General features: G+C 46.8%; 1 protein-coding gene and 5 long non-coding RNA genes across 27 annotated transcripts in view; 4 read left to right on the forward strand and 2 right to left on the reverse strand.

Moving 5' to 3' along the window:
• Positions 1 to 7,307: 7,307 nt before the first annotated feature.
• On the reverse strand, positions 7,308 to 10,105 carry LOC127930213 (uncharacterized). 16 transcript variants are annotated; one of them, XR_008137209.1, is made up of 5 exons: positions 9,850 to 9,965; positions 9,419 to 9,487; positions 8,745 to 9,328; positions 8,187 to 8,446; positions 7,308 to 8,071 (listed from the first exon to the last, which is right to left on the reverse strand). It is a non-coding gene; the product is annotated as an uncharacterized LOC127930213 (long non-coding RNA). The 16 variants fall into 16 exon arrangements; XR_008137216.1 differs by lacking the exon at positions 9,850 to 9,965 and having other exon boundaries at positions 8,745 to 8,910; positions 9,121 to 9,328; positions 9,419 to 9,657; XR_008137211.1 differs by lacking the exon at positions 9,850 to 9,965 and having other exon boundaries at positions 8,745 to 8,933; positions 9,098 to 9,328; positions 9,419 to 9,657.
• Positions 10,106 to 27,329: 17,224 nt separating this feature from the next.
• LOC127930214 (uncharacterized) lies at positions 27,330 to 32,727 on the forward strand. Its single transcript, XR_008137217.1, has 4 exons — positions 27,330 to 29,665; positions 29,828 to 29,923; positions 30,044 to 31,603; positions 31,646 to 32,727. It is a non-coding gene; the product is annotated as an uncharacterized LOC127930214 (long non-coding RNA).
• A 3,847-nt stretch (positions 32,728 to 36,574) lies between these two features.
• On the forward strand, positions 36,575 to 37,228 carry LOC127930215 (uncharacterized). 2 transcript variants are annotated; one of them, XR_008137219.1, is made up of 3 exons: positions 36,575 to 36,810; positions 36,922 to 37,011; positions 37,114 to 37,228. It is a non-coding gene; the product is annotated as an uncharacterized LOC127930215 (long non-coding RNA). The 2 variants fall into 2 exon arrangements; XR_008137218.1 differs by having other exon boundaries at positions 37,063 to 37,200.
• A 2,316-nt stretch (positions 37,229 to 39,544) lies between these two features.
• Positions 39,545 to 40,366, forward strand: LOC127930217 (uncharacterized). Its single transcript, XR_008137221.1, has 3 exons — positions 39,545 to 39,807; positions 39,907 to 40,004; positions 40,051 to 40,366. It is a non-coding gene; the product is annotated as an uncharacterized LOC127930217 (long non-coding RNA).
• A 10,879-nt stretch (positions 40,367 to 51,245) lies between these two features.
• Positions 51,246 to 52,824, forward strand: LOC127930216 (uncharacterized). The gene is made up of 3 exons (XR_008137220.1): positions 51,246 to 51,327; positions 51,454 to 52,069; positions 52,112 to 52,824. It is a non-coding gene; the product is annotated as an uncharacterized LOC127930216 (long non-coding RNA).
• Positions 52,825 to 57,486: 4,662 nt separating this feature from the next.
• Positions 57,487 to 72,089, reverse strand: part of LOC127930218 (protein tweety homolog 2-like) — a 30,765-nt gene continuing 16,162 nt past the window's right edge. For all 6 annotated transcript variants that reach the window (XM_052519784.1, XM_052519781.1, XM_052519783.1 and 3 more), the window contains exons 4-11: positions 70,677 to 70,746; positions 69,922 to 69,977; positions 68,953 to 69,045; positions 67,800 to 67,892; positions 67,424 to 67,566; positions 65,035 to 65,220; positions 64,240 to 64,318; positions 57,487 to 59,759 (exon numbers count right to left, since the gene is read on the reverse strand). In XM_052519784.1, the coding sequence (XP_052375744.1) occupies positions 59,676 to 59,759; positions 64,240 to 64,318; positions 65,035 to 65,220; positions 67,424 to 67,566; positions 67,800 to 67,892; positions 68,953 to 69,045; positions 69,922 to 69,977; positions 70,677 to 70,746 (804 nt within the window). In that variant the 3' untranslated portion in view covers positions 57,487 to 59,675. The remainder of the gene's footprint in view (positions 59,760 to 64,239; positions 64,319 to 65,034; positions 65,221 to 67,423; positions 67,567 to 67,799; positions 67,893 to 68,952; positions 69,046 to 69,921; positions 69,978 to 70,676; positions 70,747 to 72,089) is intronic.

Genomic DNA, 72,089 nt, shown 5'->3' on the forward strand with positions numbered 1-72,089 from the left:
CCAGGCCAGCCTAAACGTGAGCTGCTGCTAGGTTGGCTGGGTAGGTGGGTGTGACCAGAGAGACCACAGCTAGCTAGCAACAGCCACAGACCAGGCCAGCCTAAAGGTGAGCTGCTGCTAGGTTGGCTGGGTAGGTGGGTGTGACCACAGCTAGCTAGCAACAGCCACAGACCAGGCCAGCCTAAAGGTGAGCTGCTGCTAGGTTGGCTGGGTAGGTGGGTGTGACCAGAGAGACCACAGCTAGCTAGCAACAGCCACAGTAGGTGGGTGTGACCAGAGAGACCACAGCTAGCAACAGCCACAGACCAGGCCAGCCTAAAGGTGAGCTGCTGCTAGGTTGGCTGGGTAGGTGGGTGTGACCACAGCTAGCTAGCAACAGCCACAGACCAGGCCAGCCTAAAGGTGAGCTGCTGCTAGGTTGGCTGGGTAGGTGTGACCAGAGAGACCACAGCTAGCTAGCAACAGCCACAGACCAGGCCAGCCTAAAGGTGAGCTGCTGCTAGGTTGGCTGGGTAGGTGGGTGTGACCACAGCTAGCTAGCAACAGCCACAGACCAGGCCAGCCTAAAGGTGAGCTGCTGCTAGGTTGGCTGGGTAGGTGGGTGTGACCAGAGAGACCACAGCTAGCTAGCAACAGCCACAGACCAGGCCAGCCTAAAGGTGAGCTGCTGCTAGGTTGGCTGGGTAGGTGGGTGTGACCAGAGAGACCACAGCTAGCTAGCAACAGCCACAGACCAGGCCAGCCTAAAGGTGAGCTGCTGCTAGGTTGGCTGGGTAGGTGGGTGTGACCACAGCTAGCCACAGATGTGTCATGTCAGGAACAGGTGAACAAACCATTCCCACTGACCCACGATGACAGAGAGAGAGAGAGAGGCCTCACAACACTTCCCGATCCTCTGTTTCTCTCCTTCCCCCACTCTCCCTCTCTGGCTAATTACAGACCAGATCTCTCACCAGTAATAAGGGACCATTTCCACATCTCTTTCCCCTCTCTCTGTCCCCCTCTGGCCAGGTCTTACACCCCCTCATTGCAGTAGAGACTAGCCCAGCCATGCCCCTCTTCCATTCTCCCTCTTCTCTTTAGCAGGAACCTCTGGCTGCTCTATCAAACGTGTGTATCATACAACCCTCCCAACACACTAGACCGTTGTCTCAGCTCTGACAGTCATATCTCCCTTTACACTGGTCTCTCTGCCTCTATCACCACACACAACTCAGATTTACACTGACTAATATTCCTTCAATGCTTCATTGTGGATTGGCTGATTCGTCACCCTGGCGAGGCCCTTTGACAAAGCAGTGCAGCCTTGAGTTTCTGCCTATGCAGAGAAAGATGCGACAGAGAGGCAGCTATTCTAGCATTTCTTTAGAGAAAAAAGGGAAAGAGAGAGGGAGATGGAGTGAAAGAGATGGAGACAGAGAGAGAGGATAAGAGAGAAAGAGTGGAAGAGAAAATGTCTAAGCCATCCGCCCCCGAAGGAGAGAAGGTGGGTGTGTGGATCATCTAGTCCTCACAGCTTCTCTCACAAAGGAACACACAGTTACACAGGCACTCTGACACACACACACACACACGTTATGATATCTCTGACAGATGCAATATTCCAGGCCTACGGCGGTGTAATGGGGCTGAAATGCTGCTTCATTTCAGAAACACATTCTGGGGACGAGTACAAGTCATTTCAGACTCTATTAGATGTTCTGCAGAGCGAGGATGACATGGGTGATGAATTACTATAGGTTGACAGTACAGGAGGAGATGGGTGATGAACTGCTATAGGTTGACAGTACAGGAGGAGATGGCTGATGAACTACTATAGGTTGACAGTAGAGGACAACATGGGTGATTAATTACTATAGGTTGACAGTAGAGGACAACATGGGTGATGAATTGCTATAGGTTGATAGTACAGGAGGAGATGGTGATGAATTGCTATAGGTTAACTGTAATACGATGATGGATGGCATCTTTATATAGTTGTCAGTGGTGACTGCAGGGTCATTTTAAAACCCACTGGACCACAGAGACATCTAGTTGTCAACCCACTGGACCACAGAGACATCTAGTTGTCAACCCACTGGACCACAGAGACATCTAGTTGTCAACCCACTGGACCACAGAGACATCTAGTTGTCAACCCACTGGACCACAGAGACATCTAGTTGTCAACCCACTGGACCACAGAGACATCTAGTTGTCAACCCACTGGACCACAGAGACATCTAGTTGTCAACCCACTGGACCACAGAGACATCTAGTTGTCAACCCACTGGACCACAGAGACATCTAGTTGTCAACCCACTGGACCACAGAGACATCTAGTTGTCAACCCACTGGACCACAGAGACATCTAGTTGTCAACCCACTGGACCACAGAGACATCTAGTTGTCAACCCACTGGACCACAGAGACATCTAGTTGTCAACCCACTGGACCACAGAGACATCTAGTTGTCAACCCACTGGACCACAGAGACATCTAGTTGTCAACCCACTGGACCACAGAGACATCTAGTTGTCAACCCACTGGACCACAGAGACATCTAGTTGTCAACCCACTGGACCACAGAGACATCTAGTTGTCAACCCACTGGACCACAGAGACATCTAGTTGTCAACCCACTGGACCACAGAGACATCTAGTTGTCAACCCACTGGACCACAGAGACATCTAGTTGTCAACCCACTGGACCACAGAGACATATAGTTGTCAGGGTCGTTTTAAAACCCACTGGACCAGCCGGGGAAATGGCTGCATCTCAAATCACACTATTCCTTAGTGCACTACTTTTAACCAGGGCCCAGGTAGTATATTCCCTATGTAGTGCACTACTTTTGACCAGGGCCCAGGTAGTATATTCCCTATGTAGTGCACTACTTTTGACCAGGGCCCAGGTAGTATATTCCCTATGTCGTGCACTACTTTTGACCAGGGCCCAGGTAGTATATTCCCTATGTCGTGCACTACTTTTAACCAGGGCCCAGGTAGTATATTCCCTATGTAGTGCACTACTTTTGACCAGGGCCCAGGTAGTATATTCCCTATGTCGTGCACTACTTTTGACCAGGGCCCAGGTAGTATATTCCCTATGTAGTGCACTACTTTTGACCAGGGCCCAGGTAGTATATTCCCTATGTAGTGCACTACTTTTGACCAGGGCCCAGGTAGTATATTCTCTATGTAGTGCACTACTTTTGACCAGTTTATATGCTCTTTGTCAATAAAGGCTTTTAGAGAGAGATGAAACTGCTTTTCATTAGTCTCTTCAGGGTCTTTACACTCCACACACACGCATGTAAGCACACACACAAACACATACAAAGCACGAGGATGCTGACAGAAACACACTCTCTCTAAACATCCATAGACACGGTATCTTCTCTCTTCTCAGCTGAATGACAGAAACACATAACATCATGTTGTTGCTAAGAAACCACCTGTTCTCCTCTCCCACATGAGAGCTCTGTGGAACCGAGCGCAGAGGGAGGGAAGTCCTCTTATCACTGGCTCTAAACTAATCATTTCTCTCTCTGTGTGCCTGTCTGCAGTCATCAGCAATTGCTGAGGGAAATGTCACAAATGTTTCCATGAGAGAAAAAGAAAATGTATCGCTAAAGAGAGAGATCTAATGTCGGAGATCAAAATGAGACAACAGATAATGAGATTTAGTATAAGACCACTGACAGACATCTCTATCCTGGTATGTCAAATTAGTAATTGATGAAAAACAGAGAAGATATAATAGACAGATATTATATAGAGATGTCAGTAAGGGAAACTGAAGCACAGATAATGGGATTGGGCTGATGGACAGCAGTACCACAGTAGTACCAGACAGACTGTTAGGCACATAGACAGATGGCCAATTCCATGTAAAAGGACCCATAAGGACCCATTAAAGGGAGTCTATATTTGAGAAATGAAGGCATATATTTATTTTCCAACTATTTTTCCATTCAACAACAAAACAATGTATAAGCAAAGGCTTTGATTTCTTGCCAAACAGATGGAAAAGGAGTTTTAGGAAAATATCAACCAGAAAAAGTCTTAAGGTATAAAAAACAAGAATACATCAAAACACAATGTTGAAGTAAAAATTCATGCCGACTAATATCAACACATATTTAGTTTAGGATCATTTTTTACTACTTCTGCAAGTTTAAGAAACCTTGCCTTGCGCCTTGGAATTCCATTACCAAAACAAACATCTTTCAGATATTTTCTACTTCTCTCCGTCATGAGGGACGATGATGAAAGTTCACAGCAGTAACAAGTTAGATATTACATTTTTACTGATATCAATTTTGTTTTTGAATTAAGTAATTCAATCTCAAAATTCTGTTACCTAGTAAAATAATTTAAGAAAAATCTAAATGGAATTTCTGCTAGTTGACAACACAATGATCCTCCCGAGACTAGCCAACGACACAATGATCCTCCCTGAACTAGTCTCCGACCCAATGATCCTCCCTGGACTAGTCTCCGACCCAATGATCCTCCCTAGACTAGTCTCCGACACAATGATCCTCCCTAGACTAGTCTCCGACACAATGATCCTCCCTAGACTACGACACAATGATCCTCCCTAGACTACGACACAATGATCCTCCCTAGACTACGACACAATGATCCTCCCTAGACTACGACACAATGATCCTCCCTAGACTACGACACAATGATCCTCCCTAGACTACGACACAATGATCCTCCCTAGACTACGACACAATGATCCTCCCTAGACTACGACACAATGATCCTCCCTAGACTACGACACAATGATCCTCCCTAGACTACGACACAATGATCCTCCCTAGACTACGACACAATGATCCTCCCTAGACTACGACACAATGATCCTCCCTAGACTACGACACAATGATCCTCCCTAGACTACGACACAATGATCCTCCCTAGACTACGACACAATGATCCTCCCTAGACTACGACACAATGATCCTCCCTAGACTACGACACAATGATCCTCCCTAGACTACGACACAATGATCCTCCCTAGACTACGACACAATGATCCTCCCTAGACTACGACACAATGATCCTCCCTAGACTACGACACAATGATCCTCCCTGGACTAGCCTCCGACCCAATGATCCTCCCTAGACTAGCCTACGACACAATGATCCTCCCTAGACTACGACACAATGATCCTCCCTAGACTACGACACAATGATCCTCCCTAGACTACGACACAATGATCCTCCCTAGACTACGACACAATGATCCTCCCTAGACTACGACACAATGATCCTCCCTAGACTACGACACAATGATCCTCCCTAGTCTCCGACCCAATGATCCTCCCTAGACTAGCCTACGACACAATGATCCTCCCTAGACTACGACACAATGATCCTCCCTAGACTAGTCTACGACACAATGATCCTCCCTAGACTAGTCTACGACACAATGATCCTCCCTAGACTAGTCTACGACACAATGATCCTCCCTAGACTAGTCTACGACACAATTATCCTCCCTAGACTAGTCTACGACACAATGATCCTCCCTAGACTAGTCTACGACACAATGATCCTCCCTAGACTACGACACAATGATCCTCCCTAGACTAGTCTACGACCCAATGATCCTCCCTAGACTAGTCTCCGACCCAATGATCCTCCCTAGACTAGTCTCCGACCCAATGATCCTCCCTGGTCTAGTCTCCGACCCAATGATCCTCCCTAGACTAGCCTACGACACAATGATCCTCCCTAGACTAGTCTACGACCCAATGATCGTCCCTAGACTAGTCTATGACACAATGATCCTCCCTAGACTAGTCTACGACAATGATCCTTCCCTAGACTAGTCTACGACCCAATGATCCTCCCTAGACTAGTCTATGACACAATGATCCTCCCTAGACTACGACACAATGATCCTCCCTAGACACGTCTACGACCCAATGATCCTCCCTGAACTAGTCTCCGACCCAATGATCCTCCCTGGACTAGTCTCCTGGACTAGTCTCCGACCCAATGATCCTCCCTAGACTAGCCTACGACACAATGATCCTCCCTGAACTAGTCTCCGACCCAATGATCCTCCCTGGACTAGTCTCCGACACAATGATCCTCCCTAGACTAGTCTCCGACCCAATGATCCTCCCTGGACTAGTCTCCGACCCAATGATCCTCCCTGGACTAGTCTCCGACCCAATGATCCTCCCTAGACTAGCCTACGACACAATGATCCTCCCTGAACTAGTCTCCGACCCAATGATCCTCCCTGGACTAGTCTCCGACCCAATGATCCTCCCTGGACTAGTCTCCGACCCAATGATCCTCCCTGAACTAGTCTCCGACCCAATGATCCTCCCTGGACTAGTCTCCGACCCAATGATCCTCCCTGAACTAGTCTCCGACACAATGATCCTCCCTAGACTAGTCTCCGACACAATGATCCTCCCTAGACTAGTCTACGACACAATGATCCTCCCTAGACTAGTCTACGACACAATGATCCTCCCTAGACACGTCTACGACCCAATGATCCTCCCTGAACTAGTCTCCGACCCAATGATCCTCCCTAGACTAGTCTACGACACAATTATCCTCCCTAGACTAGTCTACGACACAATGATCCTCCCTAGACTAGTCTACGACACAATGATCCTCCCTAGACTAGTCTACGACACAATGATCCTCCCTAGACTAGTCTACGACACAATGATCCTCCCTAGACTACGACACAATGACCTCCCTAGACTAGTCTCCGACCCAATGATCCTCCCTGGTCTAGTCTCCGACCCAATGATCCTCCCTAGACTAGCCTACGACACAATGATCCTCCCTAGACTAGTCTACGACCCAATGATCGTCCCTAGACTAGTCTATGACACAATGATCCTCCCTAGACTAGTCTACGACCCAATGATCGTCCCTAGACTAGTCTATGACACAATGATCCTCCCTAGACTACGACACAATGATCCTCCCTAGACACGTCTACGACCCAATGATCCTCCCTGAACTAGTCTCCGACCCAATGATCCTCCCTGGACTAGTCTCCGACCCAATGATCCTCCCTAGACTAGTCTCCGACCCAATGATCCTCCCTAGACTAGTCTCCGACCCAATGATCCTCCCTAGACTAGTCTACGACACAATGATCCTCCCTAGACTAGTCTACGACACAATGATCCTCCCTAGACTAGTCTACGACACAATGATCCTCCCCGGACTAGTCTATGACACAATGATCCTCCCTGGACTAGCCTACGACACAATGATCCTCCCTGAACTAGTCTCCGACCCAATGATCCTCCCTGGACTAGTCTCCGACCCAATGATCCTCCCTAGACTAGTCTCCGACCCAATGATCCTCCCTGAACTAGTCTCCGACCCAATGATCCTCCCTGGACTAGTCTCCGACCCAATGATCCTCCCTAGACTAGCCTACGACACAATGATCCTCCCTGAACTAGTCTCCGACCCAATGATCCTCCCTGGACTAGTCTCCGACACAATGATCCTCCCTAGACTAGTCTCCGACCCAATGATCCTCCCTGGACTAGTCTCCGACCCAATAATCCTCCCTGGACTAGTCTCCGACACAATGATCCTCCCTAGACTAGCCTACGACACAATGCTCCTCCCTAGACTAGCCTACGACACAATGATCCTCCCTAGCCTACAACACAGTTATCCTACCTAGCCTACAACACAGTTATCCTACCTAGCCTACAACACAGTTATCCTACCTAGCCTACAACACAGTTATCCTACCTAGCCTACAACACAGTTATCCTACCTAGCCTACAACACAGTTATCCTACCTAGCCTACAACACAGTTATCCTACCTAGCCTACAACACAGTTATCCTACCTAGCCTACAACACAGTTATCCTACCTAGCCTACAACACAGTTATCCTACCTAGCCTACAACACAGTTATCCTACCTAGCCTACAACACAGTTATCCTACCTAGCCTACAACACAGTTATCCTACCTAGCCTACAACACAGTTATCCTACCTAGCCTACAACACAGTTATCCTACCTAGCCTACAACACAGTTATCCTACCTAGCCTACAACACAGTTATCCTACCTAGCCTACAACAGTTATCCTACCTAGCCTACAACAGTTATCCTACCTAGCCTACAACAGTTATCCTACCTAGCCTACAACAGTTATCCTACCTAGCCTACAACAGTTATCCTACCTAGCCTACAACACAGTTATCCTACCTAGCCTACAACACAGTTATCCTACCTAGCCTACAACACAGTTATCCTACCTAGCCTACAACAGTTATCCTACCTAGCCTACAACACTTATCCTAGACTATTCTATGGGTAATGTAATGAATGGTTGCCTTGTTGTTTTCCAGTGAGAACAACACAGTTATCCTACCTAGCCTACAACAGTTATCCTACCTAGCCTACAACAGTTATCCTACCTAGCCTACAACAGTTATCCTACCTAGCCTACAACACTTATCCTAGACTATTCTATGGGTAATGTAATGAATGGTTGCCTTGTTGTTTTCCAGTGAGAACAACACAGTTATCCTACCTAGCCTACAACAGTTATCCTACCTAGCCAGTTACTAAGCCTACAGTTATCCTAGCCTACAAACAGTTATCCTCCCTAGCCTACAACACAGTTATCCTACCTAGCCTACAACACAGTTATCCTACCTAGCCTACAACACAGTTATCCTACCTAGGTAAGTTATCCTACCTTACAACACAGCCAGCCTACAACACAGTTATCCTACCTAGCCTACAACACAGTTATCCTACCTAGCCTACAACACAGTTATCCTACCTAGCCTACAACAGTTATCCTACCTAGCCTACAACACTTATCCTAGACTATTCTATGGGTAATGTAATGAATGGTTGCCTTGTTGTTTTCCAGTGAGAACAACACAGTTATCCTACCTAGCCTACAACAGTTATCCTACCTAGCCTACAACAGTTATCCTACCTAGCCTACAACACAGTTATCCTACCTAGCCTACAACAGTTATCCTACCTAGCCTACAACACTTATCCTAGACTATTCTATGGGTAATGTAATGAATGGTTGCCTTGTTGTTTTCCAGTGAGAACAACACAGTTATCCTACCTAGCCTACAACAGTTATCCTACCTAGCCTACAACAGTTATCCTACCTAGCCTACAACAGTTATCCTACCTAGCCTACAACAGTTATCCTACCTAGCCTACAACAGTTATCCTACCTAGCCTACAACACTTATCCTAGACTATTCTATGGGTAATGTAATGAATGGTTGCCTTGTTGTTTTCCAGTGAGAACAACACAGTTATCCTACCTAGCCTACAACAGTTATCCTACCTAGCCTACAACAGTTATCCTAAGCCTAGACAGGGATGTAATGAATGGTTGCCTTGTTGTTTTCCAGTGAGAACAACACAGTTATCCTACCTAGCCTACAACAGTTATCCTACCTAGCCTACAACAGTTATCCTACCTAGCCTACAACAGTTATCCTACCTAGCCTACAACAGTTATCCTACCTAGCCTACAACACTTATCCTAGACTATTCTATGGGTAATGTAATGAATGGTTGCCTTGTTGTTTTCCAGTGAGAACAACACAGTTATCCTACCTAGCCTACAACAGTTATCCTACCTAGCCTACAACAGTTATCCTACCTAGCCTACAACAGTTATGTAGGAGAGGGGATGTACATGAAGTTGCCTTGTTGTTTTCCAGTGAGAACAACACAGTTATCCTACCTAGCCTACAACAGTTATCCTACCTAGCCTACAACAGTTATCCTAGACTAGCCTATGGGTAATGTAATGAATGATTGCCTTGTTGTTTTCCAGTGAGAACAACACAGTTATCCTACCTAGCCTACAACAGTTATCCTAGACTATTCTATGGGTAATGTAATGAATGATTGCCTTGTTGTTTTCCAGTGAGAACAACACAGTTATCCTACCTAGCCTACAACAGTTATCCTACCTAGCCTACAACAGTTATCCTACCTAGCCTACAACAGTTATCCTACCAAGCCAACAACAGTTATCCTAGACTATTCTATGGGTAATGTAATGAATGGTTGCCTTGTTTTCCAGTGAGAACAACACAGGTATCCTACCTAGCCTACAACAGTTACCCTACCTAGCCTACAACAGTTATCCTAGACTATTCTATGGGTAATGTAATGAATGGTTGCCTTGTTTTCCAGTGAGAACAACACAGTTATCCTAGACTATTCTATGGGTAATGTAATGAATGGTTGCCTTGTTGTTTTCCAGTGAGAACAACACAGTTATCCTAGACTATTCTATGGGTAATGTAATGAATGGTTGCCTTGTTGTTTTCCAGTGAGAACAACATTCTAGTCTCCTCCAGGCTGCAATGAACACGTCTCTTGATGAACGCCATGTCATTTGTATGTTTCATTTGATTTGCATCAGTTGTGGTTTGACTCTGGACGTTTGATAAAGTGTAGAAAGGACCAGTAGCAGGCCAGTCTGGCTGTATTGTTACTTCTGTCTGTTGCAGATCATCATTCTCCCAAGTCGTCCTATAATAATGGGGCCACGTATGATCCCAGCAGGCCCAGTTATTCAGGACAGCTTAGCATGTGCTCTGCCCCCCCCCCAAACACACACACACTTCCATTCTTCCCTTGGTCAACTCATATTTAACCAGTCACTATACCCTACCATTAAGTTAGTCGGGTATAATTGTGTCTGAGTTTTCCTTGGCACTGGCAGTGTGGTAGTGTTGACAGTTTGGGAGGGGTGCTGGGAAGGGAATGGAAGGAGGGAACACCTGAGGGCAGGTAACAATGGGACACACCCTTCTTTCCTCTCTCCTGGCCAGGCTGGCAGGGTGCGGTCGGTTGGTTAGGAACACAACCACAACCTCAACACTGCTGTTACACAGTCCCTGTAAACCACACAGGGACATATATAGAGATGTTTACGTGGCTCAGATGGAAACTGTCCTAGTTTACACATTCTGGAGCCAGAGCATGGTAGACAGGGGGTTTCAACCTCTCCTCCCACCTCTCCTAGACTCCTCCCCTTCTATTCTCCTCCCATCTCTCCTAGACTCCTCCCCTTCTATTCTCCTCCCACCTCTCCTAGACTCCTCCCCTTCTATTCTCCTCCCATCTCTCCTAGACTCCTCCCCTTCTATTCTCCTCCCATCTCTCCTAGACTCCTCCCCTTCTATTCTCCTCCCACCTCTCCTAGACTCCTCCCCTTCTATTCTCCTCCCACCTCTCCTAGACTCCTCCCCTTCTATTCTCCTCCCACCTCTCCTAGACTCCTCCCCTTCTATTCTCCTCCCACCTCTCCTAGACTCCTCCCCTTCTATTCTCCTCCCACCTCTCCTAGACTCCTCCCCTTCTATTCTCCTCCCATCTCTCCTAGACTCCTCCCCTTCTATTCTCCTCCCACCTCTCCTAGACTCCTCCCCTTCTATTCTCCTCCCACCTCTCCTAGACTCCTCCCCTTCTATTCTCCTCCCACCTCTCCTAGACTCCTCCCCTTCTATTCTCTTACCCACCTCTCCTAGACTCCTCCCCTTCTATTCTCTTAACGCACCTCTCCTAGACTCCTCCCCTTCTATTCTCCTCCCACCTCTCCTAGACTCCTCCCCTTCTATTCTCCTCCCACCTCTCCTAGACTCCTCCCCTTCTATTCTCCTCCCACCTCTCCTAGACTACTCCCCTTCTATTCTCCTCCCACCTCTCCTAGACTCCTCCCCTTCTATTCTCTTACCGCACCTCTCCTGGACTCCCCCTGACTCCTCCCCTTCCTAGATTCTCCTCCCATCTCTCCTAGACTCCTCCCATCTCTCCTAGACTCCTCCCCTTCTATTCTCCTCCCACCTCTCCTAGACTCCTCCCCTTCTATTCTCCTCCCACCTCTCCTAGACTCCTCCCCTTCTATTCTCCTCCCACCTCTCCTAGACTCCTCCCCTTCTATTCTCTTCCCACCTCTCCTAGACTCCTCCCCTTCTATTCTCTTCCCACCTCTCCGAGACTACTCCCCTTCTATTCTCTTCCCACCTCTCCTAGACTACTCCCCTTCTATTCTCTTCCCACCTCTCCTAGACTACTCCCCTTCTATTCTCTTCCCACCTCTCCGAGACTACTCCCCTTCTATTCTCTTCCCACCTCTCCTAGACTACTCCCCTTCTATTCTCTTCCCACCTCTCATAGACTCCTCCCATCTCTCCTAGACTCCTCCCATTCTATTCTCCTCCCACCTCTCCAAGACTACTCCCCTTCTATTCTCCTCCCACCTCTCCTAGACTACACCCCTTCTATTCTCCTCCAATCTCTCCTAGACTCCTCCCATCTCTCCTAGACTCCTCCCATTCTATTCTCCTCCCACCTCTCCTAGACTCCTCCCCTTCTATTCTCTTACCGCACCTCTCCTAGACTCCTCCCCTTCTATTCTCCTCCCATCTCTCATAGACTCCTCCCCTTCTATTCTCTTCCCACCTCTCATAGACTCCTCTCCTATTCTCTTCCCACCTCTCCGAGACTACTCCCCTTCTATTCTCTTCCCACCTCTCATAGACTCCTCCCCTTCTATTCTCTTCCCACCTCTCCTAGACTACTCCCCTTCTATTCTCTTACCACACCTCTCCTAGACTCCTCCCCTTCTATTCTCTTACCGCACCTCTCCAAGACTCCTCCCCTTCTATTATCTTACCACACCTCTCCTAGACTCCTCCCACCTCTCTAGATTCTCTTATTCTCTTCACACCTCTCCTAGACTACTCCCCTTCTATTCTCTTCCCACCTCTCATAGACTCCTCCCCTTCTATTCTCTTCCCACCTCTCCTAGACTACTCCCCTTCTATTCTCTTATCCCGCAGTCCTCTCCTAGACTACTTCCCCTCCCAACTCTATTCTCTTACCACACCTCTCCTAGACTACTCCCCTTCTATTCTCTTCCCACCTCTCCTAGACTCCTCCCCTTCTATTCTCTTACCACACCTCTCCTAGACTACTCCCCTTCTCACCTCTCCCAACACCTCCTCCCTTATTCTCCTTCCCTCACCATCTACCCCCTCTCCCTCTTATTTGGCAGCCAAGATCAGTCCAGATTTGACATCCCCCGAACGGTTAAAATGAAGATTAGTGGGATGTTAATCAGCCAGTCTGTGGTTATGCCAGTCGGGCCTATGAGGTCAGCCCTCTGTCCACCCCTCCCCCTCCAGACACAAGCCACAAAGCTTGCTACAGATCTAGGATCATGCCCCCACCCCGTCCATGTGTTGTTCTTCATTGTCTTCTAAAAGGCTAAACTGATCCTAAATCAGCAGTCCTACTCAGACACTGATACATATAGCCTGTGAACTCTGAATTGGGCCTGAGGGTTTGAGGCCAGCCCCTCTTTTCCCCTCCCATCCCCCTGCCACAGTGTTGTGTCATGTTGACTTTCCCCATTGTTGGCCCTCCTTGGTCCTAACAACCAAGTTGCCTAGTAATATCACACACCCACACATCCCCGCCCCCAGCCACACCCCACGAGATTACAAGCTGGCCTGGTGGAGATCAAACGTATGTGCGCACACACACACACACACACACACACACACACACACACACACACACACACACACACACACACACACACACACACACAGTCCAGGCACACATGCTACACACACACTCACCAAACCTAGGCTACATGCACACACACACTCACCAAACCTAGGCTACATGCACACACACTCACCAAACCTAGGCTACATGCACACACACACTCACCAAACCTAGGCTACATGCACACACACACTCACCAAACCTAGGCTACATGCACACACAACACTCACCAAACCTAGGCTACATGCACACACACACACACCAAACCTAGGCTACATGCACACACACACACTCGCCAAACCTAGGCTACATGCACACACACACACACTCGCCAAACCTAGGCTATACACACACACACACACACTCACCAAACCTAGGCTACATGCACACACACACACACTCGCCAAACCTAGGCCAAACCTAGGCTACATGCACACACACACACACACACACACACACACCAAACCTAGGCTATATGCACACACACTCACCAAACCTAGGCTATATGCACACACACACACACTCACCAAACCTAGGCTACACACACACAAACCACACACACACACACACACACCAAACCTAGGCTATATGCACACACACTCACCAAACCTAGGCTATATGCACACACACTCACCAAACCTAGGCTATATGCACACACTCACCAAACCTAGGCTATATGCACACACACACCAAACCTAGGCTACATGCACACACACACACTCGCCAAACCTAGGCTACATGCACACACACACACTCGCCAAACCTAGGCTACATGCACACACACTCACCAAACCTAGGCTACATGCACACACACTCACCAAACCTAGGCTATATGCACACACACTCACCAAACCTAGGCTATATGCACACACACTCACCAAACCTAGGCTATATGCACACACACTCACCAAACCTAGGCTATATGCACACACACTCACCAAACCTAGGCTATATGCACACACACTCACCAAACCTAGGCTATATGCACACACACTCACCAAACCTAGGCTATATGCACACACACTCACCAAACCTAGGCTATATGCACACACACTCACCAAACCTAGGCTATATGCACACACACTCACCAAACCTAGGCTATATGCACACACACTCACCAAACCTAGGCTACATGCACACACACTCACCAAACCTAGGCTACATGCACACACACTCACCAAACCTAGGCTATGAGTGTCAGTCTGGAGACGCCCTGATCTCAGAAAGCCTTACTAAGCCTGTGAGTGTCAGGATGACCGGGTTCTGGAGCTCCATGTTAAGAGCTGTTCAAGCCCTCTCTCTCTCCGTCTCTCTCTGTGTGTGTAGCTGTCTGTCTCCCACTAAGGCAAACAAAGTAGAGGGAGGGTGAGTCACCATACTGAGTCACTGTAGGGTTCAGAGGCCTGTCTCTCCTTCAGGTAGTAGAGGGATGGTCACTGATGGGAGTGGGGGCCACAAACTCTGAACTCATCATGAGGGGCCACAGTGGCTCGCGGGTCTGAGTACTCACATCTATACCCACACATGCAGTCAGAGCCAGGGGACCGGAGCGAAACGGTCCCCCCGCGAACATAACATTTTAGCCCCCCCTTGACAGAAGAGACTGATGTTTTAAGTTCATTTAAATTCAACATTTTCTCTACACCCCCATGGCAAAATGTGTAGAATAGCATTATAAAACTAAACATCTTCTCTCCGCCCCCAGGTCAAAATGTGTAGAATAGCATTATAAAACTAAACATCTTCTCTCTGCCCCCAGGGCAAAATGTGTAGAATAGCATTATAAAACATCTTCTCTCTACCCCCAGGGCAAAATGTGTAGAATAGCATTATAAAACATCTTCTCTCTGCCCCCAGGGCAAAATGTGTAGAATAGCATTATAAAACTAAAACATCTTCTCTCTGCCCCCAGGGCAAAATGTGTAGAATAGCATTATAAAACTAAAACATCTTCTCTCCGCCCCCAGGTCAAAATGTGTAGAATAGCATTATAAAACATCTTTTCTCTGCCCCCAGGTCAAAATGTGTAGAATAGCATTATAAAACATCTTCTCTCCGCCCACATGGCAAAATACTAATTTTCCACCATAATTTGCAAATAAATTCATTAAAAATCCTACAATGTGATTTTCTGGATTTTTTCCCCTCATTTTGTCTGTCATAGTTGAAGTTTACCTATGATGAAAATTACAGGCCTCTCTCATCTTTTTAAGTGGGAGAACTTGCACAACTGATGGCTGACTAAATACTTTCTGCCCCACTGTATTATGTTTTGGGAGATGAATCCACTATAAAAGGGGGTCCGTGGGGGTCCGTGGGCCACATCCCTGAGGAAGAGCATGAGATTTCAACACCCCCACAGCTGTGCTTTACAAACCCTGCCCTGTACTCATGTCGGGACTCAAACCAAGGAGTGCCCCTTTACTGAACAAACAGTGCCACAATGAGATTCAACCCACCCACACACACACACACACACACACACACTGCTGTGCTTACAAACCCTGCCCTGTACTCTGACACACAGTGGTGTCATGTGAGTCACAACAGCGTGTTGGCATCTCGTCCACCCGGTGCAGCCGTCGGCTGCTTAGGCACGCGTGCACAAGACCGCACTAATGCATTCTGTAGTGAAATGACCCAGCAGGATTCAAATGTCTCCTAAACCATATTACAATCAATCCCCAGTCCTGCTAACAACCAATGAGGCTTGGGGAAACCACAGACTAGTAGGAGACAGGAAACAGTATGGAAAGTGGAGTTCAAACCCAGTCAAGTCAGGTGACACGGCCACGGCCAGTCATCAAGTCAGGTGACACCGCCACGGCCAGTCATCAAGTCAGGTGACACCGCCACGGCCAGGGGGCCTGTCTCCATGCCTTCACCTATACTACACTCATAGAAAAGCGGTTGTCGACCCCCATGTGTGTGTAAGGTCTACTCTGACACGGTCAGTTCTGAGAAGGGTGTAATTACGGCCTGCAATTCAGGGCGTTCCTGCTTGTGCAGGAACCCCTCTGATCTTCTATTGGTCCATGTTTAAAACGAGGACAGACGGAATGCGGGGGCACTCCAGTACAGTAGGTGGCGTTAATACACAATAATGTTGGATGACAGCCACGATAAACCCCACAGAAGAAGGGGCGGGGTGGACACCGGTAGCTCGCTAGTGTTGTGCGGTATCCAGATGTTCATATCGTCCTTCACTCATCCCGGGATTTAGGGTATTACCGGCTTAGGTGTAACACGACCCCTAAGTGTAACTCGCTAGTTATCTAAGTTGGTTACTGAATGAAGCAGGTGACGGGGCATCATGTTGTGTTGGCTTTCTGCCGTGTCTGAGAAGTCAAAGCCCTGTGGAGGAGTTCTGTACAGCTGTCACTGCTAGCTTTTGATTTCCTTATGTTTTTTTCTCCTCTCCATTCTTGGCCCGTCTCCTCCTCCATCTTCTTCAGCAGAACAGACAGGCCCGTTGCCCTAGCGAATCTACAGACACAGCGTGTACACATGCTGCTCCAGAACAGACAGGCCCGTTGCCCTAGCGACTCGACAGACACAGCGTGTACACATGCTGCTCCAGAGCAGACAGGCCCGTTGCCCTAGCGACTCGACAGACACAGCGTGTACACATGCTGCTCCAGAGCAGACAGGCCAGTTGCCCTAGCGACTCGACAGACACAGCGTGTACACATGCTGCTCCAGAGCAGACAGGCCAGTTGCCCTAGCGACTCGACAGACACAGCGTGTACACATGCTGCTCCAGAGCAGACAGGCCAGTTGCCCTAGCGACTCGACAGACACAGCGTGTACACATGCTGCTCCAGAGCAGACAGGCCAGTTGCCCTAGCGACTCGACAGACACAGCGTGTACACATGCTGCTCCAGAGCAGACAGGCCAGTTGCCCTAGCGACTCGACAGACACAGCGTGTACACATGCTGCTCCAGAGCAGACAGGCCAGTTGCCCTAGCGACTTGACAGACACAGCGTGTACACATGCTGCTCCAGAGCAGACAGGCCAGTTGCCCTAGCGACTCGACAGACACAGCGTGTACACATGCTGCTCCAGAGCAGACAGGCCAGTGTAGGAGCTACCCTATTTGTAAACTCGGGCCACAGACACAGCGTGTACACATGCTGCTCCAGAGCAGACAGGCCAGTTGCCCTAGTTATTTGTACAGACACAGTGTAGGTACACATGTTATTTGTAAATGCTCCAGAGCAGACAGGCCAGTTGCCCTAGCGACCGACAGACACAGCGTGTACACATGCTGCTCCAGAGCAGACAGGCCATTTGTAAATGCCCTAGCGGCTCGACAGAGCACAGCGTGTTACAAATGCTGCTCCAGAGGCAGACAGGCTAGTGTAGGAGCTACCGAATGTTATTTGTAAATGTAGGTAGAGGCTAGTGTAGGAGCACAATGTTATTTGTAAATGTAGGTAGGGGCTAGTGTAGGAGCTACCGAATGTTATTTGTAAATGTAGGTAGAGGCTAGTGTAGGAGCTACCGAATGTTATTTGTAAATGTAGGTAGGGGCTAGTGTAGGAGCTACCGAATGTTATTTGTAAATGTAGGTAGGGGCTAGTGTAGGAGCTACCGAATGTTATTTGTAAATGTAGGTAGGGGCTAGTGTAGGAGCTACCGAATGTTATTTGTAAATGTAGGTAGAGGCTAGTGTAGGAGCTACCGAATGTTATTTGTAAATGTAGGTAGAGGCTAGTGTAGGAGCTACCGAATGTTATTTGTAAATGTAGGTAGAGGCTAGTGTAGGAGCTACCGAATGTTATTTGTAGATGTAGATAGGGGCTAGTGTAGGAGCTAGTGTAGGAGCTACCGAATGTTATTTGTAGATGTAGATAGGGGCTAGTGTAGGGGCTAGTGTAGGAGCTACCGAATGTTATTTGTAGATGTAGATAGGGGCTAGTGTAGGAGCTAGTGTAGGAGCTACCGAATGTTATTTGTAGATGTAGGTAGGGGCTAGTGTAGGAGCTACCGAATGTTATTTGTAAATGTAGGTAGGGGCTAGTGTAGGAGCTACCGAATGTTATTTGTAAATGTAGGTAGGGGCTAGTGTAGGAGCTACCGAAATGTTATTTGTAGATGTAGGTAGGGGCTAGTGTAGGAGCTACCGAAATGTTATTTGTAGATGTAGGTAGGGGCTAGTGTAGGAGCTACCGAAATGTTATTTGTAGATGTAGGTAGGGGCTAGTGTAGGAGCTACCGAAATGTTATTTGTAGATGTAGGTAGGGGCTAGTGTAGGAGCTACCGAAATGTTATTTGTAGATGTAGGTAGGGGCTAGTGTAGGAGCTACCGAAATGTTATTTGTAAATGTAGGTAGGGGCTAGTGTAGGAGCTACCGAAATGTTATTTGTAAATGTAGGTAGGGGCTAGTGTAGGAGCTACCGAATGTTATCTGTAAATGTAGGTAGGGGCTAGTGTAATAAAAACTAACACAATATGAATAACAAGGCTATATACAGGGGGCACCGGTACAGAGTCAGCGTGCAGGGGTACAGGCTAGGGGTTAGCAGCTGTTGAGGATCCTTTTGGTCCTAGACTTGGCGGTCCGGTACGGCTTGCCGTGTGGTAGCAGAGAAAACAGTCTATAACTTGAGTGACTGGAGACTGACAATTTTATGGGCTTTCCTCTGACACGCCTATTATATAGGTCCTGGATGGCAGGAAGCTTGGCTCCAGTGATGTACTGGGCCGTTCACACTACCCTCTGTAGCGCCTTACGGTCAGATGCCCGCCAGTTGCCATACCAGGCGGTGATGCAACCGGTCAGGATGCTCTCGATGGTGCAGCTGAAGAACCTTTTGAGGATCTGAGGACCCATGCCAAATCTTTTCAGTCTCCTGAGGGGGAAAAGGTTTCGTCATGCCCTCTTCACAACTGTCTTGGTATGTTTAGACCATGATAGTTTGTTGGTGATGTGGACACCAAGGAACTTGAAACTCTTGACCTCTTGACCTAGGCCGTCTCATCATTGTCGGTGATTAGGCCTACCCACTTGTGTCGTCAGCAAACTTAATGGTGTTGGAGTCGTGTTTTGCCACGCAGTCATGAGTGAACAGGGAATACAGGAGGGGACTAAGTACACACCCCTGAGGGGCCCCAGTGTTAAGGATCAGCATGGCAGATGTGTTGTTGCCTACCCTCACCACCTGATGGCAGCCTGTCAGGAAGTCCTGGATCCAGTTGCTGAGGGAGGTGTTTCGTCCCAGGATCCTCAGCTTATTAATGAGCTTTGAGGGCACTATGGTGTTGAACGCTGAACTGTAGTCAATGAATAGCATTCTCACATAGGTGTTGCTTTTGTCCAGGTGAGAAAGGGCAGTATGGAGTGCGATTGAGATTGCGTCATCTGTGGATCTGTTGGGGCGGTATGCGAATTGGAGTGGGTCTAGGGTGTCCGGGAGGATGCTGTTGATGTGAGACATGACCAGCCTTTCAAAGCACTTCATGGCTACCGATGTGAGTGCCACGGGGCGGTAATCATTTAGGCAGGTTATCTTTGCTTCCTTGGGCACAGGGACTATGGTGGTCTGCTTGAAACATGTAGGTATTACAGACTCGGTCAGGGAGAGGTTGAAAATGTCAGTGAAGACACTCGATAGTTGGTCCACGCATTCTTTGAGTACACGTCCTGGTAATCCGTCTGGCCCCGCGGTTTTGTGAATGTTGACCTGTTTAAAGGTTTTGTTCACATCGGCTGCCGAGAGCGTTATCACACAGTCATTCAAAACAGCTGGTGCTCTCGTGCATGATTCAGTGTTGCTTGCCTCGAAGCGAGCATAAAAGGCATTTAGCTCGTCTGGTAGGCTCACGTCACTGGGTAGTCCACGATGCATTTAGCTCGTCTGGTAGGTTCACTGGGCAGCTCGCGTCTGGGTTTCCCTTTGTAGTCCGTAATAGTTTTCAGGCCCTGCCACATCCGAAGAGCATCAGTCGGTGTAGTAGGATTCAATCTTAATCCTGTTTTGATGCTTTGCTTGTTTGACGGTTCGTCTGAGGGCATAGCAGGATTTCTTATAAGCGTCCGGATTAGTCTCCCGCTCCTTGAAAGCAGCAGCTCTCGCCTTTAGCTTGATGCGGATGTTTCCTGTAATCCAGGGTTTGTGGTTGGGATATGTATGTACAGTCACTGTGGGGACAACGTCATCAATGCTCTTATTGATGAAGCCAATGACTGAGGTGGTTTTACTCCTCAATGCCATTGGATGAATCCTGGAACATATTCCAGTCTGTGTTAGCGAAACAGTCCTGTAGTGTAGCATCCGCGTCATCTGATCACTTCCGTATTGAGCGAGTCACTGGTACTTCCTACTACACAGGGTCAGTACTACTACTACTACTACACAGGGCCAGTACTACTACACAGGGCCAGTACTACTACTACTACTACTACTACTACACAGGGCCAGTACTACTACTACTACTACACAGGGCCAGTACTACTACTACACAAGGCCAGTACTACTACTACTACACAGGGCCAGTACTACTACTACTACTACTACTACTACAACACAGGGCCAGTACTACTACACAGGGCCAGGAGGCATCATTATCAACACTGGAGGACTAATGATTCATCAAAGTGCATATAGAGACTCAAACAGTATCAGGTGTGTATCCATCCAGAGAACAAACACTTCCCCGCCTCCCTCCCTCCTTCAGGGTCTCTAAAAGAAGCGTCTCCCTCCCAGCCTCTCGTCATCTGGCCTCCTTTCTGACGTCTGACAGATTCCCAAAAGAAGAGCAAGAGAGACCTCAGCTCCCCTCAGCCCTATTCTGGGATCCGACATGTCCTTCTTTCAGAGTAGAACTGTGCCTGGTGAAGGCTGAGAGAAGAGGGGGTGTATGGAAGTCGGTGCACTGCAGTTAACAGGGCAAATGGGTGGTTAGTTGGATGTTGGGGCTTGGGGGTGGTGTTCAGTAGGGAGAAAACGGTTTGAAGGATTTTGAAACATAGATGGTAGAAACTGAACAATAACCAAAAAGAACAAAGATTTGGTTTCTTTTGCCAAACCTTTTCATACGGTGAGCCCTACTAACATCGACATGGTCTCTCCACCTTGAAAAGCTGAGAGGAGAACATGGAGGCTGTGTGTGTAGAATCATGGTGATGTGATTCCCTGTGGAACAGGAAGTTGCTAGTATCCTCATAACCAGAGAGTTCTGTTAGCATTCCACAACAACTATGCACCAGGTGTTTCCCATAGCGTTTCATTAAAAAGGTTCAAGCCCTGTTGCCAAGCGCAAGGAAGTCAACTTGAGCCCTATGGCCAGCCAACATGTGGTAGTTGAGCCCCTTGGCATACTTTAAAATGGTTACAACTGAACTGAGTGTTTTAGTCCAGGTATTTCTGTAGGCTTATATGTGCAGACCCCCCACTACAACAAAATACCTTGTTTCAGGTCCAAACCCCAAGACCCTTCCATATTCTGTAAGCCAGTTCGTTTCCTATAGGCCTTGGGCTCTGGGCTATGCAGTGTAAAAGGAAGGTTCTGTCCCATCTGAACTCTCAGCCGTCAGATGTCAACTAGTTGAGGGTTTCCTAAAGGTGGTTCTGTCCCCATCTGAACTCTCAGCCATCAGGTGTCAACTAGTTGAGGGTTTCCTAAAGGTGGTCCTGTCCCCATCTGAACTCTCAGCCGTCAACTAGTTGAGGGTTTCCTAAAGGTGGTCCTGTCCCCATCTGAAATCTCAGCCGTCAACTAGTTGAGGGTTTCCTAAAGGTGGTCCTGTCCCCATCTGAACTCTCAGCCATCAGGTGTCAACTAGTTGAGGGTTTCCTAAAGGTGGTCCTGTCCCCATCTGAACTCTCAGCCATCAGGTGTCAACTAGTTGAGGGTTTCCTAAAGGTGGTCCTGTCCCCATCTGAACTCTCAGCCATCAGGTGTCAACTAGTTGAGGGTTTCCTAAAGGTGGTCCTGTCCCCATCTGAACTCTCAGCCGTCAACTAGTTGAGGGTTTCCTAAAGGTGGTCCTGTCCCCATCTGAACTCTCAGCCATCAGGTGTCAACTAGTTGAGGGTTTCCTAAAGGTGGTCCTGTCCCCATCTGAACTCTCAGCCATCAGGTGTCAACTAGTTGAGGGTTTCCTAAAGGTGGTCCTGTCCCCATCTGAACTCTCAGCCATCAGGTGTCAACTAGTTGAGGGTTTCCTAAAGGTGGTCCTGTCCCCATCTGAACTCTCAGCCGTCAACTAGTTGAGGGTTTCCTAAAGGTGGTCCTGTCCCCATCTGAACTCTCAGCCGTCAACTAGTTGAGGGTTTCCTAAAGGTGGTCCTGTCCCCATCTGAACTCTCAGCCATCAGGTGTCAACTAGTTGAGGGTTTCCTAAAGGTGGTCCTGTCCCCATCTGAACTCTCAGCCATCAACTAGTTGAGGGTTTCCTAAAGGAAGGTCCTGTCCCCATCTGAACTCTCAGCCATCAACTAGTTGAGGGTTTCCTAAAGGTGGTCCTGTCCCCATCTGAACTCTCAGCCATCAGGTGTCAACTAGTTGAGGGTTTCCTAAAGGTGGTCCTCCCCATCTGAACTCTCAGCCATCAGGTGTCAACTAGTTGAGGGTTTCCTAAAGGTGGTCCTGTCCCCATCTGAACTCTCAGCCGTCAACTAGTTGAGGGTTTCCTAAAGGTGGTCCTGTCCCCATCTGAACTCTCAGCCGTCAGGTGTCAACTAGTTGAGGGTTTCCTAAAGGTGGTCCTGTCCCCATCTGAACTCTCAGCCATCAGGTGTCAACTAGTTGAGGGTTTCCTAAAGGTGGTCCTGTCCCCATCTGAACTCTCAGCCATCAGGTGTCAACTAGTTGAGGGTTTCCTAAAGGTGGTTCTGTCCCATCTGAACTCTCAGCCATCAGGTGTCAACTAGTTGAGGGTTTCCTAAAGGAAGGTTCTGTCCCCATCTGAACTCTCAGCCATCAGCCGTCAACTAGTTGAGGGTTTCCTAAAGGTGGTCCTGTCCCCATCTGAACTCTCAGCCATCAGCCGTCAACTAGTTGAGGGTTTCCTAAAGGTGGTCCTGTCCCCATCTGAACTCTCAGCCATCAGGTGTCAACTCGTTGAGGGTTTCCTAAAGGTGGTCCTGTCCCCATCTGAACTCTCAGCCATCAGGTGTCAACTCGTTGAGGGTTTCCTAAAGGTGGTCCTGTCCCCATCTGAACTCTCAGCCGTCAACTAGTTGAGGGTTTCCTAAAGGTGGTCCTGTCCCCATCTGAACTCTCAGCCATCAGGTGTCAACTAGTTGAGGGTTTCCTAAAGGTGGTCCTGTCCCCATCTGAACTCTCAGCCATCAGGTGTCAACTAGTTGAGGGTTTCCTAAAGGTGGTCCTGTCCCCATCTGAACTCTCAGCCATCAGGTGTCAACTAGTTGAGGGTTTCCTAAAGGTGGTCCTGTCCCCATCTGAACTCTCAGCCATCAGGTGTCAACTAGTTGAGGGTTTCCTAAAGGTGGTCCTGTCCCCATCTGAACTCTCAGCCATCAGGTGTCAACTAGTTGAGGGTTTCCTAAAGGTGGTCCTGTCCCCATCTGAACTCTCAGCCATCAGGTGTCAACTAGTTGAGGGTTTCCTAAAGGATGGTTCTGTCCCCATCTGAACTCTCAGCCATCAGCCGTCAACTAGTTGAGGGTTTCCTAAAGGTGGTCCTGTCCCCATCTGAACTCTCAGCCATCAGCCGTCAACTAGTTGAGGGTTTCCTAAAGGTGGTCCTGTCCCCATCTGAAATCTCAGCCATCAGGTGTCAACTCGTTGAGGGTTTCCTAAAGGTGGTCCTGTCCCCATCTGAACTCTCAGCCGTCAACTAGTTGAGGGTTTCCTAAAGGTGGTCCTGTCCCCATCTGAACTCTCAGCCATCAGGTGTCAACTCGTTGAGGGTTTCCTAAAGGTGGTCCTGTCCCCATCTGAACTCTCAGCCATCAGGTGTCAACTAGTTGAGGGTTTCCTAAAGGTGGTCCTGTCCCCATCTGAACTCTCAGCCGTCAACTAGTTGAGGGTTTCCTAAAGGATGGTCCTGTCCCCATCTGAACTCTCAGCCATCAGGTGTCAACTAGTTGAGGGTTTCCTAAAGGTGGTCCTGTCCCCATCTGAACTCTCAGCCATCAGGTGTCAACTCGTTGAGGGTTTCCTAAAGGTGGTCCTGTCCCCATCTGAACTCTCAGCCGTCAGGTGTCAACTAGTTGAGGGTTTCCTAAAGGTGGTCCTGTCCCCATCTGAACTCTCAGCCATCAGGTGTCAACTAGTTGAGGGTTTCCTAAAGGTGGTCCTGTCCCCATCTGAACTCTCAGCCATCAACTAGTTGAGGGTTTCCTAAAGGTGGTCCTGTCCCCATCTGAACTCTCAGCCATCAGGTGTCAACTAGTTGAGGGTTTCCTAAAGGTGGTCCTGACCCCATCTGAACTCTCAGCCATCAGGTGTCAACTAGTTGAGGGTTTCCTAAAGGTGGTCCTGTCCCCATCTGAACTCTCAGCCATCAGGTGTCAACTAGTTGAGGGTTTCCTAAAGGTGGTCCTGTCCCCATCTGAACTCTCAGCCATCAGGTGTCAACTCGTTGAGGGTTTCCTAAAGGTGGTCCTGTCCCCATCTGAAATCTCAGCCATCAGGTGTCAACTAGTTGAGGGTTTCCTAAAGGTGGTCCTGTCCCCATCTGAACTCTCAGCCATCAGGTGTCAACTAGTTGAGGGTTTCCTAAAGGTGGTCCTGTCCCCATCTGAAATCTCAGCCATCAGGTGTCAACTAGTTGAGGGTTTCCTAAAGGTGGTCCTGTCCCCATCTGAACTCTCAGCCATCAGGTGTCAACTAGTTGAGGGTTTCCTAAAGGTGGTCCTGTCCCCATCTGAACTCTCAGCCATCAGGTGTCAACTAGTTGAGGGTTTCCTAAAGGTGGTCCTGTCCCCATCTGAACTCTCAGCCATCAGGTGTCAACTAGTTGAGGGTTTCCTAAAGGTGGTCCTGTCCCCATCTGAACTCTCAGCCATCAGGTGTCAACTAGTTGAGGGTTTCCTAAAGGTGGTCCTGTCCCCATCTGAACTCTCAGCCATCAGGTGTCAACTCGTTGAGGGTTTCCTAAAGGTGGTCCTGTCCCCATCTGAACTCTCAGCCATCAGGTGTCAACTAGTTGAGGGTTTCCTAAAGGTGGTCCTGACCCCATCTGAACTCTCAGCCATCAGGTGTCAACTCGTTGAGGGTTTCCTAAAGGTGGTTCTGTCCCCATCTGAACTCTCAGCCATCAGGTGTCAACTCGTTGAGGGTTTCCTAAAGGTGGTCCTGTCCCCATCTGAACTCTCAGCCATCAGGTGTCAACTAGTTGAGGGTTTCCTAAAGGTGGTCCTGTCCCCATCTGAACTCTCAGCCATCAGGTGTCAACTAGTTGAGGGTTTCCTAAAGGTGGTCCTGTCCCCATCTGAACTCTCAGCCATCAGGTGTCAACTAGTTGAGGGTTTCCTAAAGGTGGTCCTGTCCCCATCTGAACTCTCAGCCATCAGGTGTCAACTAGTTGAGGGTTTCCTAAAGGTGGTCCTGTCCCCATCTGAACTCTCAGCCATCAGGTGTCAACTAGTTGAGGGTTTCCTAAAGGTGGTCCTGTCCCCATCTGAACTCTCAGCCGTCAACTAGTTGAGGGTTTCCTAAAGGTGGTCCTGTCCCCATCTGAAACCTCAGCCGTCATCTAGTTGAGGGTTTCCTAAAGGTGGTCCTGTCCCCATCTGAACTCTCAGCCATCAGGTGTCAACTAGTTGAGGGTTTCCTAAAGGTGGTCCTGTCCCCATCTGAAACCTCAGCCGTCAACTAGTTGAGGGTTTCCTAAAGGTGGTCCTGTCCCCATCTGAACTCTCAGCCATCAGGTGTCAACTAGTTGAGGGTTTCCTAAAGGTGGTCCTGACCCCATCTGAACTCTCAGCCATCAGGTGTCAACTAGTTGAGGGTTTCCTAAAGGTGGTCCTGACCCCATCTGAACTCTCAGCCATCAGGTGTCAACTAGTTGAGGGTTTCCTAAAGGTGGTCCTGTCCCCATCTGAACTCTCAGCCATCAGGTGTCAACTAGTTGAGGGTTTCCTAAAGGTGGTCCTGTCCCCATCTGAACTCTCAGCCATCAGGTGTCAACTAGTTGAGGGTTTCCTAAAGGTGGTCCTGTCCCCATCTGAAACCCCAGTGAACACTTTGTTTCCCCCCCAGCACTACACAGCTGATTCAAATATTCAAAGCTTTGATGAAGAGTTGGTTATTTGAATCAGCTGTGTAGTGCTAGGGGGGAAAATAAACATGCACCCAGGGGGCCCCAGGACACCCACCTTTTTTTTTTCTCTCTCTCTGCCCACCCTCTCTCTCTCTGCCCACCCCTCTCTCTCTGCCCACCCTCTCTCTCTGCCCACCCTCTCTCTTGCCCACCCTCTCTCTTGCCCACCCTCTCTCTTGCCCACCCTTCTCTCTCTGCCCACCCTTCTCTCTCTGCCCAAATATGTTAAACTAGTTAAATTATTCTTTTGAATTTCAGACTTTGATTTCAAATCAAAATGTATTTTTAAAGCCATTTTTACATCAGCAGATGCCACAACGTGTGTATACAGAAACCCAGCTTAAACCCCACACAGCAAGTAATGCAGAAGCACGGTGGCTAGAATTTATTATAGTTCTATAAATAACAGACAAATAAATAAAAATCCCCAGGACCGACTGAGAAACCCTGAACTAGCTAGTAATATACAGTTAGATCTAGCTGTCCTAGCGGATCAGTTGGGAGGCTGTTCTCTTAGGTCATCAATGGAATATGAACCCCTGGAAAGAAGCTGGTCCCAATATGAAACTAACACAGAGTCTCCAGCCCAGGCGTATTTTTGCTGAACAGGTTTTGTGATGTTGAAATCCCCAGGGCAAATGTTTGAAGTACCTGTTACAACACAGCCTGCTAGCTGCCCTACCTCTACTACCTCCTCCTCCTTCCTGCCCTGTCAACCAAACACAAATGTGTAGGAATGTCTCCCTCTTTCTCTCTCACACACACACACCCTGTTCTAGTGGACACAGTAGGGTGCCAACATGAAATACATTGAAAGAAGTGAATGTGTAATGAATCTATTGATTAAATGTGACTATGCCACGGTGTGTCATATGTAGCCTGTCCATTACATGTTCACTATCTCTCACATCAACATAATACTGAGCCTGAACCTCTTACAAACATGATCTAGTTATTATGGCAGAAGCATAGCGCAGTATGACATGTCTGAACAGTGGTGTGTAGCCTACATTTTGCGGCTGCGCCGATGAGCGCTGATTTTACTGTAGAAATGTAGTCCTACCTGATGCCCCACGGACGGCAACAAAATGAAAGCTACGCGTCGCTATTGACTGTAAAATACGTATGATAACTCACAGAATGTCATTAGGGAGGTAGGTCGTAATTTTGAAAAGTACATTTATTCAGAAAAGTAGGCCAATATAATTGAACAGGGAAGACCTTGAATAAAGAGCATCGAACGCTCCCTCGGGAATTCTCTTCGAATGAAGAGATTCTAATCGCAGTTCAAGATGCGCACCGAATGGGGGAGGGCAAAATGCTATTAAAATCACTAATAAAAACACATTCCAAAATATTTACATAACTTATATTATGAGTAGGCCTATATCGTATGTCAATAACCTGTGGTATCAACTTTTTATAGTTGTAGAAGCTTACCTTGTAGACATTCTCCGTTATGCGGTGAACCTCGTCGGTGCGAGACATCTTGAAATCTTCGGTCAAAACCATAAACAGTATTTTCCTTTAGAGAGAAGTTATCCGAGTGAAATACGCCGAATGGGTAGAGAGAGTAGCCTAAACGAAGAGACGATGTGATGCAATTTACCGCGAAGGTACGTGTGCCTGAAAGAAAGACAGTAACCGGAAGATTCTCTTGGTCGGTTGCACCCACTCAAATCCCTCTCACGCAATCAATCTCTGCGGTGTTCGCCAAAGCGTCTTGTCACATCGCGGAGCTTTTCCAATTACAAGAGCACCACCCGCCTTCTCTGAAACACCGCCTCTCCCCTTCTCTCTCTGCCCAAATATGTTAAACTAGTTGCATTATTCATTTGGATTTCTGACATTGATTTCAAATCAAATTGATTTATAACGCCAAATGTATTTATAAAGTGCTTACACAGAAACCCAGCCTAAAACCCCAAACAGCAAGCGTTGCAGAAGCACGGTGGCAAGGATTTATTATAGTTCTATAAAGCTTAATATTTTATAAATATATACAGTGCCTATAGAAAGTCCAAAAATGGCAAAGACACATTTTGGCCTGAATGCAAAGCCTTATGTTTGAGGAAAATCCAACAACACATCACTGAGTAACTGCCTCCTTATTTTCAAGCACAGTAGTGGCTGCATCATGTTATGGGTATGCTTGACATCGGCAAATACTGGTCAATTTTTCAGGATGAAAAGAAATGGGATGGCGCTAAGCATAGGTAAAATCCTAGAGGAAAACCTGCTTCAGTCTGCTTCACACCAGACACTGGGAGAGGAATTCACCTTTCAACAGGACAATAACCCACAACACAAAGCCAAATGTACAGCGGAGTAGTTTACCAAGAAGACAGTGACTGTTCCTGATTGGCCAAGTTACAATCTGCTTGAAAATATATGGAACACATTGAAAAAAAGAATGGGCAAATGTTGCACAATTCAGTTGTGGAGAGCTTTAATGAGACTTACCCAGAAAGCCTCACAGCTGTAATCGCTGCCAATGGTGCTTCTACAAAGTATTGACTCAGCAGTGTGAATACTTACGTAAATGAGATATTTCCGTATTTCATTTTCAATAAATTTACTAAACGTTCTACAAATATGTTTTCACTTTATGTTGTACTGTGTGTAGATGGCGTTTAATTATTTATTTTATCTAATCAAGATGTTTTATTTTTCATTCATCTTTGGGTGTTTTGTGTAGCTTGCTGACATAAAACAAAAAAGTATAATTTTTAATCCCACTTTGTAACACATTAAAATGTGAATAAATGCAAGGGGGCTGTAGACTTTCTACAGGGACTGTCTGACTGCATCTACACTTCAGGTGACTGCATCTACACTTCAGGTGACTGCATCTACACTTCAGGCGACTGCATCTACACTTCAGGTGACTGCATCTACACTTCAGGTGACTGCATCTATGACTGCATCTACACTTCAGGCGACTGCATCTATGACTGCATCTACACTTCAGGTGACTGCATCTATGACTGCATCTACACTTCAGGCGACTGCATCTATGACTGCATCTACACTTCAGGCGACTGCATCTACACTTCAGGCGACTGCATCTACACTTCAGGCGACTGCATCTACACTTCAGGTGACTGCATCTACACTTCAGGTGACTGCATCTATGACTGCATCTACACTTCAGGTGACTGCATCTATGACTGCATCTACACTTCAGGTGACTGCATCTATGACTGCATCTACACTTCAGGCGACTGCATCTATGACTGCATCTACACTTCAGGCGACTGCATCTACACTTCAGGCGACTGCATCTACACTTCAGGCGACTGCATCTACACTTCAGGCGACTGCATCTACACTTCAGGTGATATAGTGAAACTAAACATCACAAAAATATTTAAAACAAAGAATGACGATTACTTTTTTAAAATCACTATCATCATGGAAATATTTGTTACTAAAACAAAATCAATAGCCTCACATACCAAACCTACAAGTCAAGTCATGTAACACCAATTCAGACTGTACGAAACTGAACAAAGACCTGGTGAAGGACACAAGTCCTTTTCTCACAGGGGAAGTATAATTGAAACGGTCAGTTGCTGCTGGAGAATAACACCAGGGAATGTTTTCATTAAGTGTCCTGGATGTCTCATAATGTGACAAATGGAGTATAGCGCTGTGTGGAACACACCCACCATTATGGATACAATGGTTTTTACATAGAGAGATGATCCATTATACAAGGAGCCAGCGTAGTTTATGAAGGAAGATGTCCACAACATTAGAAGACTACCTTTCACAGGAATGTGAACCAGACTTCCTGTTCCTGATCAGCTCTTCACCAGCAGTAGGAGGTCTGTAGTTCTGGCTTCAGGAAACTAGACTTCCTGTTCCTGATCAGCTAGTCACCAGCAGTAGGAGGTCTGTAGTTCTGGCTTCAGGAAACTAGACTTCCTGTTCCTGATCAGCTAGTCACCAGCAGTAGGAGGTCTGTAGTTCTGGCTTCAGGAAACTAGACTTCCTGTTCCCGATCAGCTCATCACCAGCAGTAGGAGGTCTGTAGTTCTGGCTTCAGGAAACCAGACTTCCTGTTCCTGATCAGCTAGTCACCAGCAGTAGTAGGTCTGTAGTTCTGGCTTCAGGAAACTAGACTTCCTGTTCCCGATCAGCTAGTCACTAGCAGTAGGAGGTCTGTAGTTCTGGCTTCAGGAAACCAGACTTCCTGTTCCCGATCAGCTAGTCACCAGCAGTAGGAGGTCTGTAGTTCTGGCTTCAGGAAACTAGACTTCCTGTTCCTGATCAGCTCGTCACCAGCAGTAGGAGGTCTGTAGTTCTGGCTTCAGGAAACCAGACTTCCTGTTCCTGATCAGCTCGTCACCAGCAGTAGGAGGTCTGTAGTTCTGGCTTCAGGAAACCAGACTTCCTGTTCCTGATCAGCTCGTCACCAGCAGTAGGAGGTCTGTAGTTCTGGCTTCAGGAAACCAGACTTCCTGTTCCTGATCAGCTAGTCACCAGCAGTAGGAGGTCTGTAGTTCTGGCTTCAGGAAACCAGACTTCCTGTTCCTGATCAGCTAGTCACCAGCAGTAGGAGGTCTGTAGTTCTGGCTTCAGGGCAGCAGCAGTGTGGGCCGAAGCCTTGTGGGTGGAATCCAGTCCACATCTGACTTGGGCTCCAGCCAGCCAGGCAGAGAGCTGTGGTATACTGCTCAGAGAGGGAGACAGACAGGCAGAGAGCTGTGGTATACTGCTCAGAGAGGGAGACAGGTAGACAGAGCTGTGGTATACTGCTCAGAGAGGGAGACAGGTAGGCAGAGAGCTGTGGTATACTGCTCAGAGAGGGAGACAGGCAGGCAGAGAGCTGTGGTATACTGCTCAGAGAGGGAGACAGGTAGACAGAGCTGTGGTATACTGCTCAGAGAGGGAGACAGGTAGGCAGAGAGCTGTGGTATACTGCTCAGAGAGGGAGACAGGCAGGCAGAGAGCTGTGGTATACTGCTCAGAGAGGGAGACAGGCAGGCAGAGAGCTGTGGTATACTGCTCAGAGAGGGAGACAGACAGGCAGAGAGCTGTGGTATACTGCCCAGAGAGGGAGACAGACAGGCAGAGAGCTGTGGTATACTGCCCAGAGAGGGAGACAGACAGGCAGAGAGCTGTGGTATACTGCTCAGAGAGGGAGACAGACAGGCAGAGAGCTGTGGTATACTGCTCAGAGAGGGAGACAGACAGGCAGAGAGCTGTGGTATACTGCCCAGAGAGGGAGACAGACAGGCAGAGAGCTGTGGTATACTGCTCAGAGAGGGAGACAGGTAGACAGAGCTGTGGTATACTGCTCAGAGGGAGACAGGTCAGTCAGGGAGTGGGTGAGATGCCAGTGCCAATACTCCTGTCCTCACCTTGACTAGGCCAGTAAGTGGACTGTTGTGGGAACAGTTCTACTAACCCACACAATGACGTCATAGCTTCGTGTTCCAATGTTTGACTGTCAAGACAGGTCCAACATATTGTATCCTCTTTAAATACAGCAACAATACCTTATCCTCTGGTCATATAAACATGCTTTACAATAACGATATGCAACCATCTGCATAAACATATTTGGATAGAAAACGTTGTACCCTATACCAGGGGTGTACAACTCTTACCCTATGAGGTCCAGAGACAGCTGGTTTTGGATAGAAAACGTTGTACCCTATACCAGGGGTGTACAACTCTTACCCTATGAGGTCCAGAGACAGCTGGTTTTGGATAGAAAACGTTGTACCCTATACCAGGGGTGTACAACTCTTACCCTATGAGGTCCAGAGACAGCTGGTTTTGGATAGAAAACGTTGTACCCTATACCAGGGGTGTACAACTCTTACCCTATGAGGTCCAGAGACACCTGGTTTTGGATAGAAAACGTTGTACCCTATACCAGGGGTGTACAACTCTTACCCTATGAGGTCCAGAGACAGCTGGTTTTCTGTTCCACCTGATAATTAAATTGTACCCACTTCCCAGGTCGAAGTCAGTCCCTGATTAGAGGGGAACAATGTAATCCCAGGTCGAAGTCAGTCCCTGATTAGAGGGGAACAATGTAATCCCAGGTCTAAGTCAGTCCCTGATTAGAGGGGAACAATGTAATCCCAGGTCTAAATCAGTCCCTGATTAGAGGGGAACAATGTAATCCCAGGTCTAAATCAGTCCCTGATTAGAGGGGAACAATGTAATCCCAGGTCTAAATCAGTCCCTGATTAGAGGGGAACAATGTAATCCCAGGTCTAAATCAGTCCCTGATTAGAGGGGAACAATGTCATCCCAGGTCTAAGTCAGTCCCTGATTAGAGGGGAACAATGTAATCCCAGGTCTAAGTCAGTCCCTGATTAGAGGGGAACAATGTCATCCCAGGTCTAAGTCAGTCCCTGATTAGAGGGGAACAATGTAAATAATGCAGTGGAACTGGCTTCAAGGTCCTGAGTTAAGTTTGAGAGCTGTATACAATAGCATTATGTAAGGTAGGAAACCCATGGGGGCAAACTAATTGTTTTCCATAGCACCGTCCGTGGGTGATATTGTTCAGAGTGGGTAGTTGGTGTTTGCTCATTGTTCATTCCAAGTATTCTGTTTAGTGTAGAGTCCTGGCTGTAAACAATGCAGTGGCTCTCTCACCTGGATAAAACGTCTCACACACATCACAGCCCAATCCCACGTTGACCCCTAGAGTGGAGCAATATGGTAATAGCTACAACTTGCCCTCTGATTGGCTAGCTCAGGGGTAGGTAACCCTGTTCCTGGACCAATGTGCCCTCTGATAGGCTAGCTCAGGGGTAGGCAACCCTGTTCCTGGAACAATGTGCCCTCTGATAGGCTAGGTCAGGGGTAGGCAACCCTGTTCCTGGAACAATGTGCCCTCTGATAGGCTAGCTCAGTGGTATGCAGCCCTGTTCCTGAACCAATGTGCCCTCTGATAGGCAACCCTGTTCCTGGAACAATGTGTCCTCTGATAGGCTAGCTCAGTGGTATGCAGCCCTGTTCCTGAACCAATGTGCCCTCTGATAGGCTAGCTCAGGGGTAGGCAGCCCTGTTCCTGGAACAATGTGCCCTCTGATAGGCTAGCTCAGGGGTAGGCAGCACTGTTCCTGGAGAGCCACAGGATTGTGCTTTCAACCAACCTGGAAGACCAGGTGTGTTGAATTTAGTCAATCACTGAACTGACCAACTGAGCTAATTGATCAGTTCAGCAAATTACTAAATTCAACACACCTAGTCTCTGAATAGGTTCTAGGGGTTGATTTGGGATTGGGCCTCTCTTTTCTTTGCCAATAACACTTATGTCTCCAAAGAACTCTCTCACTGGTGTCTAGTGCCACCTTGTGGTGAGATTATATACTACACGCTGAATATGGTCTTCAGTGAGAATCATGTTGCTAAAAACCAACAATCAAATAGGACTTTAAAATAGTGTTTCTGATGCATGAATAGTAAAATGTGGACATATAGTGTAATTAGTTGTGCTGTGTTTCGCTTGTTATCGACCTAGCAGAGTACAACAGGAGATGAGGTGAAAAGAGCGAGACACAAGAGTTGTCTGTAAACCACAGCTCTGCCTTTTAATTATGGAGAACAATGGTTTTAAAATGACATCATCTTCGGTTACGTCTAACTTCATTTATCAGTCGTGTGAATTATAAAGGAATTTGTACAGTGACAACATGCTACCAAACAATCCAAACCATATACTGAGAGACGCCAATCATTTCCCCTTTAGTGTCTAATTCATCATTAAAAACAGAGGGACCAGAGGAGACTTCAGCACAGATGTTCTCCTGGGCCTCGGGGACCAGAGGAGACTTCAGCACAGATGTTCTCCTAGGCCTCGGGGACCAGAGGAGACTTCAGCACAGATGTTCTCCTAGGCCTCGGGGACCAGAGGAGACTTCAGCACAGATGTTCTCCTAGGCCTCGGGGACCAGAGGAGACTTCAGCACAGATGTTCTCCTAGGCCTCGGGGACCAGAGGAGACTTCAGCACAGATGTTCTCCTAGGCCTCGGGGACCAGAGGAGACTTCAGCACAGATGTTCTCCTAGGCCTCGGGGACCAGAGGAGACTTCAGCACAGATGTTCTCCTAGGCCTCGGGGACCAGAGGAGACTTCAGCACAGATGTTCTCCTAGGCCTCGGGGACCAGAGGAGACTTCAGCACAGATGTTCTCCTAGGCCTCGGGAACCAGAGGAGACTTCAGCACAGATGTTCTCCTAGGCCTCGGGAACCAGAGGAGACTTCAGCACAGATGTTCTCCTAGGCCTCGGGAACCAGAGGAGACTTCAGCACAGATGTTCTCCTAGGCCTCGGGAACCAGAGGAGACTTCAGCACAGATGTTCTCCTAGGCCTCGGGAACCAGAGGAGACTTCAGCACAGATGTTCTCCTAGGCCTCGGGAACCAGAGGAGACTTCAGCACAGATGTTCTCCTAGGCCTCGGGAACCAGAGGAGACTTCAGCACAGATGTTCTCCTAGGCCTCGGGAACCAGAGGAGACTTCAGCACAGATGTTCTCCTAGGCCTCGGGAACCAGAGGAGACTTCAGCACAGATGTTCTCCTAGGCCTCGGGAACCAGAGGAGACTTCAGCACAGATGTTCTCCTAGGCCTCGGGAACCAGAGGAGACTTCAGCACAGATGTTCTCCTGGGCCTCGGGAACCAGAGGAGACTTCAGCACAGATGTTCTCCTAGGCCTCGGGAACCAGAGGAGACTTCAGCACAGATGTTCTCCTAGGCCTCGGGAACCAGAGGAGACTTCAGCACAGATGTTCTCCTAGGCCTCGGGAACCAGAGGAGACTTCAGCACAGATGTTCTCAGCACTCTCCTAGGCCTCGGGAACCAGAGGAGACTTCAGCACAGATGTTCTCCTAGGCCTCGGGAACCAGAGGAGACTTCAGCACAGATGTTCTCCTAGGCCTCGGGAACCAGAGGAGACTTCAGCACAGATGTTCTCCTAGGCCTCGGGAACCAGAGGAGACTTCAGCACAGATGTTCTCCTAGGCCTCGGGAACCAGAGGAGACTTCAGCACAGATGTTCTCCTAGGCCTCGGGAACCAGAGGAGACTTCAGCACAGATGTTCTCCTAGGCCTCGGGAACCAGAGGAGACTTCAGCACAGATGTTCTCCTAGGCCTCGGGAACCAGAGGAGACTTCAGCACAGATGTTCTCCTAGGCCTCGGGGGGTGTGTACACATTTGTTCCTGTTTTTGCTACAAATCATATTGTTCAGCGTTGGGACAATAACGTTTTTACGAAGAGGAATGTGTACTTCTGTACCTGCACTTCATTCTATGAGACAGAGGGATCAGGGACTGGACAGACCAGCAGAGTGAGTCTGGATGGATGGATTCTGCTCCTCCATGCAGTGAGAGACTAGCATGATGACTAACTCCATCTATAGCTACTGTTGATGTTGTTGTTGAGTTAGTTGTACTAGCTCCATCCATAGCTACTTTGACAGTTGTTGAGTTAGGTTGGAACCAGAGGAGACTTCATCCATAGCTACTGTTGAACCAGAGTTGAGTTAGTTGCACTATGTTCCATCCATAGCTACTGTTGATGTTGCACAGTTAGTTGGACTAGCTCCATCCATAGCTACTGTTGATGATGTTGTTGTTGAGTTAGTTGGACTAGCTCCATCCATAGCTACTGTTGATGTTGTTGTTGTTGAGTTAGTTGGAGAGCTCCATCCATAGCTACAGATGTTGTTGTTGGTTAGTTGGACTAGCTCCATCCATTTGTTACTGTTTGTTGTTGAGTTAGTTGGACTAGCTCCATCCATAGCTACTGTTGATGTTGTTGAGTTAGTTGTACTAGCTCCATCCATAGCTACTGTTGATGTTGTTGAGTTAGTTGTACTAGCTCCATCCATAGCTACTGTTGATGTTGTTGAGTTAGTTGGACTAGCTCCATCCATAGCTACTGTTGATGTTGTTGTTGTTGAGTTAGTTGGACTAGCTCCATCCATAGCTACTGTTGATGTTGTTGTTGTTGAGTTAGTTGGACTAGCTCCATCCATAGCTACTGTTGCTACTGTTGTTGTTGTTGAGTTAGTTGGACTAGCTCCATCCATAGCTACTGTTGATGTTGTTGTTGTTGAGTTAGTTGGACTAGCTCCATCCATAGCTACTGTTGATGTTGTTGAGTTAGTTGGACTAGCTCCATCCATAGCTACTGTTGATGTTGTTGTTGTTGAGTTAGTTGGACTAGCTCCATCCATAGCTACTGTTGATGTTGTTGAGTTAGTTGGACTAGCTCCATCCATAGCTACTGTTGCTACTGTTGTTGTTGAGTTAGTTGGACTAGCTCCATCCATAGCTACTGTTGCTACTGTTGTTGTTATTGAGTCAGTTGGACTAGCTCCATCCATAGCTACTGTTAATGTTGTTGATTGAGTCAGTTGGACTAGCTCCATCCATAGCTACTGTTGCTACTGTTGTTGTTATTGAGTCAGTTGGACTAGCTCCATCAATAGCTACTGTTGCTACTGTTGTTGTTATTGAGTCAGTTGGACTAGCTCCATCCATAGCTACTGTTGCTACTGTTGTTGTTATCGAGTCAGTTGGACTAGCTCCATCCATAGCTACTGTTGCTACTGTTGTTGTTGAGTCAGTTGGACTAGCTCCATCCATAGCTACTGTTGCTACTGTTGTTGTTATTGAGTCAGTTGGACTAGCTCCATCCATAGCTACTGTTGCTACTGTTGTTGTTATCGAGTCAGTTGGACTAGCTCCATCCATAGCTACTGTTGCTACTGTTGTTGTTGAGTCAGTTGGACTAGCTCCATCCATAGCTACTGTTGCTACTGTTGTTGTTATCGAGTCAGTTGGACTAGCTCCATCCATAGCTACTGTTGCTACTGTTGTTGTTGAGTCAGTTGGACTAGCTCCATCCATAGCTACTGTTGCTACTGTTGTTGTTATCGAGTCAGTTGGACTAGCTCCATCCACAGCTACTGTTGATATTGTTGTTGAGTCAGTTGGACTAGCTCCATCCATAGCTACTGTTGCTACTGTTGTTGTTATTGAGTCAGTTGGACTAGCTACATCCACAGCTACTGTTATTGAGTCAGTTGGACTAGCTCCATCCACAGCTACTGTTGATATTGTTGTTGAGTCAGTTGGACTAACTCCATCCGCAGCTACTGTTGATATTGTTGTTGTTGAGTCAGTTGGACTAACTCCATCCACAGCTACTGTTGTTGAGTCGGTTGGACTAACTCCATCCACAGCTACTGTTGTTGTTGTTGAGTCGGTTGGACTAGCTACATCCACAGCTACTGTTGATAATGTTGTTGTTGAGTCAGTTGGACTAACTCCATCCACAGCTACTGTTGTTGTTGTTGTTGAGTCAGTTGGACTAGCTACATCCACAGCTACAGTTGTTATTGTTGTTGTTGAGTCAGTTGGACTAACTCCATCCACAGCTACTGTTGTTGTTGTTGTTGAGTCAGTTGGACTAACTCCATCCACAGCTACTGTTGTTGTTGTTGTTGAGTCAGTTGGACTAACTCCATCCACAGCTACTGTTATTGAGTCAGTTGGACTAGCTCCATCCACAGCTACTGTTGTTGAGTCAGTTGGACTAACTCCATCCACAGCTACTGTTGTTGTTGTTGAGTCAGTTGGACTAACTCCATCCACAGCTACTGTTGTTGTTGTTGAGTCAGTTGGACTAACTCCATCCACAGCTGCTGTTGTTGTTGTTGAGTCAGTTGGACTAACTCCATCCACAGCTGCTACTGTTAGACTAACTCCATCCACAGCTGCTACTGTTATTGAGTCAGTTGGACTAACTCCATCCACAGCTGCTACTGTTATTGAGTCAGTTGGACTAACTCCATCCACAGCTGCTACTGTTGTTGTTGTTGAGTCAGTTGGACTAACTCCATCCACAGCTGCTACTGTTGTTGAGTCAGTTGGACTAACTCCATCCACAGCTGCTACTGTTACTGAGTCAGTTGGACTAACTCCATCCACAGCTGCTACTGTTATTGAGTCAGTTGGACTAACTCCATCCACAGCTGCTACTGTTATTGAGTCAGTTGGACTAACTCCATCCACAGCTGCTACTGTTATTGAGTCAGTTGGACTAACTCCATCCACAGCTGCTACTGTTATTGAGTCAGTTGGACTAGCTCCATCCACAGCCACTGTTGTTGGGTCAGTTGGACTAGCTCCATCCACAGCCACTGTTATTGAGTCAGTTGGACTAGCTCCATCCACAGCCACTGTTATTGAGTCAGTTGGACTAGCTCCATCCACAGCCACTGTTATTGAGTCAGTTGGACTAGCTCCATCCACAGCCACTGTTATTGAGTCAGTTGGACTAGCTCCATCCACAGCCACTGTTGTTGGGTCAGTTGGACTAGCTCCATCCACAGCCACTGTTATTGAGTCAGTTGGACTAACTCCATCCACAGCCACTGTTATTGAGTCAGTTGGACTAGCTCCATCCACAGCCTACTGTTATTGAGTCAGTTGGTCTAACTCCATCCACAGCTGCTACTGTTATTGAGTCAGTTGGACTAGCTCCATCCACAGCCACTGTTATTGAGTCAGTTGGACTAGCTCCATCCACAGCCACTGTTGTTGGGTCAGTTGGACTAGCTCCAGCTACTGTTGTTATTGTTGAGTCTTGTCTCTACGCTGCCAGCATCTCTCTGTTCTCCTTGTTCCTTGCTGGTCTTCTCTCTTGAGAACAAAGAAACCATGGTCAGGGACTGTATCTACAAGCATAGAAGCACAAGCATACACTCGCACTAACATCTGCTAACCATGTGTATGTGACAAATAAAATTTTATTTGATTTTTGTCTCAGAGTAAGAGTGCTGATCTAGGATCAGGTCCCTCTGTCCATATGATCCTATTAATAAATTACCACTGTTCCTAGATCAGCTTTTACTGTGAGACTGTCAATACTTACCACCACAATGATTGAGGTAATGTAACAGGGTAGACAGTACTACTACCATCATAATGATTGAGGTAATGTAACAGGGTGAAGACAGTACTACTACTACCATTATAATGATTGAGGTAATGTAACAGGGTAAAGACAGTACTACTACCACCATAATCATTGAGGTAATGTAACAGGGTAGACAGTACTACTACTACCATCATAATGATTGAGGTAATGTAACAGGGTAGACAGTACTACTACTACCATCATAATGATTGAGGTAATGTAACAGGGTAGACAGTACTACTACCATCATAATGATTGAGGTAATGTAACAGGGTAGACAGTACTACTACTACCATCATAATGATTGAGGTAATGTAACAGGGTAGACAGTACTACTACTACCATCATAATGATTGAGGTAATGTAACAGGGTAGACAGTACTACTACTACCATCATAATGATTGAGGTAATGTAACAGGGTAGACAGTACTACTACTACCATCATAATGATTGAGGTAATGTAACAGGGTAGACAGTACTACTACTACTACCATAATGATTGAGGTAATGTAACAGGGTAGACAGTACTACTACTACTACCATAATGATTGAGGTAATGTAACAGGGTAGACAGTACCGTTACCTGGCTCTGTCTCAGCTGGTTCTGGGACCTCTGGTAGTGGCTCAGTGGGGACCTCTGGAAGTTCTACATCTTCTCCCTGCAGCAGTAGAGGGAGACAACGGTTACACAGGTTAAACAGGACTTCATCAGGTCAACCAGTTCAATTAACTACCAGGTTGAAAATAAAACCAGAAGTGTTTTGGTCCTCCATGGCAGGTGTTGTTTCACCACCCTCTTCCTCTTCCTCCTGGTATTATACCCAGAGGTGACTGATGTAGCTCAGTATGATACACACCTGAGTGATAGCCTCCAGCTCAGATAACAGCCAGAGGAGACTGATGTAGCTCAGTATGATACACACCTGAGTGATAGCCTCCAGCTCAGATAACAGCCAGAGGAGACTGATGTAGATCAGTATGATACACACCTGAGTGATAGCCTCCAGCTCAGATAACAGCCAGAGGAGACTGATGTAGCTCAGTATGATACACACCTGAGTGATAGCCTCCAGCTCAGATAACAGCCAGAGGAGACTGATGTAGATCAGTATGATACACACCTGAGTGATAGCCTCCAGCTCAGATAACAGCCAGAGGAGACTGATGTAGATCAGTATGATACACACCTGAGTGATAGCCTCCAGCTCAGATAACAGCCAGCTAGAGGAGACTGATGTAGATCAGTATGATACACACCTGAGTGATAGCCTCCAGCTCAGATAACAGCCAGAGGAGACTGATGTAGATCAGTATGATACACACCTGAGTGATAGCCTCCAGCTCAGATAACAGCCAGAGGAGACTGATGTAGATCAGTATGATACACACCTGAGTGATAGCCTCCAGCTCAGATAACAGCCAGAGGAGACTGATGTAGCTCAGTATGATACACACCTGAGTGATAGCCTCCAGCTCAGATAACAGCCAGAGGAGACTGATGTAGATCAGTATGATACACACCTGAGTGATAGCCTCCAGCTCAGATAACAGCCAGAGGAGACTGATGTAGATCAGTATGATACACACCTGAGTGATAGCCTCCAGCTCAGATAACAGCCAGAGGAGACTGATGTAGATCAGTATGATACACACCTGAGTGATAGCCTCCAGCTCAGATAACAGCCAGAGGAGACTGATGTAGATCAGTATGATACACACCTGAGTGATAGCCTCCAGCTCAGATAACAGCTAGAGGAGACTGATGTAGATCAGTATGATACACACCTGAGTGATAGCCTCCAGCTCAGATAACAGCCAGAGGAGACTGATGTAGCTCAGTATGATACACACCTGAGTGATAGCCTCCAGCTCAGATAACAGCCAGAGGAGACTGATGTAGATCAGTATGATACACACCTGAGTGATAGCCTCCAGCTCAGATAACAGCCAGAGGAGACTGATGTAGCTCAGTATGATACACACCTGAGTGATAGCCTCCAGCTCAGATAACAGCCAGAGGAGACTGATGTAGCTCAGTATGATACACACCTGAGTGATAGCCTCCAGCTCAGATAACAGCCAGAGGAGACTGATGTAGATCAGTATGATACACACCTGAGTGATAGCCTCCAGCTCAGATAACAGCCAGAGGAGACTGATGTAGCTCAGTATGATACACACCTGAGTGATAGCCTCCAGCTCAGATAACAGCCAGAGGAGACTGATGTAGCTCAGTATGATACACACCTGAGTGATAGCCTCCAGCTCAGATAACAGCCAGAGGAGACTGATGTAGCTCAGTATGATACACACCTGAGTGATAGCCTCCAGCTCAGATAACAGCCAGAGGAGACTGATGTAGCTCACACCTCTGATACACACCTGAGTCTGATATGATACACACCTGAGTGATAGCCTCCAGCTCAGATAACAGCCAGAGGAGACTGATGTAGCTCAGTATGATACACACCTGAGTGATAGCCTCCAGCTCAGATAACAGCCAGAGGAGACTGATGTGATAGCCTCCAGCTAAACAGTATGATACACACAGATTAACAGCCAGAGGAGACTGATGTTCAGTATGATACACACCATTTGATAGCCTCCAGCTCAGATAACATCCAGAGGAGAATGTAGACATGATACAGCCTCCAGCTCAGATAACAGCCAGAGGAGACTGATGTAGCTCAGTATGATACACACCTGAGTGATAGCCTCCAGCTCCAGCTCAGATAACAGCACAGACCTCAGTATGATCCTGAGTCATAGCCTGACAGCAGCTCAGATAACAGCCAGAGGAGACTGTAGGATCAGCAGAGATAGCACCTGTGATAGCCTCCAGCTCAGATAACAGCTAGAGGAGACTGATGTAGATCAGTATGATACACACCTGATGATAGCCTCCAGCTCAGATAACAGCCAGAGGAGACTGATGTAGACTCAGCATACTTGGGACCTGGAGTGATTCCAGCTCAGATAACAGCCAGAGGAGACTGATGTTCAGGACTGTAACTCAATGTCTTGAACCTGTGAGGGGTATATCAAATGGATTGATGACACCATGGGAACAGAGAAACTCACCCTGATTAAGATCTGGTATTCTAGGAGACATCAGTATGGTCTCACCATGATCCCTCCAGCTCAGATAACAGCCATGGAGACTGATGTAGGCTCAGTATAAAAATACACACCTGCAGAAAGTCTTAGCCTCCAGTTCAGATAGCTAAGAGGAGACTGATGTAGATCAGTATGATACACACCTCTGATAGCCTCTGTGATAATCAGCCAGAGGAGACTGATGTAGTCAGTATGATACACACCTGAGTGATAGCCTCCAGCTCAGATAACAGCCAGAGGAGACTGATTAAACATTGTATGATACACAAAGATAGCCTCCATAGATAACAGCTGAGGCAGGTTAAGATCAGTAGATACACAGACTGAGTGATAGCCATCAGCCAGATAGACAGCCAGTAGGAGACAGACAGATCAGTTAACACCAGGATAGCCTCCAGCTCAGATAACACCACTAGGCTCGACTGATGTAGTCAGGATTTACAGCTCAAAACACCTAGATAGGATAGCCTCCAGCTCAGATAACAAACAAGGAGACTGATGTAGATCAGTAGATACACACACTGAGTGATAGCCTCCAGCTCAGTAACAGCTAGAGGAGACTGGTGAATCAGTATGATACACATACGTTAAGAAGGTTCCACAGATAACCAGTGGAGAGATGTTTATCAGTATGATACACACCTGAGTGATAGCCTCCAGCCTGATAACAGCAGAGGAGACTGATGTAATCAGTATGATACACACAGTACGTGAGTGATAGCCTCCAGCTCAGTAACAGCCAGAGGAGACTGTGTAGATAGTATGATACACACCTGAGTGATAGCCTCCAGCTCAGATAACAGCCAGAGGAGAGATGTAGATCAGTATGATACACACCTGAGTGATACCCTGATACCAGCTAAAAGACTGTATGTAGACCAGGAGAACACACCTGAGTGATACCTCCAGCTCAGTAACAGTTAAGAGGAGACTGATGTAACCTGTATGATACACATCAAGTTGATAGCTTCCAGCTCAGATAACAGCTCAGAGGAACTGAGTAGATCAGTATGAACCTGTGAAACACATCCTTAAGATAGAACCCTCCAGCTCAGATAACAGCCAGAGGAGACTGATGTAGAACCCAGTATGATACACACCTGTAGTGAAGCCTCCAGCTCAGATAACAGCCAGAGGAGACTGTTAGATCAGTAGATACACAGTACTGATAGCCTGATACATATGATAACCCACCTGAACCTGTGAAAGCACATCAGTCGTAGGAGAACCCAGTACTGAACCCTAGCCTCCAGCTCAGATAACAGCACAGAGGAGACGTTAAGATCAGTAGAACCCACCTACTGATAGCCCCAGCTCAGATAACAGTACGTTAAGATAGGAGACTGTTAAGATAGAGAGATAAAACACAGAGAACACCACCACTAGCCTCCAGCTCAAAACACATCAGTACTGTTAAGATAGGAGAACCCAGTACTAGAACCTGTAAAAACACATCAGACGTTAAGATAGGAGAACCCAGTACTACCTCCAGTAAAAACACCAGAGGAGACTGTTAAGATATGAGAACACCAGTATAGACCTCAGTAAAAGCTCAGATAACATCAGACTGTTAAGATCAGGAGATAACACCTGAGTGACTACCCCCCAGTCAGATAACACCAGAGGAGACTGTTAAGATAGGAGAACACACCTAGTGATAGCCTCCAGCTCAGATAACAGCTAGAGGAGACTGATGTAGATCCTGATAAAAACACATCAGATAACAGTTAAGAGGAGAACCCAGTACTGACCTGTAAAAACACACCAGTACGTTAAGATAGGAGAACCCAGTACTGACCAGATAAAACACAGGAGACGTTAAGATAGGAGAACCCAGTACTGACCTGTAAAAACACATCAGTACAGATAACAGATAGGAGACCCAGTAGAGTAAAACACACCAGACGTTGATAGGAGAACCCTCCAGCTCAGTAAAAACACATAGGTACTGATGTAGATAGGAGAACCCAGTACTGACCTGTAAAAACACATCAGCTCAGATTAAGATAGGAGAACCCAGTAGACCTGTAAAAACACATAGTGATAGCCCCAGCTCAGATAACAGCCAGAGGAGACTGATGTAGCCCAGTATGATACACACCTGATAGCCTCCAGCTCAGATAACAGCCAGAGGAGACTGAACAGTATGATACACATCAGAGTTAAGATAGCCTCCAGCTCAGATAACAGCCAGAGGAGACTGATGTATCAGATACACACCTGAGTGATAGCCCCAGTAGAACCCAAAAGACTGATGTAGATCAGTATGAACACACCTGAAGTGATAGCCTCCAGCTAAGATAAGAACCCAGTAGGAGACTGAGTACGTTAAGATGGAGTATAACACATCAGTGTTAAGATAGGATAACACCAGTACTGATACCCTAAAAACAGCTCAGATAACAGCTAGAGAGACTGAGTACTGACCGTTACAGATAGTTAAGAGAACCCAGTACTGGACCTGTAAAACACCTGAGTGTAGCCTCCAGTCAGATAAAGATAGGAGAACCCAGTACTGGACCAGTAAAACACACCAGAGTGATAGCCTCCAGCTCAGATAGCACAGCATCCTCATCCTCCTGAGTCAGGAGAACCCAGTACTGAACCTGTAAAACACATCAGTACGTTAAGATGGGAGAACCCAGTACTGACCTGTAAAAACACATCAGTACGTTGGGATGGATTAAGAGTTAGGACTGTAAAAAGGGGTATATCAAATGGATTGATGACACCATGGGAAAAGACACTCACCCTCTGGTATTTAAGATGGGAGAACCCAGTTCTCTAGTGACATGGCCTGAGAAAGACAGGGACAATGTCAAGTTAGGACAGAAAGTCTTAAGATAGGAGAATTCCCAGTACTGAACCTGTAAAAACACATCAGTGTGTTAAGATAGAGAGATTAAACACTCTCTTAAAGAGAATAATTCACTGAGCAGGTTGTGGCCAAAGCCACACATCAGTACAGTTAAGATAGACAGAGAACCCAGTACGGACCAGTAAAAACACATAGGTACGTTAGTCAGGGATTGGAACCTAATCCTTTAATCTTCAAACAATGTGCACAGTGACCTAGCTAAACACATCAGTCTGTTTTTCTGGGGTGCAGATCACATAAAAGGTTACATGCCAGTGGAAGGTTTATTTATTAACACTTAGGACACATGTACGTTGAATGAACCCTTACTGAACCCGTAAAAACACTCAGTGAGTAAGCATGCCAGCACTGACCTGTGAAAACACATCACTCACGTGTAAGAAGGAGATTCTCCCCATAGAAAACTGAACCGTAAAAACGAACCATAACTTACCTCATGCATACTCTTCAGACAGTCATTTCCAACCTTAAGCCCCTCAATGACTTTCATCTCGATCTGGACAAACTCAATGTCTTGAACCTGTGAAAACACATCAGTACGTTAAGATAGGAGAACCCAGCACTGAACCTGTAAAAACACATAGGTACGTTAAGATAGGAGAACCCACCACTGAACCTGTAAAAACACATCAGTACGTTAAGATAGGAGAACCCAGTACTGAACCTGTAAAAACACATCAGTACGTTAAGATAGGAGAACCCAGTACTGAACCTGTAAAAACACATCAGTACGTTAAGATAGGAGAACCCAGTACTGAACCTGTAAAAACACATAGGTACGTTAAGATAGGAGAACCCAGCACTGAACCTGTAAAAACACATCAGTACGTTAAGATAGGAGAACCCAGCACTGAACCTGTAAAAACACATCAGTACGTTAAGATAGGAGAACCCAGTACTGAACCTGTAAAAACACATAGGTACGTTAAGATAGGAGAACCCAGCACTGAACCTGTAAAAACACATAGGTACGTTAAGATAGGAGAACCCAGCACTGAACCTGTAAAAACACATCAGTACGTTAAGATAGGAGAACCCAGTACTGGACCTGTAAAAACACATAGGTACGTTAAGATAGGAGAACCCAGTACTGAACCTGTAAAAACACATAGGTACGTTAAGATAGGAGAACCCAGCACTGAACCTGTAAAAACACATAGGTACGTTAAGATAGGAGAACCCAGCACTGAACCTGTAAAAACACATCAGTACGTTAAGATAGGAGAACCCAGTACTGAACCTGTAAAAACACATCAGTACGTTAAGATAGGAGAACCCAGTACTGAACCTGTAAAAACACATCAGTACGTTAAGATAGGAGAACCCAGTACTGAACCTGTAAAAACACATCAGTACGTTAAGATAGGAGAACCCAGTACTGAACCTGTAAAAACACATCAGTACGTTAAGATAGGAGAACCCAGTACTGAACCTGTAAAAACACATAGGTACGTTAAGATAGGAGAACCCAGCACTGAACCTGTAAAAACACATCAGTACGTTAAGATGGGAGAACCCAGTACTGAACCTGTAAAAACACATAGGTATGTTAAGATAGGAGAACCCACCACTGAACCTGTAAAAACACATCAGTACGTTAAGATAGGAGAACCCAGTACTGGACCCGTAAAAACACATCAGTACGTTAAGATAGGAGAACCCAGTACTGAACCCGTAAAAACACATAGGTACGTTAAGATAGGAGAACCCAGCACTGAACCTGTAAAAACACATAGGTACGTTAAGATAGGAGAACCCAGTACTGAACCTGTAAAAACACATCAGTACGTTAAGATAGGAGAACCCAGCACTGAACCCGTAAAAACACATAGGTACGTTAAGATAGGAGAACCCAGTACTGAACCCGTAAAAACACATAGGTACGTTAAGATAGGAGAACCCAGTACTGAACCCGTAAAAACACATCAGTACGTTAAGATAGGAGAACCCAGTACTGAACCTGTAAAAACACATCAGTACGTTAAGATAGGAGAACCCAGCACTGAACCTGTAAAAACACATCAGTACGTTAAGATAGGAGAACCCAGTACTGAACCCGTAAAAACACATCAGTACGTTAAGATAGGAGAACCCAGTACTGAACCTGTAAAAACACATCAGTACGTTAAGATAGGAGAACCCAGTACTGAACCCGTAAAAACACATCAGTACGTTAAGATAGGAGAACCCAGTACTGAACCCGTAAAAACACATCAGTACGTTAAGATAGGAGAACCCAGTACTGAACCCGTAAAAACACATCAGTACGTTAAGATAGGAGAACCCAGCACTGAACCCGTAAAAACACATCAGTACGTTAAGATAGGAGAACCCAGTACTGAACCCGTAAAAACACATAGGTACGTTAAGATAGGAGAACCCAGTACTGAACCTGTAAAAACACATCAGTACGTTAAGATAGGAGAACCCAGTACTGAACCCGTAAAAACACATCAGTACGTTAAGATAGGAGAACCCAGTACTGAACCCGTAAAAACACATAGGTACGTTAAGATAGGAGAACCCAGTACTGAACCCGTAAAAACACATAGGTACGTTAAGATAGGAGAACCCAGTACTGAACCCGTAAAAACACATCAGTACGTTAAGATAGGAGAACCCAGTACTGAACCTGTAAAAACACATAGGTACGTTAAGATAGGAGAACCCAGTACTGAACCCGTAAAAACACATCAGTACGTTAAGATAGGAGAACCCAGTACTGAACCCGTAAAAACACATAGGTACGTTAAGATAGGAGAACCCAGTACTGAACCCGTAAAAACACATAGGTACGTTAAGATAGGAGAACCCAGTACTGGACCCGTAAAAACACATAGGTACGTTAAGATAGGAGAACCCAGTACTGAACCCGTAAAAACACATCAGTACGTTAAGATAGGAGAACCCAGTACTGAACCCGTAAAAACACATCAGTACGTTAAGATAGGAGAACCCAGCACTGAACCCGTAAAAACACATAGGTACGTTAAGATAGGAGAACCCAGTACTGAACCCGTAAAAACACATCAGGTACGTTAAGATAGGAGAACCCAGTACTGAACCCGTAAAAACACATAGGTACGTTAAGATAGGAGAACCCAGCACTGAACCCGTAAAAACACATAGGTACGTTAAGATAGGAGAACCCAGTACTGAACCCGTAAAAACACATAGGTACGTTAAGATAGGAGAACCCAGTACTGAACCCGTAAAAACACATAGGTACGTTAAGATAGGAGAACCCAGTACTGAACCCGTAAAAACACATCAGTACGTTAAGATAGGAGAACCCAGCACTGAACCCGTAAAAACACATCAGTACGTTAAGATAGGAGAACCCAGCACTGAACCCGTAAAAACACATCAGTACGTTAAGATAGGAGAACCCAGCACTGAACCCGTAAAAACACATCAGTACGTTAAGATAGGAGAACCCAGCACTGAACCCGTAAAAACACATCAGTACGTTAAGATAGGAGAACCCAGCACTGAACCCGTAAAAACACATCAGTACGTTAAGATAGGAGAACCCAGCACTGAACCCGTAAAAACACATCAGTACGTTAAGATAGGAGAACCCAGCACTGAACCCGTAAAAACACATCAGTACGTTAAGATAGGAGAACCCAGCACTGAACCCGTAAAAACACATCAGTACGTTAAGATAGGAGAACCCAGCACTGAACCTGTAAAAACACATCAGTACGTTAAGATAGGAGAACCCAGCACTGAACCCGTAAAAACACATCAGTACGTTAAGATAGGAGAACCCAGCACTGAACCCGTAAAAACACATCAGTACGTTAAGATAGGAGAACCCAGCACTGAACCCGTAAAAACACATAGGTACGTTAAGATAGGAGAACCCAGCACTGAACCTGTAAAAACACATAAGTACGTTAAGATAGGAGAACCCAGCACTGAACCCGTAAAAACACATCAGTACGTTAAGATAGGAGAACCCAGCACTGAACCCGTAAAAACACATCAGTACGTTAAGATAGGAGAACCCAGCACTGAACCCGTAAAAACACATCAGTACGTTAAGATAGAGTTCCCATACTGAACCCAAAAAACACAGCCAGGAAACCTTTTTAAGATAGGAGAACCCAGCACTGAACCTGTAAAAACACATCTTTAAGGAATACCTAAGATAGGATAAGAATCCTTCACTGAACCCGTAAAAATTTAGATGCACTATTTAAAGTGGAACCCAGTTCACTGAATGTCATAAAAACACATGCACCAATTGTAAGTAGCGTTCTGGATACAGAACATCCAAGAAATGACTTAAATGTAAATGTAAATGTAGGTTGGCTATGCAAAACATTACATCAATGTAATTACATTCTATAAAAGTCAATAAAACCATAGGACCCAAGAAGAGCCTCAGCCTCACCATGCGTTCCAGGTTTGATATCTGGTTCTCAGTCTTGTCTAGCAGTTGATCCTGATAACGCTTCTTCTTGAGAAGAACCAGTGCCTTCCTACGGAGTGGAAGAACAACACACTGCACGATAAACCAAGTCCTAACATAACAAGTGGTTATTTTGCTTATCATAAAGTCATGCATTGATCAGATTCAGTCAGTCCACAATTCAACACTTAGATTCTGGTGATATTCATGCATTGATGATTTGACTAGACTTGATATATCTTAGTCCCAGCTGTTTGCTAGTGTAATGGGACATCTAAGATGAATAACGTTCATATGCAGTTAAGTGGTTAACACAATGTATTATACTTTTCCATTCTGTAATACACAGGATTATATTTGTGCAAGGTTGAATGTTATGGCCAGTTCTATGTGCTGATAGTGTGGGAGCCAGTTCTACGTGCTGATAGTGTGAGCCAGTCTAAAGGTGCCAGTTCTACGTGCTGATAGTGTGGGAGCCAGTCTAAAGGTTCCAGTTCTACGTGCTGATAGTGTGGGAGCCAGTTCTACGTGCTGATAGTGTGGGAGCCAGTTCTACGTGCTGATAGTGTGGGAGCCAGTTCTACGTGCTGATAGTGTGGGAGCCAGTCCTACGTGCTGATAGTGTGGGAGCCAGTTCTACGTGCTGATAGTGTGGGAGCCAGTCTACGTGCTGATAGGAGCCAGTTCTACGTGCTGATAGTGTGGGAGCCAGTCGAAAGGTGCCAGTTCTACGTGCTGATAGTGTGGGAGCCAGTTCTACGTGCTGATAGTGTGGGAGCCAGTTCTACGTGCTGATAGTGTGGGAGCCAGTCGAAAGGTGCCAGTTCTACGTGCTGATAGTGTTGGAGCCAGTCTAAAGGTGCCAGTTCTACGTGCTGATAGTATTGGAGCCAGTCGAAAGGTGCCAGTTCTACGTGCTGATAGTGTGGGAGCCAGTTGTACGTGCTGATAGTGTGGGAGCCAGTCTAAAGGTGCCTTCAACGTGCTGATAGTGTGGGAGCCAGTCTAAAGGTGCCAGTTCTACGTGCTGATAGTGTGGGAGCCAGTTGTACGTGCTGATAGTGTGGGAGCCAGTCTAAAGGTGCCTTCAACGTGCTGATAGTGTGGGAGCCAGTCTAAAGGTGGCAGTTCTACGTGCTGATAGTATGGGAGCCAGTCTAAAGGTACCAGTTCTACGTGCTGATAGTGTTGGAGCCAGTCTAAAGGTGCCAGTTCTACATGCTGATAGTGTGGGAGCCAGTCTAAAGGTGCCAGTTCTACGTGCTAATAGTGTGGGAGCCAGTTCTACGTGCTGATAGTGTGGGAGACAGTTCTACGTGCTGATAGTGTGGGAGACAGTTCTACGTGCTGATAGTAGGGGAGACAGTTCTACGTGCTGATAGTGTGGGAGCCAGTCTAAAGGTGCCAGTTCTACGTGCTAATAGTGTGGAAGACAGTTCTACGTGCTGATAGTGTGGGAGCCAGTTCTACATGCTGATAGTGTGGGAGCCAGTCTAAAGGTGCCAGTTGTACGTGCTGATAGTGTGGGAGACAGTTCTACGTGCTGATAGTGTTGGAGCCAGTCTAAAGGTGCCAGTTCTACGTGCTGATAGTAAGGGAACCAGTCTAAAGGTGCCAGTTCTACGTGCTGATAGTGTGGGAGCCAGTCTAAAGGTGCCAGTTCTACGTGCTGATAGTGTGGGAACCAGTCTAAAGGTGCCAGTTCTACATGCTGATAGTGTGGGAGCCAGTCTAAAGGTGCCGGTTCTACGTGCTGATAGTGTGGGAGCCAGTTCTACGTGCTGATAGTGTGGGAGCCAGTCCTACGTGCTGATAGTGTGGGAGCCAGTTCTACGTGCTGATAGTGTGGGAGCCAGTCTAAAGGTGCCAGTTCTACGTGCTGATAGTGTTGGAGCCAGTCTAAAGGTGCCAGTTCTACGTGCTGATAGTGTTGGAGCCAGTTCTACGTGCTGATAGTGTGGGAGCCAGTCTAAAGGTGCCAGTTCTACATGCTGATAGTGTGGGAGCCAGTCTAAAGGTGCCAGTTGTACATGCTGATAGTGTGGGAGCCAGTCTAAAGGTGCCAGTTGTACATGCTGATAGTGTGGGAGCCAGTCTAAAGGTGCCAGTTGTACATGCTGATAGTGTGGGAGCCAGTCTAAAGGTGCCAGTTGTACATGCTGATAGTGTGGGAGCCAGTCTAAAGGTGCCAGTTGTACATGCTGATAGTGTGGGAGCCAGTCTAAAGGTGCCAGTTGTACATGCTGATAGTGTGGGAGCCAGTCTAAAGGTGCCAGTTGTACATGCTGATAGTGTGGGAGCCAGTCTAAAGGTGCCAGTTCTGAGGACACTGGTTATTATTGTTGTATCTGCAGACTGTGTGAGTCACTGCCTTGTCTTTGGTCATGTGTTTAGAGAACATATGTGATTAGAAATGGATGTAAGAGCTCAGAAACGGCTCGTTATTTTGCTCTGCTTCTGTGCTGGAGGCGTCTCCCTGTTGCAACGTGTACTAATCCACTGACTTCATCAACAACCGTGCCGGTCTTCATTTAACCTGGAAACACCCCCATTACAACAAGACAGAACAAACACATCTGGGACCTGGCTACAGCCTAGATGATGCCTGAACAAGTGAAGTATCCAGTCTCACTCTTTCTTTCCATCCTTCAGCAGCTGCTTGGCCAGACTCCTCTCCTTCTCCAGCTGTAGGGTGACTCTCTTCTGGTAGTGCTTCAGTTTATCTCTCTGCTGTTTCAGTTGCTGGAGAGTTGAACATACACAACGGGATAACCAGACACCGTCTCAATACACTCTTTTCTGAACATTGTTTACCATGTAGATAGCAAGTTACCTACAATATAATTATGCCATGAAAATAGTTAGCTGGCTACAGTCCCTAGCTAGTTAGCTATAAATACCTGTCACACCCTGTCATTTGCAGGCTCAGACACTGCTGATGCGATCACAACTGGCTAATCTAATTTAGTTAGCTACTGTTGATCACTTTGAGACGTCACGTCATCGTTTTAACAACTGTGACTGTCCCATGATCGCGCCTGGGTGTTGATAACTAGCTAACGTTAGCTAGCAGGCAATTGTTACCAAGTTAGTGTGTAGATCAGACAGCTAGCTAACGTTAATCCAGGCCAGCAAACTACCTGGCATCTCTACTATTGAAACAGGCTAGCAACAACAACTGACCAGAATCGCTCGGTCTTGTTCTGTAACTCGAGAAGGGCGACTCTTTCTCCCGAAAACGTTTCCCATAACGTAGCCACATCCCCGCCACGATCCTCTACTTCGATACAAAAGCTATTTTTTCTTGGGGGAACATGTTTTTGTCATTATGCTTACAAGTCGTTGTTCTTAGCTAACACATTCTGGTAACATAATTCAAAGCCACATCATGTCCGGGTTTAGTACGGCATCCGGGATAGGTCCATTTATTCCAATGACGTCGGTAAACCCTGGATTGCGCATGCTATGTATCGGCCAATGAGAGCCTTTGAAACCACCTGTCGGCTATATTGTCACTCCCCAGTGGTGCAACCGATCAACCACCAATCGCTCCATTAAAAAGGTGGAAAAAACTTCTGTAGGAGCAGTCCTCCATAGGAATTAATATAATTCTACAGTATTTCAATTAAATATTTCAAGGAGAAAATTGCATGTATTTAAGTATTTGTTTGTTGTAGTGGGGACACTTTCTAACTCTTAATCAAATCAAATCAAATCAAAATTTGTATGCTGTCACATACACATGGTTAGCAGATGTTAAATGCGAGTGTAGCGAAATGCTTGTGCTTCTAGTTCCGACAATGCAGTGATAACCAACAAGTAATCTAACTAACAATTCCAAAACTACTGTCTTGTACACAGTGTAAGGGGATAAGGAATATGTACATAAGGATATATGAATGAGTGATGGTACAGAGCAGCATACAGTAGATGGTATCGAGTACAGTATATACATATGAGATGAGTGTGTACACAAAGTAAACAAAGTGGTCATACACTGCTGATGCGATTAAAGTGGCTAGTGATACATAATTGTAGTGTGCATAAGGATCAGTCGATGATGTCTTACAGTATATACATATGCATATGAGATGAATAATGTAGGGTAAGTAACATTATATAAGGTAGCATTGTTTAAAGTGGCTAGTGATATATTTACATAATTCCCATCAATTCCCATTATTAAAATGGCTGGAGTTGGGTCAGTGTCAATGACAGTGTGTCTTGCAGCAGCCACTCACTGTTAGTGGTGGCTGTTTAACTAATATACAATCGTCTGTTGGCCTTGAGATAGAAGCTGTTTTTCAGTCTCTCGGTCCCAGCTTTGATGCACCTGTACAATCTATAACCTCGCCTTCTGGATGATAGCGGGGTGAACAGGCAGTGGTTCGGGTGGTTGATGTCCTTGATGATCTTTCAATGGCCTTCCTGTAACAACGGGTGGTGTAGGTGTCCTGGAGGGCAGGTAGTTTGCCCCCGGTGATGCGTTGTGCAGTCCTCACTACCCTCTGGAGCCTTACGGTTGAGGGCGGAGCAGTTGCCGTACCAGGCGGTGATACAGCCCACCAGGATGCTCCGATTGTGCATCTGTAGAAGTTTGTGAGTGCAGTTTCCATGACAAGCCAATATTTCTTCAGCCTCCTGAGGTTGAATAGGCGCTGCTATAAGCGACAAAATTGCACGCTGTCAGTGTTACCAATTCAGTTTGTCTGTGATGTGTAGTGCCGGGAACTTAAAACTAGCTACCCTCTCCACTACTGTTCCATCGATGTAATGCTGTGTACCTTACAAATCTATGAATGCTGTGTTATTTTCCTTACAATCTATAATGCTGTGTACCTTACAATCTATAATGCTGTGATCCTTACAATCTATAATGCTGTGATCCTGGGTGAACACTCTATAATGCTGTGGGCCCCGTGTTGACAATCTATAATGCTGTGATCCTTACCCAGTTGCTACAAGGGTCTCTATAACTGTACTATGGTGTTCCTGCTGTTTGAACAGCAACAATTCCTCTTGTCCAGGTATTGGCAGTTCTGTGGTTTCATGCTTTGGACCTATTTGGGCAATAACTATGGGTCTCCCAAGGTAACCTGGTGCCTGTCCTTGACTACCCCAAGACTTCATCAACCTGGTGTGGGCCGGTATCGGCTACCCCAAGAACATCAACCTGGAACAATGGTGGCCCTCTTGAAGCTACCCCAAGAACATCAACCTGATTAGTGGGCCGGCCAGCTGGCTACCCCAAGAACATCGGCTGGTAGTGGGCCTGCAGCCTTGCGGCTACCCCAAGAACATCAACCTGGTAGTGGGCCTTAAGTGCTACCCCAAGAACATAACCTGGTAAGTGGGACTTACAATCTATAATGTACCCAATCAAAACATCAATCCTGGAGTGGGCAATCTATAATGCTACCCCAAGAACATCAACCTGGTAGTGGGCCGGCTTCTAGTGGTTTCCCTATAAAGAACATCAAACCTCGGCTACCCCAAGAACATCAACCTGGTAGTGGGCCGGCTACCCCAAGAACATCAACCAGTCGGCTACCCCAAGAACATCAACCTGGCTACCCCGGCTCGGCTACCCCAAGAACATCAACCTGGTGGGCCGGCTCGGCTACCCCAAGAACATCAACCTGGTAGTGGGCTCGGCTACCCCAAGAACATCAACCTGGTAGTGGGCTCGGCTACCCCAAGAACATCAACCTGGTAGTGGGGGCATCAACCGGCTACCCCAAGAACATCAACCTGGTAGTGGGCTACCCCAAGAACATCAACCTGGTAGTCGGCTACCCCAAGAACATCAACCTGGTAGTGGGCCGGCTCGGCTACCCCAAGAACATCAACCTGGTAGTGGCCGGCTCGGCTACCCCAAGAACATCAACCTGGTGGTGGGCCGGCTCGGCTACCCCAAGAACATCAACCTGGTGGTGGTGCTCGGCTACCCCAAGAACATCAACCGCTCGGCTACCCCAAGAACATCAATCTGGTAGTGGGCCGGCTCGGCTACCCCAAGAACATCAACCTGGTAGTGGGCCGGCTACCCCAATAACATCAACCGGCTACCCCAAGAACATCAACCTGGTAGTGGGAACATCAACCTGGTGGTGGGCCGGCTACCCCAAGAACATCAACCTGGTAGTGGGCCGGCTACCCCAAGAACATCAACCTGGTAGTGGCCGGCCGGCTACCCCAAGAACATCAACCTGGTAGTGGGCCGGCTACCCCAAGAACATCAACCTGGTAGTGGGCCGGCTCGGCTACCCCAAGAACATCAACCTGGTAGAACATCAACCTGGTAGTGGGCCGGCTCGTACCCCAAGAACACCCCAAGAACATCAACATCAACCTGGTAGTGGGCCGGCTACCCCAAGAACATCAACCTGGTAGTGGGCCGGCTCGGCTACCCCAAGAACATCAACCTGGTAGTGAGCCGGCTCGGCTACCCCAATAACATCAACCTGGTAGTGGGCCGGCTACCCCAATAACATCAACCTGGTAGTGGGCCGGCTACCCCAATAACATCAACCTGGTAGTGGGCCGGCTACCCCAATAACATCAACCTGGTGGTGGGCCGGCTACCACAATAACATGAACCTGTCCAGTAGGTGTCAGACTACACCACTTTTGATACTGGCATGTCTTTGTGCTTCATGCCAGTTCACCTCTGTTTTACCACTTGGCGAGATACATTAACTACCAGTGCTTGATTTGGACTGGAATAGGTTTGGGTTCACCTGTTCTACCACTTGGCTAGATACATTAACTACCAGTGCTTGATTTGGACTGGAATAGGTTTGGGTTCACCTGCACTTGTCTTTTCTTACCATCAGTGACTGTGCTAATATCTGCTTTATTGAGGGAAAGTTGTACTTACTATGACTGTAATATAGGGTTGTATCACCTAGCTACCTTAAGATGAATGTACTACCTATAAGTCACTCTGGACAAGAGTGTCTGGTAAATTACTCATATGTAATATTTGTGCAGTATAATATTGTGTAATCTATAAATGACTGTATATCTAAATGACGGAGTATCTAAAAGACTGTATATGGGGGTGGCAGGGTAGCCTAGTGGTTAGAGTGTTGGACTAGTAACCGGAAGGTTGCAAGTTCAAACCCCCTGAGCTGACAAGGTACAAATCTGTCGTTCTGCCCCTGAACAGGCAGTTAACCCACTGTTCCTAGGCCGTCATTGAAAATAAGAGTTTGTTCTTAACTGACTTGCCTAGTTAAATAAAGGTTAAAAAAAAATGCAAAATAGACAAACACAGAAAGCTTTTTTACATTTATTTTTTTAATGTAATTGATACACCCGGTCCAATACTTCAACAAATGCAGAAAATAAACAGTAGTTGAGAGGTTTCAAACAAAGAAGAAACGCATGACCACAACAAAGAATTCACACTGTACAATGATGGGTTATCTGACTGTTAAGGGCCCCTGCAGTACTGTGATTGTGTCCAACTCGTAGTAAACAAACAAACATCCAATAAACATCACATCAGTGATAATACTTACCGGTAATTCACCATCAACACCATTTCAGTTGTTGATGGTTTCCTCTCATCCTAATCCAGGGAATGTTTAACATGCTAATGTACAAGGCAGTAGGCCGATAGTCTAGAATCCAAAGGAAATATCGCTGTAATCCAGACGGTGCAACCCAATGCTCTCTCCATCCTCCTGAAGTGTGAACTCAATCACTACTCCCTACAACAAAGCATTGGATTGGTGTAGACTCGGGTTAGAGGAACAGTCATTTCCTTTCCATGCAGGGAAGTGAACAAGTACGAGATTATTGGGACACAGCCACAGATTCAAGTGACACAATAGTGAACCAGAGCAATATTCAGTGTAGATGCCAAGCTACGGTAAAGCCCTCGGTGTCGTCCTGAAATGAACTGGCATGGAACCTAAACTGAATATCGCTGTTTTATTCCTTTTGATGGTTCACTGACACAATAATGAAACGGACTGATAGTCAGTCAGGGATCCAGGCTAGAATTGAGCAGGACACAGCATGCAGGATGACACAGCATAGGAGAACAGAGAGAAACAGGTTACAGGAAATAAAGGCTTTAGAAACATCATCATGCATCCTTTCTCCTCAGTCCCCCTTACACATACATATAGAGTACACTCTTAGAAAACAGGGTTCTAAAAGGGTTCTTCGGCAGTCCCCATAGGAGAATCACTTTCGGTTACAGGTAGAACCCTTTTTGGTTCCAGGTAGAACACTTTTGATTTCCATGTAGAACCCTCTGAGGAAAGGGTTCTACATGGAACCCCCAAAGGTTCTACCTGGAACCAGAAGGGTTCTACTTGGAACCATAAAGGGTTCTTCAAAGGGCTCTCCTATGTGGACAGCCAAAGAACCCTTTTAGGTTCTAGACAGCACCTCTTTCTCTAAGAGTGTAGACATCATCACATTTCAACGAATGATCTGTTTTCCAGTTACATTTAAAAATAAGTCCATTATATTCGCCATTCCTTGATATCAATGAATAACCTGAAAGATAAGTGAGAATAAATACGTGGTCCGTTTTCATCAAGTTTGACTCATCACTCTGACGGAAGACATCATGAAGACTTTGGGTTGTGTCAAATGTGTAAGAGCTGTGTCGTCAAGTGTAAGAGCTGTGTCGTCAAGTGTAAGAGCTGTGTCGTCAAGTGTAAGAGCTGTGTCGTCAAGTGTAAGAGCTGTGTCGTCAAGTGTAAGAGCTGTGTCATCAAGTGTAAGAGGTGTGTCGTCAAGTGTAAGAGCTGTGTCGTCAAGTGTAAGAGCTGTGTCGTCAAGTGTAAGAGCTGTGTCGTCAAGTGTAAGAGGAGCTGAATGCTAGACTGGTTAGATGACAGTTTGTAATAGTGATGACAGGTTGGGGAAGACTGAAGACAGTTCATGTAATAACCATTTAACAGTCTATGTTTGTGAAGGAAATCAATCTGGTTATTTGCTGTCCCCTGAAATCCATCAAAGGTGACGTCACTCACAGGAAAATATATAAACGTTCAACTTGGTTCATAACAATCATGTCTTCTGATCTGGCTCGAGACGAACACTCACATTTGAAGAAAACACATAACTGAATTGTTGGTTTGTTTGGGGAGAGATGCAAGTGCACTTTACACTCAGGGTTCTATGTAGTCTCCTGGTTTCTACACGTACAGTACAGGACTTTGAGAGTGTCAGTGTGTTCCTGAGCCATTGTTGACCCCATACCACCTGCATTTAAGTAACAGATAGCCAGGAGAGCAGTGTGAGACATCCATGGACAGGGTGATCTGTAAACTCTGCTTCCTTAGTACAGTGGTAGTCCCAGACAGACTCTTCCTCAGTACAGTGGTAGTCCCAGACAGACCCTTCCTCAGTACAGTGGTAGTCCCAGACAGACTCTTCCTCAGTACAGTGGTAGTCCCAGACAGACCCTTCCTGAGGGGGACCAGTAGGCCATAGTTGGGGGCTATACCTGCTGGAAGTCTGTCCCAAAGTGTCTGATCTGTGCGTCAGTCATAGACAGGTAGGTAGTTCTCATTCTGGGAGAATACTGCAGGAGGAAGGAACAAAAGACATGTTAGATCCCATAACTGTGTGAATTTTTTCTTCTTCAATCAAATCAATCAATCAAACTTTGAACAAATTGCAGACATTTTCAGACATTTGTTTTGATTAGGAGGTGCTTGGTGGTGGGTAAGTTAGAGAGTCGTGCGACAAGGTAGTCCAAGTCGGCAGGACACAGGTCACGGGTGAAGGGCAGGCAGAGGTCAAAGGTGAGGGGCGTGTGGTCGAGATTTGGGTTAGTGGCGGGAGGGCACATCACATGAAAAGTTCCACTCACAGGTTAACACACTGAGGACACAACATCGCCGGAGGTTAGAGGTCACAGAGCTTAGAGAGGTCACATTGGGGTCAAATTGAGGTCACATTGGGGTCCGGAGGTGTAGGGTTACAAAAGCAATAATTAGAACTAAGAACTAGAACTAAGAACTAAAACTAAGAATTACAAGTAAGACTTAGAACCACCTCTTATTAGACAGGCGGAAGGAGAATGAGAGCGGTACAACAAAGGAAACTATCCTCCTTAACAAAGGAAAGGGAGTGTAAAGGTACAGTAAGGTTGTGTGTAGTGTATCCTCCTTAACAAAGGAAAGGGAGTGTAAAGGTACAGTAAGGTTGTGTGTAGTGTATCCTCCTTAACAAAGGAAAGGGAGTGTAAAGGTACAGTAAGGTTGTGTGTTAGTGTACAACAGAACACTTACTGTTTCTAAATGTCTGAGAGTAACAGAAAAGACAAAAATAAAGTTAGAAGCAAATTATGAGTAAGATGTCTGGTTAGGATTGTAAAAATGTCAAAGTGTTCTTTAAGACAGCATGAAGAGATATGTTAGGTTCTGGCCTATACCCTATATGGTAGATGTAGAAAAACCAAAAGGCCAGTATGATTGGCACACAAACAGGTTTTTGTCTCTGTCATTCGTACCAAAATATTATATTTTTTACAATATAGGATGGACAACTGCATATTGGCAAAGGCTTAAAAACATCCAGTGGAATATATAACGCTTCATAAATAAATAGGTTCCATCGATCCACATAAACCTACATCTGAATTGGATCTGTTTAAAATACAGCTTCCTAGCATCTAGTCCCACTTGTTTCCTGATGCCAGAGACTGACCCTGTGTGTTAGCGGTAGCATCTAGTCCCACTTGTTTCCTGATGCCAGAGACTGACCCTGTGTGTTAGCGGTATCATCTAGTCCCACTTGTTTCCTGATGCCAGAGACTGACCCTGTGTGTTAGCGGTATCATCTAGTCCCACTTGTTTCCTGATGCCAGAGACTGACCCTGTGTGTTAGCGGTATCATCTAGTCCCACTTGTTTCCTGATGCCAGAGACTGACCCTGTGTGTTAGCGGTATCATCTAGTCCCACTTGTTTCCTGATGCCAGAGACTGACCCTGTGTGTTAGCGGTATCATCTAGTCCCACTTGTTTCCTGATGCCAGAGACTGACCCTGTGTGTTAGCGGTATCATCTAGTCCCACTTGTTTCCTGATGCCAGAGACTGACCCTGTGTGTTAGCGGTATCATCTAGTCCCACTTGTTTCCTGATGCCAGAGACTGACCCTGTTTGTTAGCGGTATCATTTATTAAACAGCGGCTGACATTGTAGCTGTTCAGTTCTAATAACACCACCACTGGGCCTCTGCTCTCATGGCAGGGTATGCAGCACACCCTGTGTTCTGTAGAACAAGAAGTGCTCTTGTCTTGAATTCTGTGCAGACTTAAGTGCTCTGTAGTCTCCCTTGCACGCGTGTGTCTGTATGTAAGAAGAGACTAAGTGTTCTGACTCTGAAGAGTTTGATTCACTCCCTGCACACAGCAGCACTAGAACTAGGTTCTGATTCACAGCAACATGCTGTAACATTACCAGTCAGACCATACTGTAACATTACCAGTCAGGCCATACTAACATTACCAGTCAGACCATACTGTAACATTACCAGTCAGACCATACTAACATTACCAGTCAGGCCATACTGTAACATTACCAGTCAGACCATACTGTAACATTACCAGTCAGGCCATACTAACATTACCAGTCAGGCCATACTGTAACATTACCAGTCAGACCATCCTGTAACATTACCAGTCAGACCATCCTGTAACATTACCAGTCAGACCATACTGTAACATTACCAGTCAGGTCATACTGTAACATTACCAGTCAGACCATCCTGTAACATTACCCGTCAGACCATCCTGTAACATTACCAGTCATGTCATACTGTAACATTACCAGTCAGACCATATTGTAACATTACCAGTCAGGTCATACTGTAACATTACCAGTCAGACCATACTGTAACATTACCAGTCAGGTCATACTGTAACATTACCAGTCAGGTCATACTGTAACATTACCAGTCAGGTCATACTGTAACATTACCAGTCAGGTCATACTGTAACATTACCAGTCAGGTCATACTGTAACATTACCAGTCAGGTCATACTGTAACATTACCAGTCAGGTCATACTGTAACATTACCAGTCAGACCATCCTGTAACATTACCAGTCAGACCATACTGTAACATTACCAGTCAGACCATACTGTAACATTACCAGTCAGGTCATACTGTAACATTACCAGTAAGGTCATACTGTAACATTACCAGTCAGGTCATACTGTAACATTACCAGTCAGACCATACTGCAACATTACCAGTCAGGCCATACTGTAACATTACAGTAGCATCTCTCGAGGGTCATTAGCAGGCTAGCCTCTCTCTACGGTCAGTAGCAGGCTAGCATCTCTCTACGGTCATTAGCTGGCTAGCATCTCTCTATGGTCAGTAGCAGGCTAGCCTCTCTCTACGGTCATTAGCAGGCTAGCATCGCTCTACGGTCATTAGCAGGCTAGCCTCTCTCTACAGTCATTAGCAGGCTAGCCTCTCTCTACAGTCATTAGCTGGCTAGCATCTCTCTACGGTCATTAGCAGGCTATCCTCTCTCTACGGTCAGTAGCAGGTTAGCCTCTCCCTAGGGTCATTAGCAGGCTAGCATCTCTCTACGGTCATTAGCAGGCTAACCTCTCTCTAGGGTCATTAGCAGGCTAACCTCTCTCTAGGGTCATTAGCAGGCTAGCCCCTCTCTAGGGTCATTAGCAGGGCTATCCTCTCTCTACGGTCATTAGCAGGCTATCCTCTCTCTACGGTCATTAGCAGGCTAGCCTCTCTCTACTGTCATTTGCAGGCTAGCCTCTTTCTAGGGTCATTAGCAGGCTAGCCTCTCTCTACGGTTATTAGCAGGCTAGCCTCTCTCTACGGTCATTAGCAGGCTAGCCTCTCTCTACTGTCATTTGCAGGCTAGCCTCTCTCTACGGTCATTAGCAGGCTAGCCTCTCTCTACTGTCATTTGCAGGCTAGCCTCTCTCTACGGTCATTAGCAGGCTAGCCTCTCTCTACTGTCATTAGCAGGCTAGCCTCTCTCTCTATGGTCATTAGCAGGCTAGCATCTCTCTAGAGTCATTAGCAGGCTAGCCTCTCTCTACTGTCATTAGCAGGCTAGCCTCTCTCTCTATGGTCATTAGCAGGCTAGCCTCTCTCTATGGTCATTAGCAGGCTAGCCTCTCTCTCTATGGTCATTAGCAGGCCTGCATCAGAGCATCAGGCCAATTAATGGCACAAGGGAGAAGAGCGTGTACTGTTTTGTCGGTATTTCAGTCCATGATCAGCAGAGAGCAGTCTTTCACCATAATGTGCAGTGGAAGGGCCAATCCCAAACCAACCCCACAAATAAACCCTAGTGGAAATCTGAGAGTATTTGATTGGTATCAGCAATATGACGCAACGTCCAGATAGCCTAACAGATAGCAAGGTGGATCACAAGTGCATAGGGTGCAGGTTGGATCACAAGTGCATAGGGTGCAGGTTGGATCACAAGTGCATAGGGTGCAGGTTGGATCACAAGTGCATAGGGTGCAGGTTGGATCACAAGTGCATAGGGTGCAGGTTGGATCACAAGTGCATAGGGTGCAGGTTGGATCACGAGTGCATAGGGTGCAGGTTTTAGGAGACGATTTAGGACTGGGCCAATTATCTGGACCAGACGCTCTTAACCCTAATTGCTCCTGTAAATCTCTCTGGATAAGTGCCTTGCTCAAGGGCACATCAAATAGTCAGATCAGAGATTTGAACCAGTGACCTTATGGTTACTGGTCCAACACTCTTAACCGCTAGGCTACCTGCCTCCCACAGGAGGTTTCTGTCAGGTTGTGGATACTGTACGGTAGACACAGTGAAGGCAGCAGGGTGTCTTGGAGAATGTCTGTGGTCCTTCAGTACAATATGTGTTAGTATTGATGCCATTATCTAACAAGGGACCTGTCTGGTCTCTGGCTCTACACACAGTAACTCTATACATGAGTGTGTCTGTGGTCCTTCAGTATAACGCAGCACTGTTAATGTTAATGTCAGTGACATCATCACACGAGGGACCTGGCCTCTAATGTTAGTGGCCAACGCACCGAGGGTGGCGGGGATCCCCTCCCGATCAGAGGAACGTTCTCATAACGAGGGTTCCCTCCAAACAGCATGGACTGATTCCTATAGGAGAGAGACATGGGGAAGAGGAGACAGAGAGAGTGAGGGGGGGTGGAGAGAGAGAGAGAGAGAGAGAGAGAGAGAGAGAGAGAGAGAGAGAGAGAGAGAGAGAGAGAGAGAGAGAGAGAGAGAATGTAGAGAGAGAGGAGAGAGAAAGAGAGAGAGAGAAACAGACAGAAAGAGAGAGTGAGGGGAGGTGGAGAGAGAGAGAGAGAGAGAAAGAGAGGGGATGTAGAGAGAGGAGAGAGAAAGAGAGAGTGAGAGAGGGAGTGAGAGAGGGAGAGAAAGATTGAGAGTGAGAGAAAGAGAAACAGAGAGAGAGTCAATTTATCTGATAAAACAAACAGTGCTGCTTATTCCAGACACACACACATGGGCACAGATACGGACAGGGACACACAGACATGGACACAGATATGGACAGGGACACACAGGCATGGACACAGATACGGACAGGGACACGCAGACACATGAACACAGACATGGACACAGATACGGACAGGGACACGCAGACACATGAACACAGACATGGACACAGATACGGGCAGGGACACGCAGACACATGGACACAGACATGGACACAGATACGGACAGGGACACGCACACATGGACACAGATAAGGACAGGGACACGCAGACACATGGACACAGACATGGACACAGATACGGACAGGGACACGCAGACACAGACACCCTACCGCACCCCCTCTCTCTACTTACATGTACTCTGAGGTGGGGAGGATGGCGGCAGTCTGTGGTGGAGGGTGTGGACTGGCCTGGCCGTCCAGACTGCTGCTGTAGCTACAGAAGCTGTGTACATGGCTGGCTCTGCTGGGGTTGAAGGTCATATGACGGGCCTGGGGGTTAAACGGATCCTCCTCATCGATGTCATCATAGGCCCTGTCCCTGAGATCACCACAGGGGAGAGCACAGTCAGTCAGAGCCAGACTTTCTGTTAGTTTCATTTCAAGGAAGGGCACAATGGTGCCCAAAGCAACATCCAGACCCTCTAGCATCAACATCCAGGCCCTCTAGCATCAACATCCAGGCCCTCTAGCATCAACATCCAGGCCCTCTAGCATCAACATCCAGGCCCTCTAGCATCAACATCCAGGCCCTCTAGCATCAACATCCAGGCCCTCTAGCATCAACATCCAGGCCCTCTAGCATCAACATCCAGGCCCTCTAGCATCAACATCCAGACCCTCTAGCATCAACATCCAGGCCCTCTAGCATCAACATCCAGACCCTCTAGCATCAACATCCAGGCCCTCTAGCATCAACATCCAGGCCCTCTAGCATCAACATCCAGACCCTCTAGCATCAACATCCAGACCCTCTAGCATCAACATCCAGGCCCTCTAGCATCAACATCCAGACCCTCTAGCATCAACATCCAGGCCCTCTAGCATCAACATCCAGGCCCTCTAGCATCAACATCCAGACCCTCTAGCATCAACATCCAGACCCTCTAGCATCAACATCCAGGCCCTCTAGCATCAACATCCAGGCCCTCTAGCATCAACATCCAGGCCCTCTAGCATCAACATCCAGGCCCTCTAGCATTACCATCCAGGCCCTCTAGCATCAACATCTAGGCCCTCTAGCATCAACATCCAGGCCCTCTAACATCAACATCCAGACCCTCTAGCATCAACATCCAGGCCCTCTAGCATCAACATCTAGGCCCTCTAGCATCAACATCCAGGGCCTCTAGCATCAACATCCAGGCCCTCTAGCATCAACATCCAGACCCTCTAGCATCAACATCCAGGCCCTCTAGCATCAACATCCAGGGCCTCTAGCATCAACATCCAGGCCCTCTAGCATTAACATCCAGGGCCTCTAGCATCAACATCTAGGCCCTCTAGCATCAACATCCAGGGCCTCTAGCATCAACATCCAGACCCTCTAGCATCAACATCTAGGCCCTCTAGCATCAACATCCAGGGCCTCTAGCATCAACATCCAGACCCTCTAGCATCAACATCTAGGCCCTCTAGCATCAACATCCAGGGCCTCTAGCATCAACATCCAGGCCCTCTAGCATCAACATCCAGGCCCTCTAGCATCAACATCCAGGGCCTCTAGCATCAACATCCAGGCCCTCTAGCATCAACATCCAGACCCTCTAGCATCAACATCCAGACCCTCTAGCATCAACATCCAGGGCCTCTAGCATCAACATCCAGGCCCTCTAGCATCAACATCTAGGCCCTCTAGCATCAACATCCAGGGCCTCTAGCATCAACATCCAGACCCTCTAGCATCAACATCTAGGCCCTCTAGCATCAACATCCAGGGCCTCTAGCATCAACATCCAGACCCTCTAGCATCAACATCTAGGCCCTCTAGCATCAACATCCAGGGCCTCTAGCATCAACATCCAGGCCCTCTAGCATCAACATCCAGGCCCTCTAGCATCAACATCCAGGGCCTCTAGCATCAACATCCAGGCCCTCTAGCATCAACATCCAGACCCTCTAGCATCAACATCCAGACCCTCTAGCATCAACATCCAGGGCCTCTAGCATCAACATCCAGGCCCTCTAGCATTAACATCCAGACCCTCTAGCATCAACATCCAGACCCTCTAGCATCAACATCCAGGCCCTCTAGCATTAACATCCAGGCCCTCTAGCATCAACATCTAGGCCCTCTAGCATCAACATCCAGGGCCTCTAGCATCAACATCTGGGCCCTATAGCATCAACATCTAGGCCCTCTAGCACACAGGAGGTTGGTGACACCTTAATTGGGGAGGACAGGCTCGTGGTATTGGCTGGAGCTGGAGTCAGTGGAATTCTATGAAGTACATCAAACACATGGTTTCCATGGTTTCCAGGTGTTTGATGATATTCCATTTGCTCCGTTTCCAGACAGTATTATGAGCCGGCCTCCCCTCAGCAGCTTCCACTGGTCTAACATCAACATTGTTCATTGAAACCTATAAACACAGAATAACCACTATAGCAGACATCTTTTAGGCCGTGAATCTCCCAGTCCTTATTTTGTTAGGCTTAGGCGTAAAGGTCAAGGTTGGGGTTGGGGATGTGGTTACAGGTAGATTGAACACACGTAGACCAGAAACAGTGTTACCAGTGCCTACCTGCTGGTGATGAGGGTCCATGCCCGGGGGATGGCACACAGCATGGCACAGAAGGCACTGACCGACAGCAGAGAGAAGAGGCAGAGGTAGAGGAGACCCTCCACCCCGTCATAACACACCCCCATCAGACCATCCAGGTAGTTCTACAACAAAACATACCCTCACTGTTACCCTCACTGTTAAGGTTATAACTCCTTTTCTATTTCTGGTATAGTCACAAAGTGGAGTGTTGTGAGATAATAGTTTTGGGGGGATTTCAAAGCACCTAAGAGCACCTTTTGTCTTTTCATTCAAGTGTCTCTGGGTATGTTCTCATTCTACAGACGCATTCTGACTGTAACCATGACGTCCTCTCGTGTCAGGGTAATCATCTCACCTTATGGAGCCCCCTGCAGTCTAGCATGGCTGTTAACTGGTTCAAGTTGAACTCTGTGGAGTTCAGCAGGCGCTGGATGCCCAGAAGATCTCTCTGTAGACAAGGTATAAATACAGGGTGAGGAAAAACACACCTCACTATGTGTCCTCATGTAGCACTATGTGTCCTCCTGTAACGCTATGTGTCCTCCTGTAACACTATGTGTCCTCCTGTAACGCTATGTGTCCTCCTGTAACTCTATACATCCTCCTGTAGCACTGTGTCCTCCTGTAGCACTATGGGTCCTCCTGTAACAATATGTATCCTCCTGTAACACTATGGTTCCTCCTGTAACTCTATGGGTCCTCCTGTAACACTATGTGTCCTCCTGTAACTCTATATATCCTCCTGTAGCACTATGGGTTCTCCTGTAACACTATGGGTCCTCCTGTAACACTATGTATCCTCCTGTAACACTATGGGTCCTCCTGTAACTCTATGTGTCCTCCTGTAACACTATGTGTCCTCCTGTAACTCTATATATCCTCCTGTAACACTATGTGTCCTCCTGTAACACTATGTGTCCTCCTGTAACACTATGTGTCCTCCTGTAACACTATGTGTCCTCCTGTAACTCTATATATCCTCCTGTAATTCTATGTGTCCTCCTGTAGCACTATGTATCCTCCTGTAACACTATGTATCCTCCTGTAGCACTATGTATCCTCCTGTAACACTATGTGTCCTCCTGTAACTCTATGTGTCCTCCTGTAGCACAATGTGTCCTCCTGTAACTCTGTGTCCTCCTGTAGCACTATGTGTCCTCCTGTAACTCTATGTGTCCTCCTGTAACTCTATGTGTCCTCCTGTAGCACTATGTGTCCTCCTGTAGCACTATGTGTCCTCCTAGCTCCACTAGTCTAAGGATAACATTTCATTCTTCTATACACAGTGGCACAGAGCACTAATTAACCCTAACATGTTAAACAGACATGCAGACTTTGAGAATTCCTCTCCATGAGGGCTTTAACAGCGTTTTAACACTCTGCCCTTACACGTTGAGAAGAGAACATTGTCACCATGAGCACCAGATGTTGAGCTCCATAGAGATCTATGTACTGAATATAATAAATATAATGCTATTTCTATGTTGACGGCTGCTCCATCCCCCCACCTCAGCAGTAGGGAAGACAGGTACAGAGAACTGCAGTAGTCCTTGTATCTGGATCTGCATGGTGGTCAGAGACCTCTGGAAGATAGTCAGAGACTGACACGCACACACACACGCACACACACACAAATTGTAGAGTCAAAGTTGTGTGGAAACATGAGTGAAAATAAGTCATAAAGTGTGTCATTATGAACACTTAATGGAGGACACGTTCATTTCAGATGGAGGGCCCCAGATTATCCGGATTACCCCCCCGCCCTCTCTCTGATCCCTAGCACAAATAACAGACAATATTTCCATTGGCTCAGCCATAAGAGGGCACATTATCCGTGTCTGCTTAACAAGGCATAACACAACGCTTTAAATGGATACTGCTGTGTGTGTGTGTGTGTGTGTGTGTGTGTGTGTGTGTGTGTGTGTGTGTGTGTGTGTGTGTGTGTGTGTGTGTGTGTGTGTGTGTGTGTGTGTGTGTGTGTGTGTGTGTGTGTTTACTGGCCATGAGGGTGTATCTACTGCTTGTATATTACCTCAATACACGGACCATTAATGCCCTTTAAGAACGTTATATCCCCGGTATGGTAAATAAATACAAGGGATTTAGGCATGGAGGGGGGATTGGTCTCTGTGTGTGTGTGTGTGTGTGTGTGTGTGTGTGTGTGTCTGGACTGTGTAGTCCTTGAGGCAGACTATACACACTGTCTATGTCTGCTAAATGGCATATATTATTATATTATATTATTATGTCTACACCTCACGAATGATCTCCAAATCCCACAGATAAAATGGACTTGGATCAAATTGTATTTTTGTTATGGGCTTGAAGTCATTAAATTAGTAGTGCTGCTTGTTTTTTTTAAAATCCCTGACGTTTTCATTAACATCTGCTTCTGAACTAATCAAACGAAGAAAGGAAAACTACTTTTAAAACTAAAATATCATTAATGTGTGTGTGTTAGAATGTGATTTCAGTACCTGTTGGAAAGGGTTGGGTAGACTCTGACTGCAATACAGGTAGTAGTGTGTCACTTCTGTTAGGAGGAGAGATTTTTGATGGGGGGGGTGTGAGAGAGAGAGAGAGTGAGAGAGGGACAGGGAAAGAGAGGGGAGGGAGATTGGAGAGCATGGGAGAGAGAGAGAGAGAGAGAGAGAGAGAGAGAGAGAGAGAGGAGAGAGAGAGAGAGAGAGGGGGGAGTGTGAGAGAGAGAGAGTGAGAGAGGGACAGGGAAAGAGAGGGGAGGGAGATTGGAGAGCATGGGAGAGAGAGAGAGAGAGAGAGAGAGAGAGAGAGAAGGAGAGAGAGAGACAGAGAGACAGAGAGACAGAGAGAGTCGAACAACCAAAGCTCATCCCGATGAAGATGAACCCAAACACACACTGTACTAATTATGTTCATTCATTTTAGAAAGAAAAGACAACATAAACACATCTTAACATGTAGGATTTGCTCTGAAACAGTGATTCTATCTGGCCAGTGCTTCTATCTGGCCAGTGGTTCTATCTGGTCAGTGGTTCTATCTGGCCAGTGGTTTTATCTGGCCAGTGGTTCTATCTGGCCAGTGGTTTTATCTGGCCAGTGGTTCTATCTGGCCAGTGGTTCTATCTGGCCAGTGGTTCTATCTGACCAGTGGTTCTATCTGGCCAGTGGTTCTATCTGGTCAGTGGTTTTATCTGGCCAGTGGTTTTATCTGGCCAGTGGTTCAGTCTGACCAGTGATTCTGGTACTTCACCTGCACTGAGGAACTCCTTGGTCCTGTTTGCTATGAACTTGTCTGGAGACACACAGAAGTCACTGGTGCTCTGAAGGGGAAACAAGATAATATACTGTCAGAAGTCACTGATGCCCTGAAGGGGAAACAAGATAATATACTGTCAGAAGTCACTGATGCCCTGAAGGGGAAACAAGATAATATGCTGTCAGAAGTCACTGGTGCCCTGAAGGGGAAACAAGATAATATACTGTCAGAAGTCACCGGTGCCCTGAAGGGGAAACAAGATAATATACTGTCAGAAGTCACCGGTGCCCTGAAGGGGAAACAAGATAATATACTGTCAGAAGTCACCGGTGCCCTGCAGGGGAAACAAGATAATATACTGTCAGAAGTCACTGGTGCCCTGCAGGGGAAACAAGATAATAAATATACTGTCAGAAGTCACCGGTGCCCTGAAGGGGAAACAAGATAATATACTGTCAGAAGTCACCGGTGCCCTGCAGGGGAAACAAGATAATATACTGTCAGAAGTCACCGGTGCCCTGAAGGGGAAACAAGATAATATACTGTCAGAAGTCACCGGTGCCCTGCAGGGGAAACAAGATAATATACTGTCAGAAGTTACTCGTGCCCTGCAGGGGAAACAAGATAATATACTGTCAGAAGTTACTCGTGCCCTGCAGGGGAAACAAGATAATATACTGTCAGAAGTTACTGTTGCCCTGAAGGGGAAACAAGATAATATACTGTCAGAAGTCACTGATGCCCTGAAGGGGAAACAAGATAATATACCGTCAGAAGTTACTGGTGCCCTGAAGGGGAAACAAGATAATATACTGTCAGAAGTCACTGGTGCCCTGAAGGGGAAACAAGATAATATACTGTCAGAAGTCACTGTTGCCCTGAAGTGGAAACAAGATAATATACTGTCAGAAGTCACCGGTGCCCTGAAGGGGAAACAAGATAATATACTGTCAGAAGTTACTGGTGCCCTGAAGGGGAAACAAGATAATATACTGTCAGAAGTTACTGGTGCCCTGAAGGGGAAACAAGATAATATACTGTCAGATGTCACCAGTGCCCTGCAGGGGAAACAAGATAATATACTGTCAGAAGTCACTGGTGCCCTGAAGGGGAAACAAGATAATATACTGTCAGAAGTTACTGGTGCCCTGAAGGGGAAACAAGATAATATACTGTCAGAAGTCACCGGTGCCCTGCAGGGGAAACAAGATAATATACTGTCAGAAGTCACTGGTGCCCTGAAGGGGAAACAAGATAATATACTGTCAGAAGTCACCGGTGCCCTGAAGGGGAAACAAGATAATATACTGTCAGAAGTTACTGGTGCCCTGAAGGGGAAACAAGATAATATACTGTCAGAAGTTACTGGTGCCCTGAAGGGGAAACAAGATAATATACTGTCAGAAG

Source organism: Oncorhynchus keta, chromosome 5 (assembly GCF_023373465.1).
Source record: "Oncorhynchus keta strain PuntledgeMale-10-30-2019 chromosome 5, Oket_V2, whole genome shotgun sequence".
NCBI classification, from domain to species: domain Eukaryota; kingdom Metazoa; phylum Chordata; class Actinopteri; order Salmoniformes; family Salmonidae; genus Oncorhynchus; species Oncorhynchus keta.